Source organism: Nothobranchius furzeri, chromosome 15 (assembly GCF_043380555.1).
Source record: "Nothobranchius furzeri strain GRZ-AD chromosome 15, NfurGRZ-RIMD1, whole genome shotgun sequence".
NCBI classification, from domain to species: domain Eukaryota; kingdom Metazoa; phylum Chordata; class Actinopteri; order Cyprinodontiformes; family Nothobranchiidae; genus Nothobranchius; species Nothobranchius furzeri.
The window spans coordinates 18,677,257-18,749,345 of record NC_091755.1 but is presented as its reverse complement, the minus strand read 5'-3'; positions in this window follow the sequence as shown (position 1 = coordinate 18,749,345).

Sequence of the window (72,089 nt, the reverse complement as noted above, 5' to 3'; positions counted from 1 at the left end):
TGTCAATTTAAAGAAGTAGTCCAGTTACACCTTTGTGGTATTATAACTTGGCTTCTGAATGTCCTAGAGAGGTTAGGTTTGTTTTACTGTTCTACAATCAACAGCCCCTACAACCACAAAAAGAAATGGAGTCATTAGCACTTATGGTTTGTAAATGGCACCCAGAATTATGTTGCACGAAGCACAATTTCACATCATTCTGGGTCCATTTGTGTGAAAACAAGGTCCAATCAGGCTGAAACGTTACAGGAAGGTAGAATCTATTGAGTTGTAAGTGATCTGAACGTTTCATGATGATAACACTTTCCTAAGGGGGTCAAACCATGTCCCAAAGGTCACCGGATCTGGTGTCAATTTAAAGAAGTAGTCCAGTTACACATTTGTGGGCTTATAACTTGGCTTCTGAATGTCCTAGAGAGATCAGGTTTGTTTTAATGTACTCCAACCAAAAGCCCCTACAACCACAAAAAGGAATTGAGTCATTAGCACTTATGGTTTTTAAATGGCACCCAGAATTATGTTGCACGAAGCACAATTTCACATCATTCTGGGTCCATTTGTGTGAAAACAAGGTCCAATCAGGCTGAAACATTACAAGAAGGTAGAATCTATTGAGTTGTAAGTGATCTGAACGTTTCATGATGATCTCACATTCCCATAGGGGGTCAAACCATGTCCCAAAGCTCACCGGGCCTAATGTCACTTTAAAGAAGTAGTCCAGTTACACCTTTGTGGGCTTATAACTTGGCTTCTGAATGTCCTAGAGAGGTCAGGTTTGTTTTAGTGTACTCCAATCAACAGCCCCTACAACCACAAAAAGGAATGGAGTCATTAGCACTTATGGTTTGTAAATGGCACCCAGAATTATGTTGCACGAAGCACAATTTCACATCATTCTGGGTCCATTTGTGTGAAAACAAGGTCCAATCAGGCTGAAACGTTACAGGAAGGTAGAATCTATTGAGTTGTAAGTGATCTGAACGTTTCATGATGATAGCACTTTCCGAAGGGGATCAAACCATGTCCCAAAGGTCACAGGATCTGGTGTCAATTTAAAGAAGTAGTCCAGTTACACATTTGTGGGCATATAACTTGGCTTCTGAATGTCCTATAGAGATCAGGTTTGTTTTAATGTACTCCAATAAACAGCCCCTACAACCACAAAAAGGAATGGAGTCATTAGCATTTATGGTTTGTAAATGGCACCCAGAATTATGTTGCACGAAGCACAATTTCACATCATTCTGGGTTTATTTGTGTGAAAACAAGGTCCAATCAGGCTGAAACGTTACAGGAAGGTAGAATCTATTTAGTTGTAAGTGATCTGAATGTTTCATGATGATAGCACTCTCCTAAGGGGGTCAAACCAGGTCGCAAAGGTCACCTGATCTGGTGTCAATTTAAAGAAGTAGTCCAGTTACACATTTGTTGGCTTATAACTTGGCTTCTGAATGTCCTAGAGATATCAGGTTTGTTTTAATGTACTCCAATCAACAGCCCCTACAACCACAAAAAGGAATGGAGTCATTAGCACTTATGGTATGTAAATGGCACCCAGAATTATGTTGCACGAAGCACAATTTCACATCATTCTGGGTTCATTTGTGTGAAAACAAGGTCCAATCAGGCTGAAACGTTACAGGAAGGTAGAATGTATTGGGTTGTAAGTGATCTGAACGTTTCATGATGATAGCACTTTCCTAAGGGGGTCAAACCATGTCCCAAAGGTCACCGGATCTGGTGTCAATTTAAAGAAGTAGTCCAGTTACACATTTGTGGGCTTATAACTTGGCTTCTGAATGTCCTAGGGAGATCAGGTTTGTTTTAATGTACTCCAATCAAGAGCCCCTACAAACACAAAAAGGAATGGAGTCATTAGCACTTATGGTTTGTAAATGGCACCCAGAATTATGTTGCACGATGCACAATTTCACATCATTCTGGGTCCATTTGTGTGAAAACAAGGTCCAATCAGGCTGAAACGCTACAAGAAGGTAGAATCTATTGAGTTGTAAGTGATCTGAACGTTTCAAGATGATCGCACATTCCTCTAGGGGGTAAAACCATTTCCCAAAGGTCACCGGGCCTGGTGTCACTTTAAAGAAGTAGTCCAGTTACACCTTTGTGGGCTTATAACTTGGCTTCTGAATGTCCTAGAGAGATCAGGTTTGTTTTAATGTACTCCAATCAACAGCCCCTACAACCACAAAAAGGAATGGAGATATTAGCACTTATGGTTTGTAAATGGCACCCAGAATTATGTTGCACGAAGCACAATTTCACATCATTCTGGGTTCATTTGTGTGAAAACAAGGTCCAATCAGGCTGAAACGTTACAGGAAGGTAGAATCTATTGAGTTGCAAGTGATCTGAACGTTTCATGATGATAGCACTTTCCTAAGGGGGTCAAACCATGTCCCAAAAGTCACCGGATCTGGTGTCAATTTAAAGAAGTAGTCCAGTTACACATTTGTGGGCTTATAACTTGGCTTCTGAATGTCCTAGAGAGATCAGGTTTGTTTTAGTGTACTCCAATCAACAGCCCCTACAACCACAAAAAGGAATGGAGTCATTAGCACTTATGGTTTGTATATGGCACCCAGAATTGTGTTGCACGAAGCACAATTTCACATCATTCTGGGTCCATTTGTGTGAAAACAAGGTCCAATCAGGCTGAAACGCTACAAGAAGGTAGAATCTATTGAGTTGTAAGTGATCTGAACATTTCAAGATGATCTCACATTCCCATAGGGGGTCAAACCATGTCCCAAAGCTCACCGGGCCTAATGTCACTTTAAAGAAGTAGTCCAGTTACACCTTTGTGGGCTTATAACTTGGCTTCTGAATGTCCTAGAGAGGTCAGGTTTGTTTTAGTGTACTCCAATCAACAGCCCCTACAACCACAAAAAGGAATGGAGTCATTAGCACTTATGGTTTGTAAATGGCACCCAGAATTATGTTGCACGAAGCACAATTTCACATCATTCTGGGTCCATTTGTGTGAAAACAAGGTCCAATCAGGCTGAAACGTTACAGGAAGGTAGAATCTATTGAGTTGTAAGTGATCTGAACGTTTCATGATGATAGCACTTTCCGAAGGGGATCAAACCATGTCCCAAAGGTCACAGGATCTGGTGTCAATTTAAAGAAGTAGTCCAGTTACACATTTGTGGGCATATAACTTGGCTTCTGAATGTCCTATAGAGATCAGGTTTGTTTTAATGTACTCCAATAAACAGCCCCTACAACCACAAAAAGGAATGGAGTCATTAGCATTTATGGTTTGTAAATGGCACCCAGAATTATGTTGCACGAAGCACAATTTCACATCATTCTGGGTTTATTTGTGTGAAAACAAGGTCCAATCAGGCTGAAACGTTACAGGAAGGTAGAATCTATTTAGTTGTAAGTGATCTGAATGTTTCATGATGATAGCACTCTCCTAAGGGGGTCAAACCAGGTCGCAAAGGTCACCTGATCTGGTGTCAATTTAAAGAAGTAGTCCAGTTACACATTTGTTGGCTTATAACTTGGCTTCTGAATGTCCTAGAGATATCAGGTTTGTTTTAATGTACTCCAATCAACAGCCCCTACAACCACAAAAAGGAATGGAGTCATTAGCACTTATGGTATGTAAATGGCACCCAGAATTATGTTGCACGAAGCACAATTTCACATCATTCTGGGTTCATTTGTGTGAAAACAAGGTCCAATCAGGCTGAAACGTTACAGGAAGGTAGAATCTATTGAGTTGCAAGTGATCTGAACGTTTCATGATGATAGCACTTTCCTAAGGGGGTCAAACCATGTCCCAAAAGTCACCGGATCTGGTGTCAATTTAAAGAAGTAGTCCAGTTACACATTTGTGGGCTTATAACTTTGCTTCTGAATGTCCTAGAGAGATCAGGTTTGTTTTAGTGTACTCCAATCAACAGCCCCTACAACCACAAAAAGGAATGGAGTCATTAGCACTTATGGTTTGTATATGGCACCCAGAATTGTGTTGCACGAAGCACAATTTCACATCATTCTGGGTCCATTTGTGTGAAAACAAGGTCCAATCAGGCTGAAACGCTACAAGAAGGTAGAATCTATTGAGTTGTAAGTGATCTGAACATTTCAAGATGATCTCACATTCCCATAGGGGGTCAAACCATGTCCCAAAGCTCACCGGGCCTAATGTCACTTTAAAGAAGTAGTCCAGTTACACCTTTGTGGGCTTATAACTTGGCTTCTGAATGTCCTAGAGAGGTCAGGTTTGTTTTAGTGTACTCCAATCAACAGCCCCTACAACCACAAAAAGGAATGGAGTCATTAGCACTTATGGTTTGTAAATGGCACCCAGAATTATGTTGCACGAAGCACAATTTCACATCATTCTGGGTCCATTTGTGTGAAAACAAGGTCCAATCAGGCTGAAACGTTACAGGAAGGTAGAATCTATTGAGTTGTAAGTGATCTGAACGTTTCATGATGATAGCACTTTCCGAAGGGGATCAAACCATGTCCCAAAGGTCACAGGATCTGGTGTCAATTTAAAGAAGTAGTCCAGTTACACATTTGTGGGCATATAACTTGGCTTCTGAATGTCCTATAGAGATCAGGTTTGTTTTAATGTACTCCAATAAACAGCCCCTACAACCACAAAAAGGAATGGAGTCATTAGCATTTATGGTTTGTAAATGGCACCCAGAATTATGTTGCACGAAGCACAATTTCACATCATTCTGGGTTTATTTGTGTGAAAACAAGGTCCAATCAGGCTGAAACGTTACAGGAAGGTAGAATCTATTTAGTTGTAAGTGATCTGAATGTTTCATGATGATAGCACTCTCCTAAGGGGGTCAAACCAGGTCGCAAAGGTCACCTGATCTGGTGTCAATTTAAAGAAGTAGTCCAGTTACACATTTGTTGGCTTATAACTTGGCTTCTGAATGTCCTAGAGATATCAGGTTTGTTTTAATGTACTCCAATCAACAGCCCCTACAACCACAAAAAGGAATGGAGTCATTAGCACTTATGGTATGTAAATGGCACCCAGAATTATGTTGCACGAAGCACAATTTCACATCATTCTGGGTTCATTTGTGTGAAAACAAGGTCCAATCAGGCTGAAACGTTACAGGAAGGTAGAATGTATTGGGTTGTAAGTGATCTGAACGTTTCATGATGATAGCACTTTCCTAAGGGGGTCAAACCATGTCCCAAAGGTCACCGGATCTGGTGTCAATTTAAAGAAGTAGTCCAGTTACACATTTGTGGGCTTATAACTTGGCTTCTGAATGTCCTAGAGAGATCAGGTTTGTTTTAATGTACTCCAATCAAGAGCCCCTACAAACACAAAAAGGAATGGAGTCATTAGCACTTATGGTTTGTAAATGGCACCCAGAATTATGTTGCACGATGCACAATTTCACATCATTCTGGGTCCATTTGTGTGAAAACAAGGTCCAATCAGGCTGAAACGCTACAAGAAGGTAGAATCTATTGAGTTGTAAGTGATCTGAACGTTTCAAGATGATCGCACATTCCTCTAGGGGGTAAAACCATTTCCCAAAGGTCACCGGGCCTGGTGTCACTTTAAAGAAGTAGTCCAGTTACACCTTTGTGGGCTTATAACTTGGCTTCTGAATGTACTAGAGAGATCAGGTTTGTTTTAATGTACTCCAATCAACAGCCCCTACAACCACAAAAAGGAATGGAGATATTAGCACTTATGGTTTGTAAATGGCACCCAGAATTATGTTGCACGAAGCACAATTTCACATCATTCTGGGTTCATTTGTGTGAAAACAAAGTCCAATCAGGCTGAAACGTTACAGGAAGGTAGAATCTATTGAGTTGTAAGTGATCTGAACGTTTCATGATGATAGCACTTTCCTAAGGGGGTCAAACCATGTCCCAAAAGTCACCGGATCTGGTGTCAATTTAAAGAAGTAGTCCAGTTACACATTTGTGGGCTTATAACTTGGCTTCTGAATGTCCTAGAGAGATCAGGTTTGTTTTAGTGTACTCCAATCAACAGCCCCTACAACCACAAAAAGGAATGGAGTCATTAGCACTTATGGTTTGTATATGGCACCCAGAATTGTGTTGCACGAAGCACAATTTCACATCATTCTGGGTCCATTTGTGTGAAAACAAGGTCCAATCAGGCTGAAACGCTACAAGAAGGTAGAATCTATTGAGTTGTAAGTGATCTGAACATTTCAAGATGATCGCACATTCCTATAGGGGGTAAAACCATGTCCCAAAGGTCACCGGGCCTGGTGTCAATTTAAAGTAGTAGTCCAGTTACACATTTGTTGGCTTATAACTTGGCTTCTTAATGTCCTAGAGAGGTTAGTTTGTTTTAGTGTACTCCAATCAACAGCCCCTAAAACCACAAAAAGGAATGGAGTCATTAGCACTTATGGTTTTTAAATGGCACCCAGAATTATGTTGCACGAAGCACAATTTCACATCATTCTGGGTTCATTTGTGTGAAAACAAGGTCCAATCAGGCTGAAACGTTACAGGAAGGTAGAATCTATTGAGTTGTAAGTGATCTGAACGTTTCATGATGATAGCACTTTCCTAAGGGGGTCAAACCATGTCCCAAAGGTCACCGGATCTGGTGTCAATTTAAAGAAGTAGTCCAGTTACACATTTGTGGGCTTATAACTTGGCTTCTGAATGTCCTAGAGAGATCAGGTTTGTTTTACTGTACTCCAATCAACAGCCCCTACAACCACAAAAAGGAATGGAGTCATTAGCACTTAAGGTTTGTAAATGGCACCCAGAATTATGTTGCACGAAGCACAATTTCACATCATTCTGGGTCCATTTGTGTGAAAACAAGGTCCAATCAGGCTGAAACGCTACAAGAAGGTAGAATCTCTTGAGTTGTAAGTGATCTGAACGTTTCAAGATGATCGCTCATTCCTATAGGGGGTAAAACCATGTCCCAAAGGTCACCGGGCCTGGTGTCACTTTAAAGAAGTAGTCCAGTTACACCTTTGTGGTCTTATAACTTGGCTTCTGAATGTCCTAGAGAGGTTAGGTTTGTTTTAGTGTTCTCCAATCAACAGCCCCTACAACCACAAAAAGGAATGGAGTCATTAGCACTTATGGTTTGTAAATGGCACCCAGAATTATGTTGCACGAAGCACAATTTCACATCATTCTGGGTCCATTTGTGTGAAAACAAGGTCCAATCAGGCTGAAACGTTACAGGAAGGTAGAATCTATTGAGTTGTAAGTGATCTGAACGTTTCATGATGATAACACTTTCCTAAGGGGGTCAAACCATGTCCCAAAGGTCACCGGATCTGGTGTCAATTTAAAGAAGTAGTCCAGTTACACATTTGTGGGCTTATAACTTGGCTTCTGAATGTCCTAGAGATATCAGGTTTGTTTTAATGTACTCCAATCAACAGCCCCTACAACCACAAAAAGGAATGGAGTCATTAGCACTTATGGTATGTAAATGGCACCCAGAATTATGTTGCACGAAGCACAATTTCACATCATTCTGGGTTCATTTGTGTGAAAACAAGGTCCAATCAGGCTGAAACGTTACAGGAAGGTAGAATGTATTGGGTTGTAAGTGATCTGAACGTTTCATGATGATAACACTTTCCTAAGGGGGTCAAACCATGTCCCAAAGGTCACCGGATCTGGTGTCAATTTAAAGAAGTAGTCCAGTTACACATTTGTGGGCTTATAACTTGGCTTCTGAATGTCCTAGAGAGATCAGGTTTGTTTTAATGTACTCCAATCAAGAGCCCCTACAACCACAAAAAGGAATGGAGTCATTAGCAATTATGGTATGTAAATGGCACCCAGAATTATGTTGCACGAAGCACAATTTCACATCATTCTGGGTTCATTTGTGTGAAAACAAGGTCCAATCAGGCTGAAACGTTACAGGAAGGTAGAATGTATTGGGTTGTAAGTGATCTGAACGTTTCATGATGATAACACTTTCCTAAGGGGGTCAAACCATGTCCCAAAGGTCACCGGATCTGGTGTCAATTTAAAGAAGTAGTCCAGTTACACATTTGTGGGCTTATAACTTGGCTTCTGAATGTCCTAGAGAGATCAGGTTTGTTTTAATGTACTCCAATCAAGAGCCCCTACAAACACAAAAAGGAATGGAGTCATTAGCACTTATGGTTTGTAAATGGCACCCAGAATTATGTTGCACGAAGCACAATTTCACATCATTCTGGGTTCATTTGTGTGAAAACAAGGTCCAATCAGGCTGAAACGTTACAGGAAGGTAGAATCTATTGAGTTGCAAGTGATCTGAACGTTTCATGATGATAGCACTTTCCTAAGGGGGTCAAACCATGTCCCAAAAGTCACCGGATCTGGTGTCAATTTAAAGAAGTAGTCCAGTTACACATTTGTGGGCTTATAACTTGGCTTCTGAATGTCCTAGAGAGATCAGGTTTGTTTTAGTGTACTCCAATCAACAGCCCCTACAACCACAAAAAGGAATGGAGTCATTAGCACTTATGGTTTGTATATGGCACCCAGAATTGTGTTGCACGAAGCACAATTTCACATCATTCTGGGTCCATTTGTGTGAAAACAAGGTCCAATCAGGCTGAAACGCTACAAGAAGGTAGAATCTATTGATTTGTAAGTGATCTGAACATTTCAAGATGATCGCACATTCCTATAGGGGGTAAAACCATGTCCCAAAGGTCACCGGGCCTGGTGTCAATTTAAAGTAGTAGTCCAGTTACACATTTGTTGGCTTATAACTTGGCTTCTTAATGTCCTAGAGAGGTTAGTTTGTTTTAGTGTACTCCAATCAACAGCCCCTAAAACCACAAAAAGGAATGGAGTCATTAGCACTTATGGTTTTTAAATGGCACCCAGAATTATGTTGCACGAAGCACAATTTCACATCATTCTGGGTTCATTTGTGTGAAAACAAGGTCCAATCAGGCTGAAACGTTACAGGAAGGTAGAATCTATTGAGTTGTAAGTGATCTGAACGTTTCATGATGATAGCACTTTCCTAAGGGGGTCAAACCATGTCCCAAAGGTCACCGGATCTGGTGTCAATTTAAAGAAGTAGTCCAGTTACACATTTGTGGGCTTATAACTTGGCTTCTGAATGTCCTAGAGAGATCAGGTTTGTTTTACTGTACTCCAATCAACAGCCCCTACAACCACAAAAAGGAATGGAGTCATTAGCACTTAAGGTTTGTAAATGGCACCCAGAATTATGTTGCACGAAGCACAATTTCACATCATTCTGGGTTCATTTGTGTGAAAACAAGGTCCAATCAGGCTGAAACGTTACAGGAAGGTAGAATCTATTGAGTTGTAAGTGATCTGAACGTTTCATGATGATAGCACTTTCCTAAGGGGGTCAAACCATGTCGCAAAGGTCACCGGATCTGGTGTCAATTTAAAGAAGTAGTCCAGTTACACATTTGTTGGCTTATAACTTGGCTTCTGAATGTCCTAGAGATATCAGGTTTGTTTTAATGTACTCCAATCAACAGCCCCTACAACCACAAAAAGGAATGGAGTCATTAGCACTTATGGTATGTAAATGGCACCTAGAATTATGTTGCACGAAGCACAATTTCACATCATTCTGGGTTCATTTGTGTGAAAACAAGGTCCAATCAGGCTGAAACGTTACAGGAAGGTAGAATGTATTGAGTTGTAAGTGATCTGAACGTTTCATGATGATAGCACTTTCCTAAGGGGGTCAAACCATGTCCCAAAGGTCACCGGATCTGGTGTCAATTTAAAGAAGTAGTCCAGTTACACATTTGTGGGCTTATAACTTGGCTTCTGAATGTCCTAGAGAGGTTAGTTTGTTTTAGTGTACTCCAATCAACAGCCCCTAAAACCACAAAAAGGAATGGAGTCATTAGCACTTATGGTTTGTAAATGGCACCCAGAATTATGTTGCACGAAGCACAATTTCACATCATTCTGGGTTCATTTGTGTGAAAACAAGGTCCAATCAGGCTGAAACGTTACAGGAAGGTAGAATCTATTTGATCTGAACGTTTCATGATGATAGCACTTTCCTAAGGGGGTCAAACCATGTCCCAAAGGTCACCGGATCTGGTGTCAATTTAAAGAAGTAGTCCAGTTACACCTTTGTGGGCTTATAACTTGGCTTCTGAATGTCCTAGAGAGGTTAGGTTTGTTTTAGTGTTCTCCAATCAACAGCCCCTACAACCACAAAAAGGAATGGAGTCATTAGCACTTATGGTTTGTAAATGGCACCCAGAATTATGTTGCACGAAGCACAATTTCACATCATTCTGGGTCCATTTGTGTGAAAACAAGGTCCAATCAGGCTGAAACGTTACAGGAAGGTAGAATCTATTGAGTTGTAAGTGATCTGAACGTTTCATGATGATAACACTTTCCTAAGGGGGTCAAACCATGTCCCAAAGGTCACCGGATCTGGTGTCAATTTAAAGAAGTAGTCCAGTTACACATTTGTGGGCTTATAACTTGGCTTCTGAATGTCCTAGAGAGATCAGGTTTGTTTTAATGTACTCCAACCAACAGCCCCTACAACCACAAAAAGGAATTGAGTCATTAGCACTTATGGTTTTTAAATGGCACCCAGAATTATGTTGCACGAAGCACAATTTCACATCATTCTGGGTCCATTTGTGTGAAAACAAGGTCCAATCAGGCTGAAACGTTACAGGAAGGTAGAATCTATTGAGTTGTAAGTGATCTGAACGTTTCAAGATGATCGCACATATCTATAGGGGGTCAAACCATGTCCCAAAGGTCACCGGATCTGGTGTCAATTTAAAGAAGTAGTCCAGTTACACCTTTGTGGTATTATAACTTGGCTTCTGAATGTCCTAGAGAGGTTAGGTTTGTTTTACTGTTCTACAATCAACAGCCCCTACAACCACAAAAAGAAATGGAGTCATTAGCACTTATGGTTTGTAAATGGCACCCAGAATTATGTTGCACGAAGCACAATTTCACATCATTCTGGGTCCATTTGTGTGAAAACAAGGTCCAATCAGGCTGAAACGTTACAGGAAGGTAGAATCTATTGAGTTGTAAGTGATCTGAACGTTTCATGATGATAACACTTTCCTAAGGGGGTCAAACCATGTCCCAAAGGTCACCGGATCTGGTGTCAATTTAAAGAAGTAGTCCAGTTACACATTTGTGGGCTTATAACTTGGCTTCTGAATGTCCTAGAGAGATCAGGTTTGTTTTAATGTACTCCAACCAAAAGCCCCTACAACCACAAAAAGGAATTGAGTCATTAACACTTATGGTTTTTAAATGGCACCCAGAATTATGTTGCACGAAGCACAATTTCACATCATTCTGGGTCCATTTGTGTGAAAACAAGGTCCAATCAGGCTGAAACGTTACAGGAAGGTAGAATCTATTGAGTTGCAAGTGATCTGAACGTTTCATGATGATAGCACTTTCCTAAGGGGGTCAAACCATGTCCCAAAAGTCACCGGATCTGGTGTCAATTTAAAGAAGTAGTCCAGTTACACATTTGTGGGCTTATAACTTGGCTTCTGAATGTCCTAGAGAGATCAGGTTTGTTTTAGTGTACTCCAATCAACAGCCCCTACAACCACAAAAAGGAATGGAGTCATTAGCACTTATGGTTTGTATATGGCACCCAGAATTATGTTGCACGAAGCACAATTCACATCATTCTGGGTCCATTTGTGTGAAAACAAGGTCCAATCAGGCTGAAACGCTACAAGAAGGTAGAATCTATTGAGTTGTAAGTGATCTGAACGTTTCAAGATGATTGCACATTCCTATAGGGGGTAAAACCATGTCCCAAAGGTCACCGGTCCTGGTGTCAATTTAAAGTAGTAGAACCAGTTACACATTTGTGGGCTTATAACTTGGCTTCTGAATGTCCTAGAGAGGTTAGGTTTGTTTTAGTGTACTCCAATCAACAGCCCCTAAAACCCCAAAAAGGAATGGAGTCATTAGCACTTATGGTTTGTAAATGGTACCCAGAATTATGTTGCACGAAGCACAATTTCACATCATTCTGGGTTCATTTGTGTTAAAACAAGGTCCAATCAGGCTGAAGCGTTACAGGAAGGTAGAATCTATTGAGTTGTAAGTGATCTGAACGTTTCATGATGATAGCACTTTCCTAAGGGGGTCAAACCATGTCCCAAAGGTCACCGGATCTAATGTCAATTTAAAGAAGTAGTCCAGTTACACATTTGTGGGCTTATAACTTGACTTCTTAATGTCCTAGAGAGATCAGGTTTGTTTTAGTGTACTCCAATCAACAGCCCCTACAACCACAAAAAGGAATGGAGTCATTAGCACTTAAGGTTTGTAAATGGCACCCAGAATTATGTTGCACGAAGCACAATTTCACATCATTCTGGGTCCATTTGTGTGAAAACAAGGTCCAATCAGGCTGAAACGCTACAAGAAGGTAGAATCTCTTGAGTTGTAAGTGATCTGAACGTTTCAAGATGATCGCTCATTCCTATAGGTGGTAAAACCATGTCCCAAAGGTCACCGGGCCTGGTGTCACTTTAAAGAAGTAGTCCAGTTACACCTTTGTGGGCTTATAACTTGGCTTCTGAATGTCCTAGAGAGGTTAGGTTTGTTTTAGTGTTCTCCAATCAACAGCCCCTACAACCACAAAAAGGAATGGAGTCATTAGCACTTATGGTTTGTAAATGGCACCCAGAATTATGTTGCACGAAGCACAATTTCACATCATTCTGGGTCCATTTGTGTGAAAACAAGGTCCAATCAGGCTGAAACGTTACAGGAAGGTAGAATCTATTGAGTTGTAAGTGATCTGAACGTTTCATGATGATAACACTTTCCTAAGGGGGTCAAACCATGTCCCAAAGGTCACCGGACCTGGTGTCAATTTAAAGAAGTAGTCCAGTTACACCTTTGTGGGCTTATAACTTGGCTTCTGAATGTCCTAGAGAGGTCAGGTTTGTTTTAGTGTACTCCAATCAACAGCCCCTACAACCACAAAAAGGAATGGAGTCATTAGCACTTATGGTTTGTAAATGGCACCCAGAATTATGTTGCACGAAGCACAATTTCACATCATTCTGTGTTCATTTGTGTGAAAACAAGGTCCAATCAGGCTGAAACGTTACAGGAAGGTAGAATCTATTTAGTTGTAAGTGATCTGAACGTTTCATGATGATAGCGCTTTCCTAAGGGGATCAGACCATGTCCCAAATGTCACCGGATCTGGTGTCAATTTAAAGAAGTAGTCCAGTTACACATTTGTGGGCTTATAACTTGGCTTCTGAATGTCCTAGAGAGATCAGGTTTGTTTTAGTGTACTCCAATCAACAGCCCCTACAACCACAAAAGGAATGGAGTCATTAGCCTTATGGTTTGTAAATGGCACCCAGAATTATGTTGCACGAAGCACAATTTCACATCATTCTGGGTCCTTTTGTGTGAAAACAAGGTCCAATCAGGCTGAAACATTACAAGAAGGTAGAATCTATTGAGTTGTAAGTGATCTGAACGTTTCATGATGATCTCACATTCCCATAGGGGGTCAAACCATGTCCCAAAGCTCACCGGGCCTGGTGTCACTTTAAAGAAGTAGTCCAGTTACACCTTTGTGGGCTTATAACTTGGCTTCTGAATGTCCTAGAGAGGTCAGGTTTGTTTTAGTGTACTCCAATCAACAGCCCCTACAACCACAAAAAGGAATGGAGTCATTAGCACTTATGGTTTGTAAATGGCACCCAGAATTATGTTGCACGAAGCACAATTTCACATCATTCTGGGTCCATTTGTGTGAAAACAAGGTCCAATCAGGCTGAAACGTTACAGGAAGGTAGAATCTATTGAGTTGTAAGTGATCTGAACGTTTCATGATGATAGCACTTTCCTAAGGGGATCAAACCATGTCCCAAAGGTCACAGGATCTGGTGTCAATTTAAAGAAGTAGTCCAGTTACACATTTGTGGGCTTATAACTCTGCTTCTGAATGTCCTAGAGAGATCAGGTTTGTTTTAATGTACTCCAATAAACAGCCCCTACAACCACAAAAAGGAATGGAGTCTTAAGCATTTATGGTTTGTAAATGGCACCCAGAATTATGTTGCACGAAGCACAATTTCACATCATTCTGGGTCCTTTTGTGTGAAAACAAGGTCCAATCAGGCTGAAACATTACAAGAAGGTAGAATCTATTGAGTTGTAAGTGATCTGAACGTTTCATGATGATCTCACATTCCCATAGGGGGTCAAACCATGTCCCAAAGCTCACCGGGCCTGGTGTCACTTTAAAGAAGTAGTCCAGTTACACCTTTGTGGGCTTATAACTTGGCTTCTGAATGTCCTAGAGAGGTCAGGTTTGTTTTAGTGTACTCCAATCAACAGCCCCTACAACCACAAAAAGGAATGGAGTCATTAGCACTTATGGTTTGTAAATGGCACCCAGAATTATGTTGCACGAAGCACAATTTCACATCATTCTGGGTCCATTTGTGTGAAAACAAGGTCCAATCAGGCTGAAACGTTACAGGAAGGTAGAATCTATTGAGTTGTAAGTGATCTGAACGTTTCATGATGATAACACTTTCCTAAGGGGGTCAAACCATGTCCCAAAGGTCACCGGACCTGGTGTCAATTTAAAGAAGTAGTCCAGTTACACCTTTGTGGGCTTATAACTTGGCTTCTGAATGTCCTAGAGAGGTCAGGTTTGTTTTAGTGTACTCCAATCAACAGCCCCTACAACCACAAAAAGGAATGGAGTCATTAGCACTTATGGTTTGTAAATGGTACCCAGAATTATGTTGCACGAAGCACAATTTCACATCATTCTGTGTTCATTTGTGTGAAAACAAGGTCCAATCAGGCTGAAACGTTACAGGAAGGTAGAATCTATTTAGTTGTAAGTGATCTGAACGTTTCATGATGATAGCGCTTTCCTAAGGGGATCAGACCATGTCCCAAATGTCACCGGATCTGGTGTCAATTTAAAGAAGTAGTCCAGTTACACATTTGTGGGCTTATAACTTGGCTTCTGAATGTCCTAGAGAGATCAGGTTTGTTTTAGTGTACTCCAATCAACAGCCCCTACAACCACAAAAAGGAATGGAGTCATTAGCCTTATGGTTTGTAAATGGCACCCAGAATTATGTTGCACGAAGCACAATTTCACATCATTCTGGGTCCTTTTGTGTGAAAACAAGGTCCAATCAGGCTGAAACATTACAAGAAGGTAGAATCTATTGAGTTGTAAGTGATCTGAACGTTTCATGATGATCTCACATTCCCATAGGGGGTCAAACCATGTCCCAAAGCTCACCGGGCCTGGTGTCACTTTAAAGAAGTAGTCCAGTTACACCTTTGTGGGCTTATAACTTGGCTTCTGAATGTCCTAGAGAGGTCAGGTTTGTTTTAGTGTACTCCAATCAACAGCCCCTACAACCACAAAAAGGAATGGAGTCATTAGCACTTATGGTTTGTAAATGGCACCCAGAATTATGTTGCACGAAGCACAATTTCACATCATTCTGGGTCCATTTGTGTGAAAACAAGGTCCAATCAGGCTGAAACGTTACAGGAAGGTAGAATCTATTGAGTTGTAAGTGATCTGAACGTTTCATGATGATAGCACTTTCCTAAGGGGATCAAACCATGTCCCAAAGGTCACAGGATCTGGTGTCAATTTAAAGAAGTAGTCCAGTTACACATTTGTGGGCTTATAACTCTGCTTCTGAATGTCCTAGAGAGATCAGGTTTGTTTTAATGTACTCCAATAAACAGCCCCTACAACCACAAAAAGGAATGGAGTCTTAAGCATTTATGGTTTGTAAATGGCACCCAGAATTATGTTGCACGAAGCACAATTTCACATCATTCTGGGTTCATTTGTGTGAAAACAAGGTCCAATCAGGCTGAAACGTTACAGGAAGGTAGAATTTATTTAGTTGTAAGTGATCTGAACGTTTCATGATGATAGCACTTTCCTAAGGGGGTCAAACCATGTCGCAAAGGTCACCGGATCTGGTGTCAACTTAAAGAAGTAGTCCAGTTACACATTTGTTGGCTTATAACTTGGCTTCTGAATGTCCTAGAGATATCAGGTTTGTTTTAATGTACTCCAATCAACAGCCCCTACAACCACAAAAAGGAATGGAGTCATTAGCACTTATGGTATGTAAATGGCACCCAGAATTATGTTGCACGAAGCACAATTTCACATCATTCTGGGTTCATTTGTGTGAAAACAAGGTCCAATCAGGCTGAAACGTTACAGGAAGGTAGAATGTATTGAGTTGTAAGTGATCTGAACGTTTCATGATGATAGCACTTTCCTAAGGGGGTCAAACCATGTCCCAAAGGTCACCGGATCTGGTGTCAATTTAAAGAAGTAGTCCAGTTACACATTTGTGGGCTTATAACTTGGCTTCTGAATGTCCTAGAGAGATCAGGTTTGTTTTAATGTACTCCAATCAAGAGTCCCTACAAACACAAAAAGGAATGGAGTCATTAGCACTTATGGTTTGTAAATGGCACCCAGAATTATGTTGCACGAAGCACAATTTCACATCATTCTGGGTTCATTTGTGTGAAAACAAGGTCCAATCAGGCTGAAACGTTACAGGAAGGTAGAATCTATTGAGTTGCAAGTGATCTGAACGTTTCATGATGATAGGACTTTCCTAAGGGGGTCAAACCATGTCCCAAAAGTCACCGGATCTGGTGTCAATTTAAAGAAGTAGTCCAGTTACACATTTGTGGGCTTATAACTTGGCTTCTGAATGTCCTAGAGAGATCAGGTTTGTTTTAGTGTACTCCAATCAACAGCCCCTACAACCACAAAAAGGAATGGAGTCGTTAGCACTTATGGTTTGTATATGGCACCCAGAATTATGTTGCACGAAGCACAATTTCACATCATTCTGGGTCCATCTGTGTGAAAACAAGGTCCATTCAGGCTGAAACGCTACAAGCAGGTAGAATCTATTGAGTTGTAAGTGATCTGAACGTTTCAAGATGATCGCACATTCCTATAGGGGGTAAAACCATGTCCCAAAGGTCACCGGGCCTGATGTCAATTTAAAGTAGTAGTCGAGTTACACATTTGTTGGCTTATAACTTGGCTTCTGAATGTCCTAGAGAGGTTAGTTTGTTTTAGTGTACTCCAATCAACAGCCCCTAAAACCACAAAAAGGAATGGAGTCATTAGCACTTATGGTTTGTAAATGGCACCCAGAATTATGTTGCACGAAGCACAATTTCACATCATTCTGGGTTCATTTGTGTGAAAACAAGGTCCAATCAGGCTGAAACGTTACAGGAAGGTAGAATCTATTGAGTTGCAAGTGATCTGAACGTTTCATGATGATAGCACTTTCCTAAGGGGGTCAAACCATGTCCCAAAGGTCACCGGATCTGGTGTCAATTTAAAGAAGTAGTCCAGTTACACATTTGTGGGCTTATAACTTGGCTTCTGAATGTCCTAGAGAGATCAGGTTTGTTTTAGTGTACTCCAATCAACAGCCCCTACAACCACAAAAAGGAATGGAGTCATTAGCACTTAAGGTTTGTAAATGGCACCCAGAATTATGTTGCACGAAGCACAATTTCACATCATTCTGGGTCCATTTGTGTGAAAACAAGGTCCAATCAGGCTGAAACGCTACAAGAAGGTAGAATCTCTTGAGTTGTGAGTGATCTGAACGTTTCAAGATGATCGCTCATTCCTATAGGGGGTAAAACCATGTCCCAAAGGTCACCGGGCCTGGTGTCACTTTAAAGAAGTAGTCCAGTTACACCTTTGTGGGCTTATAACTTGGCTTCTGAATGTCCTAGAGAGGTTAGGTTTGTTTTAGTGTTCTCCAATCAACAGCCCCTACAACCACAAAAAGGAATGGAGTCATTAGCACTTATGGTTTGTAAATGGCACCCAGAATTATGTTGCACGAAGCACAATTTCACATCATTCTGGGTCCATTTGTGTGAAAACAAGGTCCAATCAGGCTGAAACGTTACAGGAAGGTAGAATCTATTGAGTTGTAAGTGATCTGAACGTTTCATGATGATAACACTTTCCTAAGGGGGTCAAACCATGTCCCAAAGGTCACCGGATCTGGTGTCAATTTAAAGAAGTAGTCCAGTTACACATTTGCGGGCTTATAACTTGGCTTCTGAATGTCCTAGAGAGATCAGGTTTGTTTTAATGTACTCCAACCAACAGCCCCTACAACCACAAAAAGGAATTGAGTCATTAGCACTTATGGTTTTTAAATGGCACCCAGAATTATGTTGCACGAAGCACAATTTCACATCATTCTGGGTCCATTTGTGTGAAAACAAGGTCCAATCAGGCTGAAACGTTACAGGAAGGTAGAATCTATTGAGTTGTAAGTGATCTGAACGTTTCAAGATGATCGCACATTCCTATAGGGGTTCAAACCATGTCCCAAAGGTCACCTGATCTGGTGTCAATTTAAAGACGTAGTCCAGTTACACATTTGTGGGCTTATAACTTGGCTTCTGAATGTCCTAGAGAGATCAGGTTTGTTTTAATATACTCCAATCAACAGCCCCTACAACCACAAAAAGGAATGGAGTCATTAGCACTTATGGTTTGTAAATGGCACCCAGAATTATGTCGCACGAAGCACAATTTCACATCATTCTGGGTCCATTTGTGTGAAAACAAGGTCCAATCAGGCTGAAACGTTACAGGAAGGTAGAATCTATTGAGTTGTAAAAGATCTGAACGTTTCATGATGATAGCACTTTCCTAAGGGGGTCAAACCATGTCCCAAAGGTCACCGGAACTGGTGTCAATTTAAAGAAGTAGCCCAGTTACACATTTGTGGGCTTATAACTTGGCTTCTGAATGTCCTAGAGAGATCAGGTTTGTTTTAATGTACTCCATTCAACAGCCCCTACAACCACAAAAAGGAATGGAGTCATTAGCACTTATGGTTTGTAAATGGCACCCAGAATTATGTTGCACGAAGCAAAATTTCACATCATTCTGGGTCCATTTGTTTTAAAACAAGGTCCAATCAGGCTGAAACGTTACAAGAAGGTAGAATCTATTGAGTTGTAAGTGATCTGAACGTTTCATGATGATCGCACATTCCTATTGGGGGTCAAACCATGTCCCAAAGGTCACCGGATCTGGTGTCAATTTAAAGAAGTAGTCCAGTTACACCTTTGTGGGCTTATAACTTGGCTTCTGAATGTCCTAGAGAGCTCAGGTTTGTTTTAATGTACTCCAACCAACAGCCCCTACAACCACAAAAAGGAATTGAGTCATTAGCACTTATGGTTTGTAAATGGCACCCAGAATTATGTTGCATGAAGCACAAGTTCACATCATTCTGGGTCCATTTGTGTGAAAACAAGGTCCAATCAGGCTGAAACATTACAAGAAGGTAGAATCTATTGAGTTGTAAGTGATCTGAACGTTTCAAGATGATCGCACATTCCTATAGGGGGTCAAACCATGTCCCAAAGGTCACCGGATCTGGTGTCAATTTAAAGAAGTAGTCCAGTTACACATTTGTGGGCTTATAACTTGGCATCTGAATGTCCTAGAGAGATCAGGTTTGTTTTAGTATACTCCAATCAACAGCCCCTACAACCACAAAAAGGAATGGAGTCATTAGCACTTATGGTTTTTAAATGGCACCCAGAATTATGTTGCACGAAGCACAATTTCACATCATTCTGGGTTCATTTGTGTGAAAACAAGGTCCAATCAGGCTGAAACGTTACAAGAAGGTAGAATCTATTGAGTTGTAAGTGATCTGAACGTTTCAAGATGATCGCACATTCCTATAGGGGGTAAAACCATGTCCCAAAGGTCACCGGGCCTGGTGTCAATTTAAAGTAGTAGTCGAGTTACACATTTGTTGGCTTATAACTTGGCTTCTGAATGTCCTAGAGAGGTTAGTTTGTTTTAGTGTACTCCAATCAACAGCCCCTAAAACCACAAAAAGGAATGGAGTCATTAGCACTTATGGTTTGTAAATGGCACCCAGAATTATGTTGCACGAAGCACAATTTCACATCATTCTGGGTTCATTTGTGTGAAAACAAGGTCCAATCAGGCTGAAACGCTACAGGAAGGTAGAATCTATTGAGTTGTAAGTGATCTGAACGTTTCATGATGATAGCACTTTCCTAAGGGGGTCAAACCATGTCCCAAAGGTCACCGGATCTGGTGTCAATTTAAAGAAGTAGTCCAGTTACACATTTGTGGGCTTATAACTTGGCTTCTGAATGTCCTAGAGAGATCAGGTTTGTTTTAGTGTACTCCAATCAACAGCCCCTACAACCACAAAAAGGAATGGAGTCATTAGCACTTAAGGTTTGTAAATGGCACCCAGAATTATGTTGCACGAAGCACAATTTCACATCATTCTGGGTCCATTTGTGTGAAAACAAGGTCCAATCAGGCTGAAACGCTACAAGAAGGTAGAATCTCTTGAGTTGTAAGTGATCTGAACGTTTCAAGATGATCGCTCATTCCTGTAGGGGGTAAAACCATGTCCCAAAGGTCACCGGGCCTGGTGTCACTTTAAAGAAGTAGTCCAGTTACACCTTTGTGGGCTTATAACTTGGCTTCTGAATGTCCTAGAGAGGTTAGGTTTGTTTTAGTGTTCTCCAATCAACAGCCCCTACAACCACAAAAAGGAATGGAGTCATTAGCACTTATGGTTTGTAAATGGCACCCAGAATTATGTTGCACGAAGCACAATTTCACATCATTCTGGGTCCATTTGTGTGAAAACAAGGTCCAATCAGGCTGAAACGTTACAGGAAGGTAGAATCTATTGAGTTGTAAGTGATCTGAACGTTTCATGATGATAACACTTTCCTAAGGGGGTAAAACCATGTCCCAAAGGTCACCGGATCTGGTGTCAATTTAAAGAAGTAGTCCAGTTACACATTTGCGGGCTTATAACTTGGCTTCTGAATGTCCTAGAGAGATCAGGTTTGTTTTAATGTACTCCAACCAACAGCCCCTACAACCACAAAAAGGAATTGAGTCATTAGCACTTATGGTTTTTAAATGGCACCCAGAATTATGTTGCACGAAGCACAATTTCACATCATTCTGGGTCCATTTGTGTGAAAACAAGGTCCAATCAGGCTGAAACGCTACAAGAAGGTAGAATCTATTGAGTTGAAAGTGATCTGAACATTTCATGATGATCGCACATTCCTATAGGGGGTCAGACCATGTCCCAAAGGTCACCGGGCCTGGTGTCACTTTAAAGAAGTAGTCCAATTACATCTTTGAGGGCTTATAACTTGGTTTCTGAATGTCCTAGAGAGATCAGGTTTGTTTTAGTGTACTCCAATCAACAGCCCCTACAACCTCAAAAAGGAATGGAGTCATTAGCACTTATGGTTTTTAAATGGCACCCAGAATTATGTTGCACGAAGCACAATTTCACATCATTCTGGGTCCATTTGTGTGAAAACAAGGTCCAATCAGGCTGAAACGTTACAAGAAGGTAGAATCTATTGAGTTGTAAGTGATCTGAACGTTTCATGATGATCGCACATTCCTATTGGGGGTCAAACCATGTCCCAAAGGTCACCGGATCTGGTGTCAATTTAAAGAAGTAGTCCAGTTACACCTTTGTGGGCTTATAACTTGGCTTCTGAATGTCCTAGAGAGCTCAGGTTTGTTTGAATGTACTCCAACCAACAGCCCCTACAACCACAAAAAGGAATGGAGTCATTAGCACTTATGGTTTGTAAATGGCACCCAGAATTATGTTGCATGAAGCACAAGTTCACATCATTCTGGGTCCATTTGTGTGAAAACAAGGTCCAATCAGGCTGAAACATTACAAGAAGGTAGAATCTATTGAGTTGTAAGTGATCTGAACGTTTCAAGATGATCGCACATTCCTATAGGGGGTCAAACCATGTCCCAAAGGTCACCGGATCTGGTGTCAATTTAAAGAAGTAGTCCAGTTACACATTTGTGGGCTTATAACTTGGCATCTGAATGTCCTAGAGAGATCAGGTTTGTTTTAGTATACTCCAATCAACAGCCCCTACAACCACAAAAAGGAATGGAGTCATTAGCACTTATGGTTTTTAAATGGCACCCAGAATTATGTTGCACGGAGCACAATTTCACATCATTCTGGGTTCATTTGTGTGAAAACAAGGTCCAATCAGGCTGAAACGTTACAAGAAGGTAGAATCTATTGAGTTGTAAGTGATCTGAATGTTTCAAGATGATCGCACATTCCTATAGGGGGTAAAACCATGTCCCAAAGGTCACCGGGCCTGGTGTCAATTTAAAGTAGTAGTCGAGTTACACATTTGTTGGCTTATAACTTGGCTTCTGAATGTCCTAGAGAGGTTAGTTTGTTTTAGTGTACTCCAATCAACAGCCCCTAAAACCACAAAAAGGAATGGAGTCATTAGCACTTATGGTTTGTAAATGGCACCCAGAATTATGTTGCACGAAGCACAATTTCACATCATTCTGGGTTCATTTGTGTGAAAACAAGGTCCAATCAGGCTGAAACGTTACAGGAAGGTAGAATCTATTGAGTTGTAAGTGATCTGAACGTTTCATGATGATAGCACTTTCCTAAGGGGGTCAAACCATGTCCCAAAGGTCACCGGATCTGGTGTCAATTTAAAGAAGTAGTCCAGTTACACATTTGTGGGCTTATAACTTGGCTTCTGAATGTCCTAGAGAGATCAGGTTTGTTTTAGTGTACTCCAATCAACAGCCCCTACAACCACAAAAAGGAATGGAGTCATTAGCACTTAAGGTTTGTAAATGGCACCCAGAATTATGTTGCACGAAGCACAATTTCACATCATTCTGGGTCCATTTGTGTGAAAACAAGGTCCAATCAGGCTGAAACGCTACAAGAAGGTAGAATCTCTTGAGTTGTAAGTGATCTGAACGTTTCAAGATGATCGCTCATTCCTATAGGGGGTAAAACCATGTCCCAAAGGTCACCGGGCCTGGTGTCACTTTAAAGAAGTAGTCCAGTTACACCTTTGTGGGCTTATAACTTGGCTTCTGAATGTCCTAGAGAGGTTAGGTTTTTTTTAGTGTTCTCCAATCAACAGCCCCTACAACCACAAAAAGGAATGGAGTCATTAGCACTTATGGTTTTTAAATGGCACCCAGAATTATGTTGCACGAAGCACAATTTCACATCATTCTGGGTCCATTTGTGTGAAAACAAGGTCCAATCAGGCTGAAACGTTACAGGAAGGTAGAATCTATTGAGTTGTAAGTGATCTGAACGTTTCATGATGATAACACTTTCCTAAGGGGGTCAAACCATGTCCCAAAGGTCACCGGATCTGGTGTCAATTTAAAGAAGTAGTCCAGTTACACATTTGCGGGCTTATAACTTGGCTTCTGAATGTCCTAGAGAGATCAGGTTTGTTTTAATGTACTCCAACCAACAGCCCCTACAACCACAAAAAGGAATTGAGTCATTAGCACTTATGGTTTTTAAATGGCACCCAGAATTATGTTGCACGAAGCACAATTTCACATCATTCTGGGTCCATTTGTGTGAAAACAAGGTCCAATCAGGCTGAAACGTTACAGGAAGGTAGAATCTATTGAGTTGTAAGTGATCTGAACGTTTCAAGATGATCGCACATTCCTATAGGGGTTCAACCCATGTCCCAAAGGTCACCGGATCTGGTGTCAATTTAAAGAAGTAGTCCAGTTACACATTTGTGGGCTTATAACTTGGCTTCTGAATGTCCTAGAGAGATCAGGTTTGTTTTAATATACTCCAATCAACAGCCCCTACAACCACAAAAAGGAATGGAGTCATTAGCACTTATGGTTTGTAAATGGCACCCAGAATTATGTTGCACGAAGCACAATTTCACATCATTCTGGGTCCATTTGTGTGAAAACAAGGTCCAATCAGGCTGAAACGTTACAGGAAGGTAGAATCTATTGAGTTGTAAAAGATCTGAACGTTTCATGATGATAGCACTTTCCTAAGGGGGTCAAACCATGTCCCAAAGGTCACCGGAACTGGTGTCAATTTAAAGAAGTAGTCCAGTTACACATTTGTGGGCTTATAACTTGGCTTCTGAATGTCCTAGAGAGATCAGGTTTGTTTTAATGTACTCCATTCAACAGCCCCTACAACCACAAAAAGGAATGGAGTCATTAGCACTTATGGTTTGTAAATGGCACCCAGAATTATGTTGCACGAAGCAAAATTTCACATCATTCTGGGTCCATTTGTGTGAAAACAAGGTCCAATCAGGCTGAAACTCTACAAGAAGGTAGAATCTATTGAGTTGTAAGTGATCTGAACGTTTCATGATGATCGCACATTCCTATTGGGGGTCAAACCATGTCCCAAAGGTCACCGGATCTGGTGTCAATTTAAAGAAGTAGTCCAGTTACACCTTTGTGGGCTTATAACTTGGCTTCTGAATGTCCTAGAGAGCTCAGGTTTGTTTTAATGTACTCCAACCAACAGCCCCTACAACCACAAAAAGGAATGGAGTCATTAGCACTTATGGTTTGTAAATGGCACCCAGAATTATGTTGCATGAAGCACAAGTTCACATCATTCTGGGTCCATTTGTGTGAAAACAAGGTCCAATCAGGCTGAAACATTACAAGAAGGTAGAATCTATTGAGTTGTAAGTGATCTGAACGTTTCAAGATGATCGCACATTCCTATAGGGGGTCAAACCAGGTCCCAAAGGTCACCGGATCTGGTGTCAATTTAAAGAAGTAGTCCAGTTACACATTTGCGGGCTTATAACTTGGCTTCTGAATGTCCTAGAGAGATCAGGTTTGTTTTAATGTACTCCAACCAACAGCCCCTACAACCACAAAAAGGAATTGAGTCATTAGCACTTATGGTTTTTAAATGGCACCCAGAATTATGTTGCACGAAGCACAATTTCACATCATTCTGGGTCCATTTGTGTGAAAACAAGGTCCAATCAGGCTGAAACGTTACAGGAAGGTAGAATCTATTGAGTTGTAAGTGATCTGAACGTTTCAAGATGATCGCACATTCCTATAGGGGTTCAAACCATGTCCCAAAGGTCACCGGATCTGGTGTCAATTTAAAGAAGTAGTCCAGTTACACATTTGTGGGCTTATAACTTGGCTTCTGAATGTCCTAGAGAGATCAGGTTTGTTTTAATATACTCCAATCAACAGCCCCTACAACCACAAAAAGGAATGGAGTCATTAGCACTTATGGTTTGTAAATGGCACCCAGAATTATGTTGCACGAAGCACAATTTCACATCATTCTGGGTCCATTTGTGTGAAAACAAGGTCCAATCAGGCTGAAACGTTACAGGAATGTAGAATCTATTGAGTTGTAAAAGATCTGAACGTTTCATGATGATAGCACTTTCCTAAGGGGGTCAAACCATGTCCCAAAGGTCACCGGAACTGGTGTCAATTTAAAGAAGTAGTCCAGTTACACATTTGTGGGCTTATAACTTGGCTTCTGAATGTCCTAGAGAGATCAGGTTTGTTTTAATGTACTCCATTCAACAGCCCCTACAACCACAAAAAGGAATGGAGTCATTAGCACTTACGGTTTGTAAATGGCACCCAGAATTATGTTGCACGAAGCAAAATTTCACATCATTCTGGGTCCATTTGTGTGAAAACAAGGTCCAATCAGGCTGAAACGTTACAAGAAGGTAGAATCTATTGAGTTGTAAGTGATCTGAACGTTTCATGATGATCGCACATTCCTATTGGGGGTCAAACCATGTCCCAAAGGTCACCGGATCTGGTGTCAATTTAAAGAAGTAGTCCAGTTACACCTTTGTGGGCTTATAACTTGGCTTCTGAATGTCCTAGAGAGCTCAGGTTTGTTTTAATGTACTCCAACCAACAGCCCCTACAACCACAAAAAGGAATGGAGTCATTAGCACTTATGGTTTGTAAATGGCACCCAGAATTATGTTGCAACAAGCACAAGTTCACATCATTCTGGGTCCATTTGTGTGAAAACAAGGTCCAATCAGGCTGAAACATTACAAGAAGGTAGAATCTATTGAGTTGTAAGTGATCTGAACGTTTCAAGATGATCGCACATTCCTATAGGGGGTCAAACCAGGTCCCAAAGGTCACCGGATCTGGTGTCAATTTAAAGAAGTAGTCCAGTTACACATTTGTGGGCTTATAACTTGGCATCTGAATGTCCAAGAGAGATCAGGTTTGTTTTAGTATACTCCAATCAACAGCCCCTACAACCACAAAAAGGAATGGAGTCATTAGCACTTATGGTTTTTAAATGGCACCCAGAATTATGTTGCACGAAGCACAATTTCACATCATTCTGGGTTCATTTGTGTGAAAACAAGGTCCAATCAGGCTGAAACGTTACAAGAAGGTAGAATCTATTGAGTTGTAAGTGATCTAAACGTTTCATGATGATCGCACATTCCTATTGGGGGTCAAACCATGTCCCAAAGGTCACCGGGCCTGGTGTCACTTTAAAGAAGTAGTCCAGTTACACCTTTGTGGGCTTATAACTTGGCTTCGGAATACCCTAGAGAGGCCATTTAAAAACCATAAGTGCTAATGACTCCATTCCTTTTTGTGGTTGTAGGGGCTGTTGATTGGAGTATACTAAAACAAATCTGATCTCTCTAGGACATTCAGAATTCAAGTTATAATCCCACAAATGTGTAACTGGACTTTTTCTTTAAATTGACACCAGATCCGGTGACTTCGGGACATTGTTTGACCCCCTTAGGAAAGTGCGATCATCTTGAAACGTTCAGATCACTTACAACTCAATAGATTCTACCTTCTTGTAATGTTTCAGCCTGATTGGACCTTGTTTTCACACAAATGGACCCAGAATGATGTGATATTGTGCTTCGTGTTACATAATTCTGAGTGCCATTTACGAACTATAAGTGCTAATGACTCCATTCCTTTTTGTGGTTGTAGGGGCTGTTGATTGGAGTACACTAGAACAAACCTGACCTCTCTAGGACATTCAGAAGCCAAGTTATAAGCCCACAAAGGTGTAACTGGACTACTTCTTTAAAGTGACACCAGGCCCGGTGATCTTTGGGACATGGTTTGACCCCCCATAGGAATGTGCGATCATTTTGAAATGTTCAGATCACTTACAACTCAATAGATTCTACCTTCTTGTAACGTTTCAGCCTGATTGGACCTTGTTTTCACACAAATGGACCCAGAATGATGTGAAATTGTGCTTCGTGCAACATAATTCTGGGTGCCATTTACAAACCATAAGTGCTAATGACTCCATTCCTTTTTGTGGTTGTAGGGGCTGTTGGTTGGAGTACATTAAAACAAACCTGATCTCTCTAAGACATTCAGAAGCCAAGTTATAAGCCCACAAATGTGTAACTGGACTACTTCTTTAAATTGACAACAGGCCCGGTGACCTTTGGGACATGGTTTGACCCCCTTAGGAAAGTGCTATCATCATGAAACGTTCAGATCACTTACAACTCAATAGATTCTACCTTCCTGTAACGTTTCAGCCTGATTGGACCTTGTTTTCACACAAATGAACCCAGAATGATGTGAAATTGTGCTTAGTGCAGCATAATTCTGGGTGCCATTTAAAAACCATAAGTGCTAATGACTCCATTCCTTTTTGAGGTTGTAGGGGATGTTGATTGGAGTACACTAAAACAAACCTGACCTCTCTAGGACATTCAGAAGCCAAGTTATAAGCCCACAAAGGTGTAACTGGACTACTTCTTTAAATTGACACCAGGCCCGGTGACCTTTGGGACATGGTTTTACCCCCTATAGGAATGTGCGATCATCTTGAAACGTTCAGATCACTTACAACTCAATAGATTCTACCTTCTTGTAGAGTTTCAGCCTGATTGGACCTTGTTTTCACACAAATGGACCCAGAATGATGTGAAATTGTGCTTCGTGCAACATAATTCTGGGTGCGATTTACAAACCATAAGTGCTAATTAATCCATTCCTTTTTGTGGTTGTAGGGCCTGTTGATTGGAGTACACTAAAACAAACCTAACCTCTCTAGGACATTCACAAGCCAAGTTATAAGCCCACAAAGGTGTAACTGGACTACTCCTTTAAAGTGACACCAGGCCCGGTGACCTTTGGGACATGGTTTTATCCCCTATAGGAATGTGCGATCATCTTGAAACGTTCAGATCACTTACAACTCAATAGGTTCTACCTTCTTGAGGCGTTTTAGCCTGATTGGACCTTGTTTTCACACAAATGAACCCAGAATGATGTGAAATTGTGCTTCGTGCAACATAATTCTGGGTGCCATTTACAAACCTTAAGTGCTAATGACTCCATTCCTTTTTGTGGTTGTAGGGGCTGTTGATTGGAGTACACTAAAACAAACCTGATCTCTCTAGGACATTCAGAAGCCAAGTTATAAGCCCACAAATGTGTAACTGGACTACTTTTTTCAATTGACACCAGATCAGGTGACCTTTGGGACATGGTTTGACCCCCTTAGGAAAGTGCTATCATCATGAAACGTTCAGATCACTTACAACTCAATAGATTCTACCTTCCTGTAACGTTTCAGCCTGATTGGACCTTGTTTTCACACAAATGAACCCAGAATGATGTGAAATTGTGCTTCGTGCAACATAATTCTGGGTGCCATTTAAAAACCATAAGTGCTAATGACTCCATTCCTTTTTGTTGTTGTAGGGGCTGTTGATTGGAGTATACTAAAACAAACCTGATCTCTCTAGGACATTCAGAAGCCAAGTTATAAGCAGGCAAAGGTGTAACTGGACTACTTCTTTAAATTGACACCAGATCCGGTGACCTTTGGGACATGGTTTGACCCCCTATAGGAATGTGCGATCATCATGAAACGTTCAGATCACTTAACACTCAATAGATTCTACCTTCTTGTAACATTTCAGCCTGATTGGACCTTGTTTTCACACAAATGGACCCAGAATGATGTGAAATTGTGCTTCGTGCAACATAATTCTGGGTGCCATTTACAAACCATAAGTGCTAATGACTCCATTCCTTTTTGTGGTTGTAGGGGCTGTTGGTTGGAGTACATTAAAACAAACCTGATCTCTCTAGGACATTCAGAAGCCAAGTTATAAGCCCACAAATGTGTAACTGGACTACTTCTTTAAATTGACACCAGATCCGGTGACCTTTGGGACATGGTTTGACCCCCTTAGGAAAAGGCTATCATCATGAAACGTTCAGATCACTTACAACTCAATAGATTCTACCTTCCTGTAACGTTTCAGCCTGATTGGACCTTGTTTTCACACAAATGAACCCAGAATGATGTGAAATTGTGCTTAGTGCAGCATAATTCTGGGTGCCATTTAAAAACCATAAGTGCTAATGACTCCATTCCTTTTTGAGGTTGTAGGGGATGTTGATTGGAGTACACTAAAACAAACCTGATCTCTCTAGGACATTCAGAAGCCAAGTTATAAGCCCACAAATGTTTAACTGGACTACTTCTTTAAATTGACACCAGATCCGGTGACCTTTGGGACATGGTTTGACCCCCTTAGGAAAGTGCTATCATCATGAAACGTTCAGATCACTTACAACTCAATAGATTCTACCTTCCTGTAACGTTTCAGCCTGATTGGACCTTGTTTTCACACAAATGAACCCAGAATGATGTGAAATTGTGCTTCGTGCAACATAATTCTGGGTATCATTTACAAACCATAAGTGCTAATGACTCCATTCCTTTTTGTGGTTGTAGGGGCTGTTGATTGGAGTACACTAAAACAAATCTGACCTCTCTAGGACATTCAGAAGCCAAGTTATAAGCCCACAAAGGTGTAACTGGACAACTTCTTTAAAGTGACACCAGGCCCGGTGACCTTTGGGACATGGTTTTTCCCCCTATAGGAATGTGCGATCATCTTGAAACGTTCAGATCACTTACAACTCAATAGATTCTACCTTCTTGTAGCGTTTCAGCCTGATTGGACCTTGTTTTCACACAAATGGACCCAGAATGATGTGAAATTGTGCTTCGTGCAACATAATTCTGGGTGCCATTTACAAACCATAAGTGCTAATGACTCCATTCCTTTTTGTGGTTGTAGGGGCTGTTTTTTGGAGTACATTAAAACAACCCTGATCTCTCTAGGACATTCAGAAGTCAAGTCATAGAAGCTCTTTAAAAGCGCTCCCTGTACCCCAAATGACCTCAGCCGCCTCAGCAGGTAGAGTCTGCTCTGACCCTTCCTATAAAGAGCATCCGTGTTGTGGCTCCAGTCCAGTTTATTATTCAGGTGAACATCCCCTATAGGAATGAGCGATCATCTTGAAATGCTCAGATCACTTACAACTCAATAGATTCTACCTTCTTGTAGCGTTTCAGCCTGATTGGACCTTGTTTTCACACAAATGGACCCAGAATGATGTGAAATTGTGCTTCGTGCAACATAATTCTAGGTGCCATTTACAAACCATAAGTGCTAATGACTCCATTCCTTTTTGTGGTTGTAGGGGCTGTTGACTGGAGTACACTAAAACAAAACTGACCTCTCTAGGACATTCAGAAGCCAAGTTATAAGCCCACAAATGTGTAACTGGACTACTACTTTAAAGTGACACCAGATCCGATGACATTTGGGACATGGTTTGACCCCCTTAGGAAAGTGCTATCATCATGAAACTTTCAGATCACTTACAACTCAATAGATTCTACCTTCCTGTAACGTTTCAGCCTGATTGGACCTTGTTTTCACACAAATGAACCCAGAATGATGTGAAATTGTGCTTCGTGCAACATAATTCTGGGTGCCATTTACAAACCATAAGTGCTAATGACTCCATTCCTTTTTGTGGTTTTAGGGGCTGTTGATTGGAGTACACTAAAACAAACTAACATCTCTAGGACATTCAGAAGCCAAGTTATAAGCCTACAAAGGTGTAACTGGACTACTACTTTAAAGTGACACCAGGCCCGGTGACCTTTGGGACATGGTTTTACCCCCTATAGGAATGTGCGATCATCTTGAAACATTCAGATCACTTACAACTCAATAGAATCTACCTTCTTGTAACGTTTCAGCCTGATTGGACCTTGTTTTCACACAAATTGACCCAGAATGATGTGAAATTGTGCTTTGTGCAACATAATTCTGGGTGCCATTTACAAACCATAAGTGCTAATGACTCCATTCCTTTTTGTGGTTCTAGGGGCTGTTGATTGGAGTACACTAAAACAAACCTGATCTCTCTAGGACATTCAGAAGCCAAGTTATAAGCCCACAAATGTGTAACTGGACTACTTATTTAAATTGACACCAGTTCCGGTGACTTTTGGGACATGGTTTGACCCCCTTAGGAAAGTGCTATCATCATGAAACGTTCAGATAACTTGCAACTCAATAGATTCTACCTTCCTGTAACGTTTCAGCCTGATTGGACCTTGTTTTAACACAAATGAACCCAGAATGATGTGAAATTGTGCTTCGTGCAACATAATTCTGGGTGCCATTTAAAAACCATAAGTGCTAATGACTCCAATCCTTTTTGGGGTAATGGGGGCTGTTAACTGGAGAACGCTAAAACAAACCTGATATCTCTAGGACATTCAGAAGCCAAGTTATAAGCCCACAAATGTGTAACTGGACTACTTCTTTAAATTGACACCAGTTCCGGTGACCTTTGGGACATGGTTTGACCCCATTAGGAAAGTGCTATCATCATGAAACGTTCAGATCACTTACAACTCAGTAGATTCTACCTTCCTGTAAAATTTCAGCCTGATTGGACCTTGTTTTCACACAAATGAACCCAGAATGATGTGAAATTGTGCTTCGTGCAACATAATTCTGGGAGCCATTTACAAACCATAAGTGCTAATATCTCCATTCCTTTTTGTGGTTGTAGGGGCTGTTGATTGGAGTACATTAAAACAAACCTGATCTCTCTAGGACATTCAGAAGCCATGTTATAAGCCCACAAATGTGTAACTGGACTGCTTCTTTAAATTAACACCAGATCCGGTGACCTTTGGGACATGGTTTGACCCCCTTAGGAAAGTGCTATCATCATGAAACGTTCAGATCACTTACAACTCAATAGATTCTACCTTCCTGTAACGTTTCAGCCTGATTGGACCTTGTTTTCACACAAATGAACCCAGAATGATGTGAAATTGTGCTTCGTGCAACATAATTCTGTGTGCCATTTACAAACCATAAGTGCTAATGACTCCATTCCTTTTTGTGGCTGTAGGGGCTTTGATTGGAGTACACTAAAACAAACCTAACCTCTCTAGGACATTCAGAAGCCAAGTTATAAGCCCACAAATGTGTAACTGGACTACTTCTTTAAAGTGACACCAGATCCGGTGACATTTGGGACATGGTTTGACCCCCTTAGGAAAGTGCTATCATCATGAAACGTTCAGATCACTTACAACTCAATAGATTCTACCTTCCTGTAACGTTTCAGCCTGATTGGACCTTGTTTTCACACAAATGAACCCAGAATGATGTGAAATTGTGCTTCGTGCAACATAATTCTGGGTGCCATTTACAAACCATAAGTGCTAATGACTCCATTCCTTTTTGTGGTTTTAGGGGCTGTTGATTGGAGTACACTAAAACAAACTAACCTCTCTAGGACATTCAGAAGCCAAGTTATAAGCCCACAAAGGTGTAACTGGACTACTACTTTAAAGTGACACCAGGCCCGGTGACCTTTGGGACATGGTTTTACCCCCTATAGGAATGTGCGATCATCTTGAAACATTCAGATCACTTACAACTCAATAGAATCTACCTTCTTGTAGCGTTTCAGCCTGATTGGACCTTGTTTTCACAAAAATGGACCCAGAATGATGTGAAATTGTGCTTCGTGCAACATAATTCTGGGTGCCATTTACAAACCATAAGTGCTAATGACTCCTTTCCTTTTTGTGGTTGTAGGGGCTGTTGATTGGAGTACACTAAAACAAACCTGACCTCTCTAGGACATTCAGAAGCCAAGTTATAAGCCCACAAAGGTGTAACTGGACAACTTCTTTAAAGTGACACCAGGCCCGGTGACCTTTGGGACATGGTTTTACCCCCTATAGGAATGTGCGATCATCTTGAAACGTTCAGATCACTTACAACTCAATAGATTCTACCTTCTTGTAGCGTTTCAGCCTGATTGGACCTTGTTTTCACACAAATGAACCCAGAATGATGTGAAATTGTGCTTCGTGCAACATAATTCTGGGTGCCATTTACAAACCATAAGTGCTAATGACTCCATTCCTTTTTGTGGTTGTAGGGGCTGTTTTTTGGAGTACATTAAAACAAACCTGATCTCTCTAGGACATTCAGAATTAAAGTTATAAGCCCACAAATGTGTAACTGGACTACTACTTTAAATTGACACCAGATCCGCTGACCTTTGGGACATGGTTTGACCACCTTAGGAAAGTGCTATCATCATGAAACATTCAGATCACTTACAACTCAATAGATTCTACCTTCCTGTAACGTTTCAGCCTGATTGGACCTTGTTTTCACACAAATGAACCCAGAATGATGTGAAATTGTGCTTCGTGCAACATAATTCTGGGTGCCATTTACAAACCATAAGTGCTAATGACTCCATTCCTTTTTGTGGTTGTAGGGGCTGTTGATTGGAGAACACTAAAACAAACCTAACCTCTCTAGGACATTCAGAAGCCAAGTTATAAGCCCACAAAGGTGTAACTGGACTACTTCTTTAAAGTGACACCAGGCCCGGTGACCTTTGGGACATGGTTTTACCCCCTATAGGAATGAGCGATCATCTTGAAACGTTCAGATCACTTACAACTCAATAGATTCTACCTTCTTGTAGCGTTTCAGCCTGATTGGACCTTGTTTTCACACAAATGGACCCAGAATGATGTGAAATTGTGCTTCGTGCAACATAATTCTGGGTGTCATTTACAAACCTTAAATGCTAATGACTCCATTCCTTTTTGTGGTTGTAGGGGCTGTTGATTGGAGTACACTAAAACAAACCTGATCTCTCTAGGACATTCAGAAGCCAAGTTATAAGCCCACAAATGTGTAACTGGACTACTTCTTTAAATTGACACCAGATCCGGTGACCTTTGGGACATGGTTTGACCCCCTTAGGAAAGTGCTATCATCATGAAACGTTCAGATCACTTACAACTCAATAGATTCTACCTTCCTGTAACGTTTCAGCCTGATGGGACCTTGTTTTCACACAAATGGACCCAGAATGATGTGAAATTGTGCTTTGTGCAACATAATTCTAGGTGCCATTTACAAACCATAAGTGCTAATGACTCCATTCCTTTTTGTGGTTGTAGGGGCTGTTGATTGGAGTACACTAAAACAAACCTGACCTCTCTAGGACATTGAGAAGCCAAGTTATAAGCCCACATATGTGTAACTGGTCTACTACTTTAAATTGACACCAGATCCGCTGACCTTTGGGACATGGTTTGACCCCCTTAGGAAAGTGCTATCATCATGAAACATTCAGATCACTTACAACTCAATAGATTCTACCTTCCTGTAACGTTTCATCCTGATTGGACCTTGTTTTCACACAAATGAACCCAGAATGAAGTGAAATTGTGCTTCGTGCAACATAATTCTGGGTGCCATTTACAAACCATAAGTGCTAATGACTCCATTCCTTTTTGTGGTTGTAGGGGCTGTTTTTTGGAGTACATTAAAACAAACCTGATCTCTCTAGGACATTCAGAAGTAAAGTTATAAGCCCACAAATGTGTAACTGGACTACTACTTTAAATTGACACCAGATCCGCTGACCTTTGGGACATGGTTTGACCCCCTTAGGAAAGTGCTATAATCATGAAACATTCAGATCACTTACAACTCAATAGATTCTACCTTCCTGTAACGTTTCAGCCTGATTGGACCTTGTTTTCACACAAATGAACCCAGAATGATGTGAAATTGTGCTTCGTGCAACATAATTCTGGGTGCCATTTACAAACCATAAGTGCTAATGACTCCATTCCTTTTTGTGGTTGTAGGGGCTGTTGATTGGAGAACACTAAAACAAACCTAACCTCTCTAGGACATTCAGAAGCCAAGTTATAAGCCCACAAAGGTGTAACTGGACTACTTCTTTAAAGTGACACCAGGCCCGGTGACCTTTGGGACATGGTTTTACCCCCTATAGGAATGAGCGATCATCTTGAAACGTTCAGATCACTTACAACTCAATAGATTCTACCTTCTTGTAGCGTTTCAGCCTGATTGGACGTTGTTTTCACACAAATGGACCCAGAATGATGTGAAATTGTGCTTCGTGCAACATAATTCTGGGTGTCATTTACAAACCTTAAGTGCTAATGACTCCATTCCTTTTTGTGGTTGTAGGGGCTGTTGATTGGAGTACACTAAAACAAACCTGATCTCTCTAGGACATCCAGAAGCCAAATTATAAGCCCACAAATGTGTAACTGGACTACTTCTTTAAATTGACACCAGATCCGGTGACCTTTGGGACATGGTTTGACCCCCTTAGGAAAGTGCTATCATCATGAAACGTTCAGATCACTTACAACTCAATAGATTCTACCTTCCTGTAACGTTTCAGCCTGATTGGACCTTGTTTTCACACAAATGGACCCAGAATGATGTGAAATTGTGCTTCGTGCAACATAATTCTAGGTGCCATTTACAAACCATAAGTGCTAATGACTCCATTCCTTTTTGTGGTTGTAGGGGCTGTTGATTGGAGTACACTAAAAAGAACCTGACCTCTCTAGGACATTCAGAAGCCAAGTTATAAGCCCACAAATGTGTAACTGGACTACTTCTTTAAAGTGACACCAGATCCGGTGATATTTGGGACATGGTTTGACCCCTTTAGGAAAGTGCTATCATCATGAAACGTTCAGATCACTTACAACTCAATAGATTCTACCTTCCTGTAACGTTTCAGCCTGATTGGATCTTGTTTTCACACAAATGAACCCAGAATGATGTGAAATTGTGCTTCGTGCAACATAATTCTGGGTGCCATTTACAAACCATAAGTGCTAATGACTCCATTCCTTTTTGTGGTTTTAGGAGCTGTTGATTGGAGTACACTAAAACAAACTAACCTCTCTAGGACATTCAGAAGCCAAGTTATAAGCCCACAAAGGTGTAACTGGACTACTACTTTAAAGTGACACCAGGCCCGGTGACCTTTGGGACATGGTTTTACCCCCTATAGGAATGTGCGATCATCTTGAAACATTCAGATCACTTACAACTCAATAGAATCTACCTTCTTGTAGCGTTTCAGCCTGATTGGACCTTGTTTTCACACAAATGGACCCAGAATGATGTGAAATTGTGCTTTGTGCAACTTAATTCTGGGTGCCATTTACAAACCATAAGTGCTAATGACTCCATTCCTTTTTGTGGTTGTAGGGGCTGTTGATTGGAGTATACTAAAACAAACCTGATCTCTCTAGGACATTCAGAAGCCACGTTATAAGCCCACAAATGTGTAACTGGACTACTTCTTTAAATTGACACCAGATCCGGTGACCTTTGGGACATGGTTTGACCCCCTTAGGAAAGTGCTATCATCATGAAACGTTCAGATCTCTTATAACTCAATAGATTCTAACTTCCTGTAACGTTTCAGCCTGATTGGACCTTGTTTTCACACAAATGAACCCAGAATGATGTGAAAGTGTGCTTCGTGCAACATAATTCTGGGTGCCATTTAAAAACCATAAGTGCTAATGACTCCATTCCTCTTTCGGGTAATGGGGGCTTTTAACTGGAGTACTCTAAAACAAACCTGACCTCTCTATGTTATTCAGAAGCCAAGTTATAAGCCCACAAATGTGTAACTGGACTACTTCTTTAAAGTGACACCAGGCCCAAAGACCTTTGGGACATGGTTTGACCCCCTATAGGAATGTGCGATCATCATGAAACGTTCAGATCACTTACAACTCAATAGATTCTACCTTCTTGTAACGTTTCAGCCTGATTGGACCTTGTTTTCACACAAATGGACCCAGAATGAAGTGAAATTGTGCTTCGTGCAACATAATTCTGGGTGCCATTTACAAACCATAAGTGCTAATGACTCCATTCCTTTTTGTGGTTGTAGGGGCTGTTGATTGGAGTACACTAAAACAAACCTGACCTCTCTAGGACATTCAGAAGCCAAGATATAAGCCCACAAATGTGTAACTGGACTACTTCTTTAAAGTGACACCAGATCCGGTGACATTTGGGACATGGTTTGACCCCCTTAGGAAAGTGCTATCATCATGAAACGTTCAGATCACTTACAACTCAATAGATTCTACCTTCCTGTAACGTTTCAGCCTGATTGGCCCTTGTTTTCACACAAATGAACCCAGAATGATGTGAAATTGTGCTTTGTGCAACATAATTCTGGGTGCCATTTACAAACGATAAGTGCTAATGACTCCATTCCTTTTTGTGGTTGTAGGGGCTGTTGATTGGAGTGTACTAAAACAAACCTGATCTCTCTAGGACATTCAGAAGCCACGTTAAAAGCCCACAAATGTGTAACTGGACTACTTCTTTAAATTGACACCAGATCCGGTGACCTTTGGGACACGGTTTGACCCCCTTAGGATAGTGCTATCATCATGAAACGTTCAGATCAATTACAACTCAATAGATTATAACTTCCTGTAACGTTTCAGCCTGATTGGACCTTGTTTTCACACAAATGAACCCAGAATGATGTGAAAGTGTGCTTCGTGCAACATAATTCTGGGTGCCATTTAAAAACCATAAGTGCTAATGACTCCATTCCTCTTTGGGGTAATGGGGGCTGTTAACTGGAGTACTCTAAAACAAACCTGACCTCTCTAGGATATTCAGAAGCCAAGTTATAAGCCCACAAATGTGTAACTGGACTACTTCTTTAAAGTGACACCAGGCCCAAAGACCTTTGGGACATGGTTTGACCCCCTATAGGAATGTGCGATCATCATGAAACGTTCAGATCACTTACAACTCAATAGCTTCTACCTTCTTGTAACGTTTCAGCCTGATTGGACCTTGTTTTCACACAAATGGACCCAGAATGAAGTGAAATTGTGCTTCGTGCAACATAATTCTGGGTGCCATTTACAAACCATAAGTGCTAATGACTCCATTCCTTTTTGTGGTTGTAGGGGCTGTTGATTGGAGTACACTAAAACAAACCTGACCTCTCTAGGACATTCAGAAGCCAAGTTATAAGCCCACAAATGTGTAACTGGACTACTTCTTTAAATTGACACCAGATCCGGTGACCTTTGGGACATGGTTTGACCCCCTTAGGAAAGTGATATCATCATGAAACGTTCAGATCACTTACAACTCAATAGATTCTACCTTCTTGTAACGTTTCAGCCTGATTGGACCTTGTTTTCACACAAATGGACCCAGAAAGATGTGAAATTGTGCTTCGTGCAACATAATTCTGGGTGCCATTTACAAACCATAAGTGCTAATGACTCCATTCCTTTTTGTGGTTGTAGGGGCTGTTGATTGGAGTACACTAAAACAAACCTGATCTCTCTAGGACATTCAGAAGCCAAGTTATAAGCCCACAAATGTGTAACTGGACTACTTCTTTAAAGTGACACACGGCCCAGTGACCTTTGGGACATGGTTTGACCCCCTATAGGAATCTGCAATCATCATGAAACGTTCAGATCACTTACAACTCAATAGATTCTACCTTCTTGTAACGTTTCAGCCTGATTGGACCTTGTTTTCACACAAATGGACCCAGAATGAAGTGAAATTGTGCTTCGTGCAACATAATTCTGGGTGCCATTTACAAACCATAAGTGCTAATGACTCCATTCCTTTTTGTGTTTGTAGGGGCTGTTGATTGGAGTACACTAAAACAAACCTGACCTCTCTAGGACATTCAGAAGCCAAGTTATAAGCCCACAAATGTGTAACTGGACTACTTCTTTAAAGTGACACCAGATCCGGTGACATTTGGGACATGGTTTGACCCCCTTAGGAAAGTGCTATCATCATGAAACGTTCAGATCACTTACAACTCAATAGATTCTGCCGTCCTGTAACGTTTCAGCCTGATTGGACCTTGTTTTCACACAAATGAACCCAGAATGATGTGAAATTGTGCTTCGTGCAACATAATTCTGGGTGCCATTTACAAACCATAAGTGCTAAAGACTCCATTCCTTTTTGTGGTTTTAGGAGCTGTTGATTGGAGTACACTAAAACAAACTAACCTCTCTAGGACATTCAGAAGCCAAGTTATAAGCCCACAAAGGTGTAACTGGACTACTACTTTAAAGTGACACCAGGCCCGGTGACCTATGGGACATGGTTTGACCCCCTATAGGAATGTGCGATCATCATGAAACGTTCAGATCACTTACAACTCAATAGAATCTACCTTCTTGTAGCGTTTCAGCCTGATTGGACCTTGTTTTCACACAAATGAACCCAGAATGATGTGAAATTGTGCTTCGTGCAACATAATTCTGGGTGCCATTTACAAACCATAAGTGCTAATGACTCCATTCCTTTTTGTGGTTGTAGGGGCTGTTGATTGGAGAACACTAAAACAAACCTAACCTCTCTAGGACATTCAGAAGCCAAGTTATAAGCCCACAAATGTGTAACTGGACTACTACTTTAAAATGACACCAGATCCGGTGACCTTTGGGACATGGTTTGACCCCCTTAGGAAAGTGCTATCATCATGAAACATTCAGATCACTTACAACTCAATAGATTCTACCTTCCTGTAACGTTTCAGCCTGATTGGACCTTGTTTTCACACAAATGAACCCAGAATGATGTGAAATTGTGCTTCGTGCAACATAATTCTGGGTGCCATTTACAAACCATAAGTGCTAATGACTCCATTCCTTTTTGTGGTTGTAGGGGCTGTTGATTGGAGAACACTAAAGCAAACCTAACCTCTCTAGGACATTCAGAAGCCAAGTTATAAGCCCACAAAGGTGTAACTGGACTACTTCTTTAAAGTGACACCAGGCCCGGTGACCTTTGGGACATGGTTTTACCCCATATAGGAATGAGCGATCATCTTGAAACGTTCAGATCACTTACAACTCAATAGATTCTACCTTCTTGTAGCGTTTCAGCCTGATTGGACCTTGTTTTCACACAAATGGACCCAGAATGATGTGAAATTGTGCTTCGTGCAACATAATTCTGGGTGTCATTTACAAACCTTAAGTGCTAATGACTCCATTCCTTTTTGTGGTTGTAGGGGCTGTTGATTGGAGTACACTAAAACAAACCTGATCTCTCTAGGACATTCAGAAGCCAAATTATAAGCCCACAAATGTGTAACTGGACTACTTCTTTAAATTGACACCAGATCCGGTGACCTTTGGGACATGGTTTGACCCCCTTAGGAAAGTGCTATCATCATGAAACGTTCAGATCACTTACAACTCAATAGATTCTACCTTCCTGTAACGTTTCAGCCTGATTGGACCTTGTTTTCACACAAATGGACCCAGAATGATGTGAAATTGTGCTTCGTGCAACATAATTCTAGGTGCCTTTTAAAAACCATAAGTGCTAATGACTCCATTCCTTTTTGTGGTTGTAGGGGCTGTTGATTGGAGTACACTAAAACAAACCTGACCTCTCTAGGACATTCAGAAGCCAAGTTATAAGCCCACAAATGTGTAACTGGACTACTTCTTTAAAGTGACACCAGATCCGGTGATATTTGGGACATGGTTTGACCCCCTTAGGAAAGTGCTATCATCATGAAACGTTCAGATCACTTACAACTCAATAGATTCTACCTTCCTGTAACTTTTCAGCCTGATTGGACCTTGTTTTCACACAAATGAACCCAGAATGATGTGAAATTGTGCTTCGTGCAACATAATTCTGGGTGCCATTTACAAACCATAAGTGCTAATGACTCCATTCCTTTTTGTGGTTTTAGGAGCTGTTGATTGGAGTACACTAAAACAAACTAACCTCTCTAGGACATTCAGAAGCCAAGTTATAAGCCCACAAAGGTGTAACTGGACTACTACTTTAAAGTGACACCAGGCCCGGTGACCTTTGGGACATGGTTTTACCCCCTATAGGAATGTGCGATCATCTTGAAACATTCAGATCACTTACAACTCAATAGAATCTACCTTCTTGTAGGGTTTCAGCCTGATTGGACCTTGTTTTCACACAAATGGACCCAGAATGATGTGAAATTGTGCTTTGTGCAACATAATTCTGGGTGCCATTTACAAACCATAAGTGCTAATGACTCCATTCCTTTTTGTGGTTGTAGGGGCTGTTGATTGGAGTATACTAAAACAAACCTGATCTCTCTAGGACATTCAGAAGCCAAGTTATAAGACCACAAATGTGTAACTGGACTACTTCTTTAAAGTGACACCAGATCCGGTGACATTTGGGACATGGTTTGACCCCCTTAGGAAAGTGCTATCATCATGAAACGTTCAGATCAATTACAACTCAATAGATTCTACCTTCCTGTAACGTTTCAGCCTGATTGGACCTTGTTTTCACACAAATGAACCCAGAATGATGTGAAATTGTGCTTCGTGCAACATAATTCTGAGTGCCATTTACAAACCATAAGTGCTAATGACTCCATTCCTTTTTGTGGTTGTAGGGGCTGTTGATTGGAGTGTACTAAAACAAACCTGATCTCTCTAGGACATTCAGAAGCCACGTTATAAGCCCACACATGTGTAACTGGACTACTTCTTTAAATTGACACCAGATCCGGTGACATTTGGGACATGGTTTGACCCCCTTAGGAAAGCGCTATCATCATGAAACGTTCAGATCACTTACAACTCAATAGATTCTAACTTCCTGTAACGTTTCAGCCTGATTGGACCTTGTTTTCACACAAATGAACCCAGAATGATGTGAAAGTGTGCTTCGTGCAACATAATTCTGGGTGCCATTTAAAAACCATAAGTGCTAATGACTCCATTCCTCTTTGGGGTAATGGGGGCTGTTAACTGGAGTACTCTAAAACAAACCTGACCTCTCTAGGATATTCAGAAGCCAAGTTATAAGCCCACAAATGTGTAACTGGACTACTACTTTAAATTGACACCAGATCCGGTGACCTTTGGGACATGGTTTGACCCCCTTAGGAAAGTGCTATCATCATGAAACGTTCAGATCACTTACAACTCAATAGATTCTACCTTCTTGTAACGTTTCAGCCTGATTGGACCTTGTTTTCACACAAATGGACCCAGAATGATGTGAAATTGTGCTTCGTGCAACATAATTCTGGGTACCATTTACAAACCATAAGTGCTAATGACTCCATTCCTTTTTGTGGTTGTAGGGGGTGTTGATTGGAGTACACTAAAACAAACCTGATCTCTCTAGGACATTCAGAAGCCAAGTTATAAGCCCACAAATGTGTAACTGGACTACTTCTTTAAAGTGACACCAGGCCCAGTGACCTTTGGGACATGGTTTGACCCCCTATAGGAATGTGCGATCATCATGAAACGTTCAGATCACTTACAACTCAATAGATTCTACCTTCTTGTAACGTTTCAGCCTGATTGGACCTTGTTTTCACACAAATGGACCCAGAATGAAGTGAAATTGTGCTTCGTGCAACATAATTCTGGGTGCCATTTACAAACCATAAGTGCTAATGACTCCATTCCTTTTTGTGGTTTTAGGGGCTGTGTATTGGAGTACACTAAAACAAACCTGACCTCTCTAGGACATTCAGAAGCCAAGTTATAAGCCCACAAATGTGTAACTGGACTACTACTTTAAAATGACACCAGATCCGGTGACCTTTGGGACATGGTTTGACCCCCTTAGGAAAGTGCTATCATCATGAAACATTCAGATCACTTACAACTCAATAGATTCTACCTTCCTGTAACGTTTCAGCCTGATTGGACCTTGTTTTCACACAAATGAACCCAGAATGATGTGAAATTGTGCTTCGTGCAACATAATTCTGGGTGCCATTTACAAACCATAAGTGCTAATGACTCCATTCCTTTTTGTGGTTGTAGGGGCTGTTGATTGGAGAACACTAAAACAAACCTAACCTCTCTAGGACATTCAGAAGCCAAGTTATAAGCCCACAAAGGTGTAACTGGACTACTTCTTTAAAGTGACACCAGGCCCGGTGACCTTTGGGACATGGTTTTACCCCATATAGGAAGGAGCGATCATCTTGAAACGTTCAGATCACTTACAACTCAATAGATTCTACCTTCTTGTAGCGTTTCAGCCTGATTGGACCTTGTTTTCACACAAATGGACCCAGAATGATGTGAAATTGTGCTTCGTGCAACATAATTCTGGGTGTCATTTACAAACCTTAAGTGCTAATGACTCCATTCCTTTTTGTGGTTGTAGGGGCTGTTGATTGGAGTACACTAAAACAAACCTGATCTCTCTAGGACATTCAGAAGCCAAATTATAAGCCCACAAATGTGTAACTGGACTACTTCTTTAAATTGACACCAGATCCGGTGACCTTTGGGACATGGTTTGACCCCCTTAGGAAAGTGCTATCATCATGAAACGTTCAGATCACTTACAACTCAATAGATTCTACCTTCCTGTAACGTTTCAGCCTGATTGGACCTTGTTTTCACACAAATGGACCCAGAATGATGTGAAATTGTGCTTCGTGCAACATAATTCTAGGTGCCTTTTAAAAACCATAAGTGCTAATGACTCCATTCCTTTTTGTGGTTGTAGGGGCTGTTGATTGGAGTACACTAAAACAAACCTGACCTCTCTAGGACATTCAGAAGCCAAGTTATAAGCCCACAAATGTGTAACTGGACTACTTCTTTAAAGTGACACCAGATCCGGTGATATTTGGGACATGGTTTGACCCCCTTAGGAAAGTGCTATCATCATGAAACGTTCAGATCACTTACAACTCAATAGATTCTACCTTCCTGTAACTTTTCAGCCGGATTGGACCTTGTTTTCACACAAATGAACCCAGAATGATGTTAAATTGTGCTTCGTGCAACATAATTCTGGGTGCCATTTACAAACCATAAGTGCTAATGACTCCATTCTTTTTTGTGGTTTTAGGAGCTGTTGATTGGAGTACACTAAAACAAACTAACCTCTCTAGGACATTCAGAAGCCAAGTTATAAGCCCACAAATGTGTAACTGGACTACTACTTTAAAGTGACACCAGGCCCGGTGACCTATGGGACATGGTTTGACCCCCTATAGGAATGTGCGATCATCATGAAACGTTCAGATCACTTACAACTCAATAGAATCTACCTTCTTGTAGCGTTTCAGCCTGATTGGACCTTGTTTTCACACAAATGAACCCAGAATGATGTGAAATTGTGCTTCGTGCAACATAATTCTGGGTGCCATTTACAAACCATAAGTGCTAATGACTCCATTCCTTTTTGTGGTTGTAGGGGCTGTTGATTGGAGAACACTAAAACAAACCTAACCTCTCTAGGACATTCAGAAGCCAAGTTATAAGCCCACAAATGTGTAACTGGACTACTACTTTAAAATGACACCAGATCCGGTGACCTTTGGGACATGGTTTGACCCCCTTAGGAAAGTGCTATCATCATGAAACATTCAGATCACTTACAACTCAATAGATTCTACCTTCCTGTAACGTTTCAGCCTGATTGGACCTTGTTTTCACACAAATGAACCCAGAATGATGTGAAATTGTGCTTCGTGCAACATAATTCTGGGTGCCATTTACAAACCATAAGTGCTAATGACTCCATTCCTTTTTGTGGTTGTAGGGGCTGTTGATTGGAGAACACTAAAACAAACCTAACCTCTCTAGGACATTCAGAAGCCAAGTTATAAGCCCACAAAGGTGTAACTGGACTACTTCTTTAAAGTGACACCAGGCCCGGTGACCTTTGGGACATGGTTTTACCCCATATAGGAATGAGCGATCATCTTGAAACGTTCAGATCACTTACAACTCAATAGATTCTACCTTCTTGTAGCGTTTCAGCCTGATTGGACCTTGTTTTCACACAAATGGACCCAGAATGATGTGAAATTGTGCTTCGTGCAACATAATTCTGGGTGTCATTTACAAACCTTAAGTGCTAATGACTCCATTCCTTTTTGTGGTTGTAGGGGCTGTTGATTGGAGTACACTAAAACAAACCTGATCTCTCTAGGACATTCAGAAGCCAAATTATAAGCCCACAAATGTGTAACTGGACTACTTCTTTAAATTGACACCAGATCCGGTGACCTTTGGGACATGGTTTGACCCCCTTAGGAAAGTGCTATCATCATGAAACGTTCAGATCACTTACAACTCAATAGATTCTACCTTCCTGTAACGTTTCAGCCTGATTGGACCTTGTTTTCACACAAATGGACCCAGAATGATGTGAAATTGTGCTTCGTGCAACATAATTCTAGGTGCCTTTTAAAACCCATAAGTGCTAATGACTCCATTCCTTTTTGTGGTTGTAGGGGCTGTTGATTGGAGTACACTAAAACAAACCTGACCTCTCTAGGACATTCAGAAGCCAAGTTATAAGCCCACAAATGTGTAACTGGACTACTTCTTTAAAGTGACACCAGATCCGGTGATATTTGGGACATGGTTTGACCCCCTTAGGAAAGTGCTATCATCATGAAACGTTCAGATCACTTACAACTCAATAGATTCTACCTTCCTGTAACTTTTCAGCCTGATTGGACCTTGTTTTCACACAAATGAACCCAGAATGATGTGAAATTGTGCTTCGTGCAACATAATTCTGGGTGCCATTTACAAACCATAAGTGCTAATGACTCCATTCCTTTTTGTGGTTTTAGGAGCTGTTGATTGGAGTACACTAAAACAAACTAACCTCTCTAGGACATTCAGAAGCCAAGTTATAAGCCCACAAAGGTGTAACTGGACTACTACTTTAAAGTGACACCAGGCCCGGTGACCTTTGGGACATGGTTTTACCCCCTATAGGAATGTGCGATCATCTTGAAACATTCAGATCACTTACAACTCAATAGAATCTACCTTCTTGTAGGGTTTCAGCCTGATTGGACCTTGTTTTCACACAAATGGACCCAGAATGATGTGAAATTGTGCTTTGTGCAACATAATTCTGGGTGCCATTTACAAACCATAAGTGCTAATGACTCCATTCCTTTTTGTGGTTGTAGGGGCTGTTGATTGGAGTATACTAAAACAAACCTGATCTCTCTAGGACATTCAGAAGCCAAGTTATAAGACCACAAATGTGTAACTGGACTACTTCTTTAAAGTGACACCAGATCCGGTGACATTTGGGACATGGTTTGACCCCCTTAGGAAAGTGCAATCATCATGAAACGTTCAGATCAATTACAACTCAATAGATTCTACCTTCCTGTAACGTTTCAGCCTGATTGGACCTTGTTTTCACACAAATGAACCCAGAATGATGTGAAATTGTGCTTCGTGCAACATAATTCTGAGTGCCATTTACAAACCATAAGTGCTAATGACTCCATTCCTTTTTGTGGTTGTAGGGGCTGTTGATTGGAGTGTACTAAAACAAACCTGATCTCTCTAGGACATTCAGAAGCCACGTTATAAGCCCACAAATGTGTAACTGGACTACTTCTTTAAATTGACACCAGATCCGGTGACATTTGGGACATGGTTTGACCCCCTTAGGAAAGCGCTATCATCATGAAACGTTCAGATCACTTACAACTCAATAGATTCTAACTTCCTGTAACGTTTCAGCCTGATTGGACCTTGTTTTCACACAAATGAACCCAGAATGATGTGAAAGTGTGCTTCGTGCAACATAATTCTGGGTGCCATTTAAAAACCATAAGTGCTAATGACTCCATTCCTCTTTGGGGTAATGGGGGCTGTTAACTGGAGTACTCTAAAACAAACCTGACCTCTCTAGGATATTCAGAAGCCAAGTTATAAGCCCACAAATGTGTAACTGGACTACTACTTTAAATTGACACCAGATCCGGTGACCTTTGGGACATGGTTTGACCCCCTTAGGAAAGTGCTATCATCATGAAACGTTCAGATCACTTACAACTCAATAGATTCTACCTTCTTGTAACGTTTCAGCCTGATTGGACCTTGTTTTCACACAAATGGACCCAGAATGATGTGAAATTGTGCTTCGTGCAACATAATTCTGGGTACCATTTACAAACCATAAGTGCTAATGACTCCATTCCTTTTTGTGGTTGTAGGGGGTGTTGATTGGAGTACACTAAAACAAACCTGATCTCTCTAGGACATTCAGAAGCCAAGTTATAAGCCCACAAATGTGTAACTGGACTACTTCTTTAAAGTGACACCAGGCCCAGTGACCTTTGGGACATGGTTTGACCCCCTATAGGAATGTGCGATCATCATGAAACGTTCAGATCACTTACAACTCAATAGATTCTACCTTCTTGTAACGTTTCAGCCTGATTGGACCTTGTTTTCACACAAATGGACCCAGAATGAAGTGAAATTGTGCTTCGTGCAACATAATTCTGGGTGCTATTTACAAACCATAAGTGCTAATGACTCCATTCCTTTTTGTGGTTTTAGGGGCTGTGTATTGGAGTACACTAAAACAAACCTGACCTCTCTAGGACATTCAGAAGCCAAGTTATAAGCCCACAAATGTGTAACTGGACTACTACTTTAAAATGACACCAGATCCGGTGACCTTTGGGACATGGTTTGACCCCCTTAGGAAAGTGCTATCATCATGAAACATTCAGATCACTTACAACTCAATAGATTCTACCTTCCTGTAACGTTTCAGCCTGATTGGACCTTGTTTTCACACAAATGAACCCAGAATGATGTGAAATTGTGCTTCGTGCAACATAATTCTGGGTGCCATTTACAAACCATAAGTGCTAATGACTCCATTCCTTTTTGTGGTTGTAGGGGCTGTTGATTGGAGAACACTAAAACAAACCTAACCTCTATAGGACATTCAGAAGCCAAGTTATAAGCCCACAAAGGTGTAACTGGACTACTTCTTTAAAGTGACACCAGGCCCGGTGACCTTTGGGACATGGTTTTACCCCATATAGGAATGAGCGATCATCTTGAAACGTTCAGATCACTTACAACTCAATAGATTCTACCTTCTTGTAGCGTTTCAGCCTGATTGGACCTTGTTTTCACACAAATGGACCCAGAATGATGTGAAATTGTGCTTCGTGCAACATAATTCTGGGTGCCTTTTAAAAACCATAAGTGCTAATGACTCCATTCCTTTTTGTGGTTGTAGGGGCTGTTGATTGGAGTACACTAAAACAAACCTGATCTCTCTAGGACATTCAGAAGCCAAATTATAAGCCCACAAATGTGTAACTGGACTACTTCTTTAAATTGACACCAGATCCGGTGACCTTTGGGACATGGTTTGACCCCCTTAGGAAAGTGCTATCATCATGAAACGTTCAGATCACTTACAACTCAATAGATTCTACCTTCCTGTAACGTTTCAGCCTGATTGGACCTTGTTTTCACACAAATGGACCCAGAATGATGTGAAATTGTGCTTCGTGCAACATAATTCTAGGTGCCTTTTAAAAACCATAAGTGCTAATGACTCCATTCCTTTTTGTGGTTGTAGGGGCTGTTGATTGGAGTACACTAAAACAAACCTGACCTCTCTAGGACATTCAGAAGCCAAGTTATAAGCCCACAAATGTGTAACTGGACTACTTCTTTAAAGTGACACCAGATCCGGTGATATTTGGGACATGGTTTGACCCCCTTAGGAAAGTGCTATCATCATGAAACGTTCAGATCACTTACAACTCAATAGATTCTACCTTCCTGTAACTTTTCAGCCTGATTGGACCTTGTTTTCACACAAATGAACCCAGAATGATGTTAAATTGTGCTTCGTGCAACATAATTCTGGGTGCCATTTACAAACCATAAGTGCTAATGACTCCATTCTTTTTTGTGGTTTTAGGAGCTGTTGATTGGAGTACACTAAAACAAACTAACCTCTCTAGGACATTCAGAAGCCAAGTTATAAGCCCACAAAGGTGTAACTGGACTACTACTTTAAAGTGACACCAGGCCCGGTGACATTTGGGACATGGTTTGACCCCCTTAGGAAAGTGTTATCTTCATGAAACGTTCAGATCAATTACAACTCAATAGATTCTACCTTCCTGTAACGTTTCAGCCTGATTGGACCTTGTTTTCACACAAATGAACCCAGAATGATGTGAAATTGTGCTTCGTGCAACATAATTCTGAGTGCCATTTACAAACCATAAGGGCTAATGACTCCATTCCTTTTTGTGGTTGTAGGTGCTGTTGATTGGAGTGTACTAAAACAAACCTGATCTCTCTAGGACATTCAGAAGCCACGTTATAAGCCCACAAATGTGTAACTGGACTTCTTCTTTAAATTGACACCAGATCCGGTGACATTTGGGACATGGTTTGACCCCCTTAGGAAAGCGCTATCATCATGAAACCTTCAGATCACTTACAACTCAATAGATTCTAACTTCCTGTAACGTTTCAGCCTGATTGGACCTTGTTTTCACACAAATGAACCCAGAATGATGTGAAAGTGTGCTTCGTGCAACATAATTCTGGGTGCCATTTACAAACCAAAAGTGCTAATGACTCCATTCCTTTTTGTGGTTGTAGGGGCTGTTGATTGGAGTACACTAAAACAAACCTGATCTCTCTAGGACATTCAGAAGCCAAGTTATAAGCCCACAAATGTGTAACTGGACTACTTCTTTAAATTGACACCAGATCCGGTGACCTTTGGGACATGGTTTGACCCCCTTAGGAAAGTGCTATCATCATGAAACGTTCAGATCACTTACAACTCAATAGATTCTACCTTCTTGTAACGTTTCAGCCTGATTGGACCTTGTTTTCACACAAATGGACCCAGAATGATGTGAAATTGTGCTTCGTGCAACATAATTCTGGGTGCCATTTACAAACCATAAGTGCTAATGACTCCATTCCTTTTTGTGGTTGTAGGGGGTGTAAATTGGAGTATACTAAAACAAACCTGATCTCTCTAGGACATTCAGAAGCCAAGTTATAAGCCCACAAATGTGTAACTGGACTACTTCTTTAAAGTGACACCAGGCCCAGTGACCTTTGGGACATGGTTTGACCCCCTATAGGAATGTGCGATCATCATGAAACGTTCAGATCACTTACAACTCAATAGATTCTACCTTCTTGTAACGTTTCAGCCTGATTGGACCTTGTTTTCACACAAATGGACCCAGAATGAAGTGAAATTGTGCTTCGTGCAACATAATTCTGGGTGCCATTTACAAACCATAAGTGCTAATGACTCCATTCCTTTTTGTGGTTTTAGGGGCTGTGTATTGGAGTACACTAAAACAAACCTGACCTCTCTAGGACATTCAGAAGCCAAGTTATGAGCCCACAAATGTGTAACTGGACTACTTCTTTAAAGTGACACCAGATCCGGTGACATTTGGGACATGGTTTGACCCCCTTAGGAAAGTGCTATCATCATGAAACGTTCAGATCACTTACAACTCAATAGATTCTGCCTTCCTGTAACGTTTCAGCCTGATTGGACCTTGTTTTCACACAAATGAACCTAGAATGATGTGAAATTGTGCTTCGTGCAACATAATTCTGGGTGCCATTTACAAACCATAAGTGCTAATGACTCCATTCCTTTTTGTGGTTTTAGGAGCTGTTGATTGGAGTACACTAAAACAAACTAACCTCTCTAGGACATTCAGAAGCCAAGTTATAAGCCCACAAAGGTGTAACTGGACTACTACTTTAAAGTGACACCAGGCCCGGTGACCTATGGGACATGGTTTTACCCCCTATAGGAATGTGCGATCATCTTGAAACATTCAGATCTCTTACAACTCAATAGAATCTACCTTTTTGTAGCGTTTCAGCCTGATTGGACCTTGTTTTCACACAAATGGACCCAGAATGATGTGAAATTGTGCTTCGTGCAACATAATTCTGGGTGCCATTTACAAACCATAAGTGCTAATGACTCCATTCCTTTTTGTGGTTGTAGGGGCTGTTGATTGGAGTATACTAAAACAAACCTGATCTCTCTAAGACATTCAGAAGCCACGTTATAAGCCCACAAATGTGTAACTGGACTACTTCTTTAAATTGACACCAGATCCGGTGACCTTTGGGACATGGTTTGACCCCCTTAGGAAAGTGCTATCATCATGAAACGTTCAGATCACTTACAACTGAATAGATTCTAACTTCCTGTAACGTTTCAGCCTGATTGGACCTTGTTTTCACACAAATGAACCCAGAATGATGTGAAAGTGTGCTTCGTGCAACATAATTCTGGATGCCATTTAAAAACCATAAGTGCTAATGACTCCATTCCTCTTTGGGGTAATGGGGGCTGTTAACTGGAGTACTCTAAAAAAAACCTGATCTCTCTAGGACATTCAGAAGCCAAGTTATAAGCCCACAAATGTGTAACTGGACTACTTCTTTAAAGTGACACCAGGCCCAGTGACCTTTGGGACATGGTTTGACCCCCTATAGGAATGTGCGATCATCATGAAACGTTCAGATCACTTACAACTCAATAGATTCTACCTTCTTGTAACGTTTCAGCCTGATTGGACCTTGTTTTCACACAAATGAACCCAGAATGATGTGAAATTGTGCTTCGTGCAACATAATTCTGGGTGCCATTTACAAACCATAAGTGCTAATGACTCCATTCCTTTTTGTGGTTTTAGGGGCTGTTGATTGGAGTACACTAAAACAAACCTAACCTCTCTAGGACATTCAGAAGCCAAGTTATAAGCCCACAAAGGTGTAACTAGACTACTACTTTAAAGTGACACCAGGCCCGGTGACCTTTGGGACATGGTTTTACCCCCTATAGGAATGTGCGATCATCTTGAAACATTCAGATCACTTACAACTCAATAGAATCTACCTTCTTGTAGCGTTTCAGCCTGATTGGACCTTGTTTTCACACAAATGGACCCAGAATGATGTGAAATTGTGCTTCGTGCAACATAATTCTGGGTGCCATTTACAAACCATAAGTGCTAATGACTCCATTCCTTTTTGTGGTTGTAGGGGCTGTTGATTGGAGTACACTAAAACAAACATGATCTCTCTAGGACATTCAGAAGCCAAGTTATAAGCCCACAAATGTGTAACTGGACTACTTCTTTAAAATAACACCAGATCCGGTGACTTTTGGGACATGGTTTGACCCCCTTAGGAAAGTGCTATCATCGTGAAACGTTCAGATCACTTGCAACTCAATAGATTCTACCTTCCTGTAACGTTTCAGCCTGATTGGACCTTGTTTTCACACAAATGAACCCAGAATGATGTGAAATTGTGCTTCGTGCAACATAATTCTGGGTGCCATTTAAAAACCATAAGTGCTAATGACTCCATTCCTTTTTGGGGTAATGGGGGCTGTTAATTGGAGTACGCTAAAACAAACCTGATTTCTCTAGGACATTCATAAGCCAAGTTATAAGCCCACAAATGTGTAACTGGACTACTTCTTTAAATTGACACCAGTTCCGGTGACCTTTGGGACATGGTTTGACCCCATTAGGAAAGTGCTATCATCATGAAACGTTCAGATCACTTACAACTCAGTAGATTCTACCTTCCTGTAACGTTTCAGCCTGATTGGACCTTGTTTTCACACAAATGAACCCAGAATGATGTGAAATTGTGCTTTGTGCAACATAATTCTGGGTGCCATTTACAAACCATAAGTGCTAATATCTCCATTCCTTTTTGTGGTTGTAGGGGCTGTTGATTGGAGTACAATAAAACAAACCTGATCTCTCTAGGACATTCAGAAGCCATGTTATAAGCCCACAAATGTGTAACTGGACTGCTTCTTTAAATTAACACCAGATCAGGTGACCTTTGGGACATGGTTTGACCCCCTTAGGAAAGTGCTATCATCATGAAACGTTCAGATCACTTACAACTCAATAGATTCTACCTTCCTGTAACATTTCAGCCTGATTGGACCTTGTTTTCACACAAATGAACCCAGAATGATGTGAAATTGTGCTTCGTGCAACATAATTCTGGGTGCCATTTACAAACCATAAGTGCTAATGACTCCATTCCTTTTTGTGGTTGTAGGGGCTTTGTTTGGAGTACACTAAAACAAACCTAACCTCTCTAGGACATTCAGAAGCCAATTTATAAGCCCACAAAGGTGTAACTGGACTACTTCTTTAAAGTGACACCAGGCCCGGTGACCTTTGGGAAATGGTTTTACCCCCTATAGGAATGTGCGATCATCTTGAAACGTTCAGATCACTTACAACTCAATAGATTCTACCTTCTTGTAGCGTTTCAGCCTGATTGGACCTTGTTTTCACACAAATGGACCCAGAATGATGTGAAACTGTGCTTCGTGCAACATAATTCTGGGTGCCATTTACAAACCTTAAGTGCTAATGACTCCATTCCTTTTTGTGGTTGTAGGGGCTGTTGATTGGAGTACACTAAAACAAACCTGATCTCTCTAGGACATTCAGAAGCCAAATTATAAGCCCACAAATGTGTAACTGGACTACTTCTTTAAATTGACACCAGATCCGGTGACCTTTGGGACATGGTTTGACCCCCTTAGGAAAGTGCTATCATCATGAAACGTTCAGATCACTTACAACTCAATAGATTCTACCTTCCTGTAACGTTTCAGCCTGATTGGACCTTGTTTACACACAAATGGACCCAGAATGATGTGAAATTGTGCTTCGTGCAACATAATTCTAGGTGCCTTTTAAAAACCATAAGTGCTAATGACTCCATTCCTTTTTGTGGTTGTAGGGGCTGTTGATTGGAGTACACTAAAACAAACCTGACCTCTCTAGGACATTCAGAAGCCAAGTTATAAGCCCACAAATGTGTAACTGGACTACTTCTTTAAAGTGACACCAGATCCGGTGATATTTGGGACATGGTTTGACCCCCTTAGGAAAGTGCTATCATCATGAAACGTTCAGATCACTTACAACTCAATAGATTCTACCTTCCTGTAACTTTTCAGCCTGATTGGACCTTGTTTTCACACAAATGAACCCAGAATGATGTTAAATTGTGCTTCGTGCAACATAATTCTGGGTGCCATTTACAAACCATAAGTGCTAATGACTCCATTCTTTTTTGTGGTTTTAGGAGCTGTTGATTGGAGTACACTAAAACAAACTAACCTCTCTAGGACATTCAGAAGCCAAGTTATAAGCCCACAAAGGTGTAACTGGACTACTACTTTAAAGTGACACCAGGCCCGGTGACCTTTGGGACATGGTTTTACCCCCTATAGGAATGTGCGATCATCTTGAAACATTCAGATCACTTACAACTCAATAGAATCTACCTTCTTGTAGGGTTTCAGCCTGATTGGACCTTGTTTTCACACAAATGGACCCAGAATGATGTGAAATTGTGCTTTGTGCAACATAATTCTGGGTGCCATTTACAAACCATAAGTGCTAATGACTCCATTCCTTTTTGTGGTTGTAGGGGCTGTTGATTGGAGTATACTAAAACAAACCTGATCTCTCTAGGACATTCAGAAGCCAAGTTATAAGACCACAAATGTGTAACTGGACTACTTCTTTAAAGTGACACCAGATCCGGTGACATTTGGGACATGGTTTGACCCCCTTAGGAAAGTGTTATCATCATGAAACGTTCAGATCAATTACAACTCAATAGATTCTACCTTCCTGTAACGTTTCAGCCTGATTGGACCTTGTTTTCACACAAATGAACCCAGAATTATGTGAAATTGTGCTTCGTGCAACATAATTCTGAGTGCCATTTACAAACCATAAGTGCTAATGACTCCATTCCTTTTTGTGGTTGTAGGGGCTGTTGATTGGAGTGTACTAAAACAAACCTGATCTCTCTAGGACATTCAGAAGCCACGTTATAAGCCCACAAATGTGTAACTGGACTTCTTCTTTAAATTGACACCAGATCCGGTGACATTTGGGACATGGTTTGACCCCCTTAGGAAAGCGCTATCATCATGAAACGTTCAGATCACTTACAACTCAATAGATTCTAACTTCCTGTAACGTTTCAGCCTGATTGGACCTTGTTTTCACACAAATGAACCCAGAATGATGTGAAAGTGTGCTTCGTGCAACATAATTCTGGGTGCCATTTACAAACCAAAAGTGCTAATGACTCCATTCCTATTTGTGGTTGTAGGGGCTGTTGATTGGAGTACACTAAAACAAACCTGATCTCTCTAGGACATTCAGAAGCCAAGTTATAAGCCCACAAATGTGTAACTGGACTACTTCTTTAAATTGACACCAGATCCGGTGACCTTTGGGACATGGTTTGACCCCCTTAGGAAAGTGCTATCATCATGAAACGTTCAGATCACTTACAACTCAATAGATTCTACCTTCTTGTAACGTTTCAGCCTGATTGGACCTTGTTTTCACACAAATGGACCCAGAATGATGTGAAATTGTGCTTCGTGCAACATAATTCTGGGTGCCATTTACAAACCATAAGTGCTAATGACTCCATTCCTTTTTGTGGTTGTAGGGGGTGTTGATTGGAGTACACTAAAACAAACCTGATCTCTCTAGGACATTCAGAAGCCAAGTTATAAGCCCACAAATGTGTAACTGGACTACTTCTTTAAAGTGACACCAGGCCCAGTGACCTTTGGGACATGGTTTGACCCCCTATAGGAATGTGCGATCATCATGAAACGTTCAGATCACTTACAACTCAATAGATTCTACCTTCTTGTAACGTTTCAGCCTGATTGGACCTTGTTTTCACACAAATGGACCCAGAATGAAGTGAAATTGTGCTTCGTGCAACATAATTCTGGGTGCCATTTACAAACCATAAGTGCTAATGACTCCATTCCTTTTTGTGGTTTTAGGGGCTGTGTATTGGAGTACACTAAAACAAACCTGACCTCTCTAGGACATTCAGAAGCCAAGTTATGAGCCCACAAATGTGTAACTGGACTACTTCTTTAAAGTGACACCAGATCCGGTGACATTTGGGACATGGTTTGACCCCCTTAGGAAAGTGCTATCATCATGAAACGTTCAGATCACTTACAACTCAATAGATTCTGCCTTCCTGTAACGTTTCAGCTTGATTGGACCTTGTTTTCACACAAATGAACCTAGAATGATGTGAAATTGTGCTTCGTGCAACATAATTCCGGGTGCCATTTACAAACCATAAGTGCTAATGACTCCATTCCTTTTTGTGGTTTTAGGAGCTGTTGATTGGAGTACACTAAAACAAACTAACCTCTCTAGGACATTCAGAAGCCAAGTTATAAGCCCACAAAGGTGTAACTGGACTACTACTTTAAAGTGACACCAGGCCCGGTGACCTATGGGACATGGTTTTACCCCCTATAGGAATGTGCGATCATCTTGAAACATTCAGATCTCTTACAACTCAATAGAATCTACCTTTTTGTAGCGTTTCAGCCTGATTGGACCTTGTTTTCACACAAATGGACCCAGAATGATGTGAAATTGTGCTTCGTGCAACATAATTCTGGGTGCCATTTACAAACCATAAGTGCTAATGACTCCAGTCCTTTTTGTGGTTGTAGGGGCTGTTGATTGGAGTATACTAAAACAAACCTGATCTCTCTAGGACATTCAGAAGCCACGTTATAAGCCCACAAATGTGTAACTGGACTACTTCTTTAAATTGACACCAGATCCGGTGACCTTTGGGACATGGTTTGACCCCCTTAGGAAAGTGCTATCATCATGAAACGTTCAGATCATTTACAACTGAATAGATTCTAACTTCCTGTAACGTTTCAGCCTGATTGGACCTTGTTTTCACACAAATGAACCCAGAATGATGTGAAAGTGTGCTTCGTGCAACATAATTCTGGGTGCCATTTAAAAACCATAAGTGCTAATGACTCCATTCCTCTTTGGGGTGATGGGGGCTGTTAACTGGAGTACTCTAAAAAAAAACCTGATCTCTCTAGGACATTCAGAAGCCAAGTTATAAGCCCACAAATGTGTAACTGGACTACTTCTTTAAAGTGACACCAGGCCCAGTGACCTTTGGGACATGGTTTGACCCCCTATAGGAATGTGCGATCATCATGAAACGTTCAGATCACTTACAACTCAATAGATTCTACCTTCTTGTAACGTTTCAGCCTGATTGGACCTTGTTTTCACACAAATGAACCCAGAATGATGTGAAATTGTGCTTCGTGCAACATAATTCTGGGTGCCATTTACAAACCATAAGTGCTAATGACTCCATTCCTTTTTGTGGTTTTAGGGGCTGTTGATTGGAGTACACTAAAACAAAACTAACCTCTCTAGGACATTCAGAAGCCAAGTTATAAGCCCACAAAGGTGTAACTAGACTACTACTTTAAAGTGACACCAGGCCCGGTGACCTTTGGGACATGGTTTTACCCCCTATAGGAATGTGCGATCATCTTGAAACATTCAGATCACTTACAACTCAATAGAATCTACCTTCTTGTAGCGTTTCAGCCTGATTGGACCTTGTTTTCACACAAATGGACCCAGAATGATGTGAAATTGTGCTTCGTGCAACATAATTCTGGGTGCCATTTACAAACCATAAGTGCTAATGACTCCATTCCTTTTTGTGGTTGTAGGGGCTGTTGATTGGAGTACACTAAAACAAACCTGATCTCTCTAGGACATTCAGAAGCCAAGTTATAAGCCCACAAATGTGTAACTGGACTACTTCTTTAAAATAACACCAGATCCGGTGACTTTTGGGACATGGTTTGACCCCCTTAGGAAAGTGCTATCATCGTGAAACGTTCAGATCACTTGCAACTCAATAGATTCTACCTTCCTGTAACGTTTCAGCCTGATTGGACCTTGTTTTCACACAAATGAACCCAGAATGATGTGAAATTGTGCTTCGTGCAACATAATTCTGGGTGCCATTTAAAAACCATAAGTGCTAATGACTCCATTCCTTTTTGGGGTAATGGGGGCTGTTAATTGGAGTACGCTAAAACAAACCTGATCTCTCTAGGACATTCATAAGCCAAGTTATAAGCCCACAAATGTGTAACTGGACTACTTCTTTAAATTGACACCAGTTCCGGTGACCTTTGGGACATGGTTTGACCCCATTAGGAAAGTGCTATCATCATGAAACGTTCAGATCACTTACAACTCAGTAGATTCTACCTTCCTGTAACGTTTCAGCCTGATTGGACCTTGTTTTCACACAAATGAACCCAGAATGATGTGAAATTGTGCTTTGTGCAACATAATTCTGGGTGCCATTTACAAACCATAAGTGCTAATATCTCCATTCCTTTTTGTGGTTGTAGGGGCTGTTGATTGGAGTACAATAAAACAAACCTGATCTCTCTAGGACATTCAGAAGCCATGTTATAAGCCCACAAATGTGTAACTGGACTGCTTCTTTAAATTAACACCAGATCAGGTGACCTTTGGGACATGGTTTGACCCCCTTAGGAAAGTGCTATCATCATGAAACGTTCAGATCACTTACAACTCAATAGATTCTACCTTCCTGTAACGTTTCAGCCTGATTGGACCTTGTTTTCACACAAATGAACCCAGAATGATGTGAAATTGTGCTTCGTGCAACATAATTCTGGGTGCCATTTACAAACCATAAGTGCTAATGACTCCATTCCTTTTTGTGGTTGTAGGGGCTTTGATTGGAGTACACTAAAACAAACCTAACCTCTCTAGGACATTCAGAAGCCAATTTATAAGCCCACAAAGGTGTAACTGGACTACTTCTTTAAAGTGACACCAGGCCCGGTGACCTTTGGGAAATGGTTTTACCCCCTATAGGAATGTGCGATCATCTTGAAACGTTCAGATCACTTACAACTCAATAGATTCTACCTTCTTGTAGCGTTTCAGCCTGATTGGACCTTGTTTTCACACAAATGGACCCAGAATGATGTGAAACTGTGCTTCGTGCAACATAATTCTGGGTGTCATTTACAAACCTTAAGTGCTAATGACTCCATTCCTTTTTGTGGTTGTAGGGGCTGTTGATTGGAGTACATTAAAACAAACCTGATCTCTCTAGGACATTCAGAAGCCAAATTATAAGACCACAAATGTGTAACTGGACTGCTTCTTTAAATTAACACCAGATCCGGTGACCTTTGGGACATGGTTTGACCCCCTTAGGAAAGTGCTATCATCATGAAACGTTCAGATCACTTACAACTCAATAGATTCTACCTTCCTGTAACGTTTCAGCCTGATTGGACCTTGTTTTCACACAAATGAACCCAGAATGATGTGAAATTGTGCTTCGTGCAACATAATTCTGGGTGCCATTTACATACCATAAGTGCTAATGACTCCATTCCTTTTTGTGGTTGTAGGGGCTGTTGATTGGAGTACATTAAAAGAAACCTGACATCTCTAGGACATTCAGAAGCCAAGTTATAAGCCCACAAATGTGTAACTGGACTACTTCTTTAAATTGACACCAGATCCGGTGACCTTTGCGACATGGTTTGACCCCCTTAGGAAAGTGCTATCATCATGAAACATTCAGATCACTTACAACTCAATAGATTCTACCTTCCTGTAACGTTTCAGCCTGATTGGACCTTGTTTTCACACAAATGAACCCAGAATGATGTGAAATTGTGCTTCGTGCAACATAATTCTGGGTGCCATTTAAAAACCATAAGTGCTAATGACTCCATTCCTTTTTGTGGTTGTAGGGGATGTTGATTGGAGTATACTAAAACAACCCTGAGCTCTCTAGGACATTCAGAAGCCAAGTTATAAGCCCACAAATGAGTAACTGGACTACTTCTTTAAATTAACACCAGAGCCGGTGACCTTTGGGACATGGTTAGACCCCCTTAGGAAAGTGCTATCATCATGAAACGTTCAGATCACTTACAACTCAATAGATTCTACCTTCCTGTAAGGTGTCAGCCTGATTGGACCTTGTTTTCACACAAATGAACCCAGAATGAGGTGAAATTGTGCTTCGTGCAACATAATTCTGCGTGCCATTTACAAACCATAAGTGCTAATGACTCCATTCCTTTTTGTGGTTGTAGGGGCTGTTGATTGGAGTACACTAAAACAAACCTGATCTCTCTAGGACATTCAGAAGCCAAGTTATAAGCCCACAAATGTGTAACTGGACTACTTCTTTAAAGTGACACCAGGCCCAGTGACCTTTGGGACATGGTTTGACCCCCTATAGGAATGTGCGATCATCATGAAACGTTCAGATCACTTACAACTCAATAGATTCTACCTTCTTGTAACGTTTCAGCCTGATTGGACCTTGTTTTCACACAAATGGACCCAGAATGAAGTGAAATTGTGCTTCGTGCAACATAATTCTGGGTGCCATTTACAAACCATAAGTGCTAATGACTCCATTCCTTTTTGTGGTTTTAGGGGCTGTGTATTGGAGTACACTAAAACAAACCTGACCTCTCTAGGACATTCAGAAGCCAAGTTATGAGCCCACAAATGTGTAACTGGACTACTTCTTTAAAGTGACACCAGATCCGGTGACATTTGGGACATGGTTTGACCCCCTTAGGAAAGTGCTATCATCATGAAACGTTCAGATCACTTACAACTCAATAGATTCTGCCTTCCTGTAACGTTTCAGCTTGATTGGACCTTGTTTTCACACAAATGAACCTAGAATGATGTGAAATTGTGCTTCGTGCAACATAATTCCGGGTGCCATTTACAAACCATAAGTGCTAATGACTCCATTCCTTTTTGTGGTTTTAGGAGCTGTTGATTGGAGTACACTAAAACAAACTAACCTCTCTAGGACATTCAGAAGCCAAGTTATAAGCCCACAAAGGTGTAACTGGACTACTACTTTAAAGTGACACCAGGCCCGGTGACCTATGGGACATGGTTTTACCCCCTATAGGAATGTGCGATCATCTTGAAACATTCAGATCTCTTACAACTCAATAGAATCTACCTTTTTGTAGCGTTTCAGCCTGATTGGACCTTGTTTTCACACAAATGGACCCAGAATGATGTGAAATTGTGCTTCGTGCAACATAATTCTGGGTGCCATTTACAAACCATAAGTGCTAATGACTCCATTCCTTTTTGTGGTTGTAGGGGCTGTTGATTGGAGTATACTAAAACAAACCTGATCTCTCTAGGACATTCAGAAGCCACGTTATAAGCCCACAAATGTGTAACTGGACTACTTCTTTAAATTGACACCAGATCCGGTGACCTTTGGGACATGGTTTGACCCCCTTAGGAAAGTGCTATCATCATGAAACGTTCAGATCATTTACAACTGAATAGATTCTAACTTCCTGTAACGTTTCAGCCTGATTGGACCTTGTTTTCACACAAATGAACCCAGAATGATGTGAAAGTGTGCTTCGTGCAACATAATTCTGGGTGCCATTTAAAAACCATAAGTGCTAATGACTCCATTCCTCTTTGGGGTGATGGGGGCTGTTAACTGGAGTACTCTAAAAAAAAACCTGATCTCTCTAGGACATTCAGAAGCCAAGTTATAAGCCCACAAATGTGTAACTGGACTACTTCTTTAAAGTGACACCAGGCCCAGTGACCTTTGGGACATGGTTTGACCCCCTATAGGAATGTGCGATCATCATGAAACGTTCAGATCACTTACAACTCAATAGATTCTACCTTCTTGTAACGTTTCAGCCTGATTGGACCTTGTTTTCACACAAATGAACCCAGAATGATGTGAAATTGTGCTTCGTGCAACATAATTCTGGGTGCCATTTACAAACCATAAGTGCTAATATCTCCATTCCTTTTTGTGGTTGTAGGGGCTGTTGATTGGAGTACAATAAAACAAACCTGATCTCTCTAGGACATTCAGAAGCCATGTTATAAGCCCACAAATGTGTAACTGGACTGCTTCTTTAAATTAACACCAGATCAGGTGACCTTTGGGACATGGTTTGACCCCCTTAGGAAAGTGCTATCATCATGAAACGTTCAGATCACTTACAACTCAATAGATTCTACCTTCCTGTAACGTTTCAGCCTGATTGGACCTTGTTTTCACACAAATGAACCCAGAATGATGTGAAATTGTGCTTCGTGCAACATAATTCTGGGTGCCATTTACAAACCATAAGTGCTAATGACTCCATTCCTTTTTGTGGTTGTAGGGGCTTTGATTGGAGTACACTAAAACAAACCTAACCTCTCTAGGACATTCAGAAGCCAATTTATAAGCCCACAAAGGTGTAACTGGACTACTTCTTTAAAGTGACACCAGGCCCGGTGACCTTTGGGAAATGGTTTTACCCCCTATAGGAATGTGCGATCATCTTGAAACGTTCAGATCACTTACAACTCAATAGATTCTACCTTCTTGTAACGTTTCAGCCTGATTGGACCTTGTTTTCACACAAATGGACCCAGAATGATGTGAAATTGTGCTTCGTGCAACATAATTCTGGGTGCCATTTACAAACCATAAGAGCTAATGACTCCATTCCTTTTTGTGGTTGTAGGGTCTGTTGATTGGAGTACACTAAAACAATCCTGATCTCTCTAGGACATTCAGAAGCCAAGTTATGAGCCCACAAATGTGTAACTGGACTACTTCTTTAAAGTGACACCAGGCCCGGTGACCTTTGGGACATGGTTTGACCCCCTATAGGAATGTGCGATCATCATGAAACGTTCAGATCACTTACAACTCAATAGATTCTACCTTCTTGTAGCGTTTCAGCCTGATTGGACCTTGTTTTCACACAAATGGACCCAGAATGATGTGAAATTGTGCTTCGTGCAACATAATTCTGGGTGCCATTTACAAACCATAAGTGCTAATGACTCCATTCCTTTTTGTGGTTGTAGGGGCTGTTGATTGGAGTACACTAAAACAAACCTGATCTCTCTAGGACCTTCAGAAGCCAAGTTATAAGCCCACAAATGTGTAACTGGACTACTTCTTTAAATTGACACCAGATCCGGTGACCTTTGGGACATGGTTTGACCCCCTTAGGAAAGTGCTATCATCATGAAACGTTCAGATCACTTACAACTCAATAGATTCTACCTTCCTGTAACGTTTCAGCCTGATTGGACCTTGTTTTCACACAAATGGACCCAGAATGATGTGAAATTGTGCTTTGTGCAACATAATTCTGGGTGCCATTTACAAACCATAATTGCTAATGACTCCATTCCTTTTTGTGGTTGTAGGGGCTGTTGATTGGATTACACTAAAACAAACGTGACCTCTCTAGGACATTCAGAAGCCAAGTTATAAGCCCACAAAGGTGTAACTGGACTACTTCTTTAAAGTGACACCAGGCCCGGTGACCTTTGGGACATGGTTTGACCCCCTATGGGAATGTGAGATCATCATGAAACGTTCAGATCACTTACAACTCAATAGATTCTACCTTCTTGTAATGTTTCAGCCTGATTGGACCTTGTTTTCACACAAGTGGACCCAGAATGATGTGAAATTGTGCTTCGTGCAACATAATTCTGGGTGCCATTTACATACCATAAGTGCTAATGACTCCATTCCTTTTTGTGGTTGTAGGGGCTGTTGATTGGAGTACATTAAAAGAAACCTGACATCTCTAGGACATTCAGAAGCCAAGTTATAAGCCCACAAATGTGTAACTGGACTACTTCTTTAAATTGACACCAGATCCGGTGACCTTTGCGACATGGTTTGACCCCCTTAGGAAAGTGCTATCATCATGAAACATTCAGATCACTTACAACTCAATAGATTCTACCTTCCTGTAACGTTTCAGCCTGATTGGACCTTGTTTTCACACAAATGAACCCAGAATGATGTGAAATTGTGCTTCGTGCAACATAATTCTGGGTGCCATTTAAAAACCATAAGTGCTAATGACTCCATTCCTTTTTGTGGTTGTAGGGGATGTTGATTGGAGTATACTAAAACAACCCTGAGCTCTCTAGGACATTCAGAAGCCAAGTTATAAGCCCACAAATGAGTAACTGGACTACTTCTTTAAATTAACACCAGAGCCGGTGACCTTTGGGACATGGTTAGACCCCCTTAGGAAAGTGCTATCATCATGAAACGTTCAGATCACTTACAACTCAATAGATTCTACCTTCCTGTAAGGTGTCAGCCTGATTGGACCTTGTTTTCACACAAATGAACCCAGAATGAGGTGAAATTGTGCTTCGTGCAACATAATTCTGCGTGCCATTTACAAACCATAAGTGCTAATGACTCCATTCCTTTTTGTGGTTGTAGGGGCTGTTGATTGGAGTACACTAAAACAAACCTGACCTCTCTAGGACATTCAGAAGCCAAGTTATAAGCCCACAATGGTGTAACTGGACTACTTCTTTAAAGTGACACCAGGCCCGGTGACCTTTGGGACATGGTTTGACCCCCTATAGGAATGTGCGATCATCATGAAACGTTCAGATCACTTACAACTCAATAGATTCTACCTTCCTGTAGCGTTTCAGCCTGATTGGACCTTGTTTTCACACAAATGGACCCAGAATGATGTGAAATTGTGCTTCGTGCAACATAATTCTGGGTGCCATTTACAAACCATAAGTGCTAATGACTCCATTCATTTTGTGGTTGTAGGGGCTGTTGATTGGAGTACACTAAAACAAACCTGATCTCTCTAGGACATTCAGAAGCCAAGTTATAAGCCCACAAATGTGTAACTGGACTACTTCTTTAAATTGACACCAGATCCGGTGACCTTTGGGACATGGTTTGATCCCCTTAGGAAAGCGCTATCATCATGAAACGTTCAGATCACTTACAACTAAATAGATTCTACCTTCCTGTAACGTTTCAGCCTGATTAAACCTTGTTTTCACACAAATGGACCCAGAATGATGTGAAATTGTGCTTCGTGCAACATAATTCTGGGTGCCATTTACAAACCATAAGTGCTAATGACTCCATTCCTTTTTGTGGTTGTAGGGGCTTTTGATTGGAGTACACTAAAACAAACCTAACCTCTCTAGGACATTCAGAAGCCAAGTTATAAGCCCACAATGGTGTAACTGGACTACTTCTTTAAAGTGACACCAGGCCCGGTGACCTTTGGGACATGGTTTGACCCCCTATAGGAATGTGCGATCATCTTGAAATGTTCAGATCACTTACAACTCAATAGATTCTACCTTCTTGTAGCGTTTCAGCCTGATTGGACCTTGTTTTCACACAAATGGACCCAGAATGATGTGAAATTGTGCTTCGTGCAACATAATTCTGGGTGCCATTTACAAACCATAAGTGCTAATGACTCCATTCCTTTTTGTGGTTGTAGGGGCTGTTGATTGGAGTACACTAAAACAAACCTGATCTCTCTAGGACCTTCAGAAGCCAAGTTATAAGCCCACAAATGTGTAACTGGACTACTTCTTTAAATTGACACCAGATCCGGTGACCTTTGGGACATGGTTTGACCCCCTTAGGAAAGTGCTATCATCATGAAACGTTCAGATCACTTACAACTCAATAGATTCTACCTTCCTGTAACGTTTCAGCCTGATTGGACCTTGTTTTCACACAAATGGACCCAGAATGATGTGAAATTGTGCTTTGTGCAACATAATTCTGGGTGCCATTTACAAACCATAAGTGCTAATGACTCCATTCCTTTTTGTGGTTGTAGGGGCTGTTGATTGGATTACACTAAAACAAACGTGACCTCTCTAGGACATTCAGAAGCCAAGTTATAAGCCCACAAAGGTGTAACTGGACTACTTCTTTAAAGTGACACCAGGCCCGGTGACCTTTGGGACATGGTTTGACCCCCTATGGGAATGTGAGATCATCATGAAACGTTCAGATCACTTACAACTCAATAGATTCTACCTTCTTGTAATGTTTCAGCCTGATTGGACCTTGTTTTCACACAAGTGGACCCAGAATGATGTGAAATTGTGCTTCGTGCAACATAATTCTGGGTGCCATTTACAAACCATAAGGCTAATGACTCCTTTCCTTTTGTGGTTGTAGGGGCTGTTGATTGGAGTACACTAAAACAAACCTGATCTCTCTAGGACATTCAGAAGCCAAGTTATAAGCCCACAAATGTGTAACTGGACTACTTCTTTAAATTGACACCAGATCCGGTGACCTTTGGGACATGGTTTGATCCCCTTAGGAAAGCGCTATCATCATGAAACGTTCAGATCACTTACAACTAAATAGATTCTACCTTCCTGTAACGTTTCAGCCTGATTGGACCTTGTTTTCACACAAATGAACCCAGAATGATGTGAAATTGTGCTTCGTGCAACATAATTCTGGGTGCCATTTACAAACCATAAATGCTAATGACTCCATTCCTTTTTGTGGTTGTAGGGGCTGTTGATTGGAGTACATTAAAACAAACCTGATCTCTCTAGGACATTCAGAAGCCAAGTTATAAGCCCACAAATGTGTAACTGGACTACTTCTTTAAATTGACACCAGATCCGGTGACCTTTGGGACATGGTTTGATCCCCTTAGGAAAGTGCTATCATCATGACACGTTCAGATCACTTACAACTCAATAGATTCTAACTTCCTGTAACGTTTCAGCCTGATTGGACCTTGTTTTCACACAAATGGACCCAGAATCATGTGAAATTGTGCTTCGTGCAACATAATTCTGGGTGCCATTTAAAAACCATAAGTGCTAATGACTCCATTCCTTTTTGTGGTTGTAGGGGCTGTTGATTGGAGTATACTAAAACAAACCTGATCTCTCTAGGACATTCAGAAGCCACGTTATAAGCCCACAAATGTGTAACTGGACTACTTCTTTAAAGTGACACCAGGTCCGGTGACCTTTGGGACATGGTTTGACCCCCTATAGGAATGTGCGATCATCATGAAACGTTCAGATCACTTACAACTCAATAGATTCTACCTTCTTGTAACGTTTCAGCCTGATTGGACCTTGTTTTCACACAAATGGACCCAGAATGAAGTGAAATTGTGCTTCGTGCAATATAATTCTGGGTGCCATTTACAAACCATAAGTGCTAATGACTCCATTCCTTTTTGTGGTTGTAGGGGCTGTTGATTGGAGTACACTAAAACAAACCTGATCTCTCTAGGACATTCAGAAGCCAAGTTACATGCCCAAAAATGTGTAACTGGACTACTTCTTTAAATTGACACCAGATCCGGTGACCTTTGGGACATGGTTTGACCCCCTTAGGAAAGTGCTATCATCATGAAACGTTCAGATCACTTACAACTCAATAGATTCTACCTTCTTGTAACGTTTCAGCCTGATTGGACCTTGTTTTCACACAAATTAACCCAGAATGATGTGAAATTGTGCTTCGTGCAACATAATTCTGGGTGCTATTTACAAACCATAAGTGCTAATGACTCCATTCCTTTTTGTGGTTGTAGGGGCTGTTGATTGGAGTACACTAAAACAAACCTAACCTCTCTTGGACATTCAGAAGCCAAGTTATAAGCCCACAAAGATGTATCTGGACTACTTCTTTAAAGTGACACCAGGCCCGGTGACCTTTGGGACATGGTTTTACCCCCTATAGGAATGTGCGATCATCTTGAAACGTTCAGATCACTTACAACTCAATAGATTCTACCTTCTTATAGCGTTTCAGCCTGATTGGACCTTGTTTTCACACAAATGGACCCAGAATGAAGTGAAATTGTGCTTCGTGCAACATAATTCTGGGTGCCATTTACAAACCATAAGTGCTAATGACTCCATTCCTTTTTGTGGTTGTAGGGGCTGTTGATTGGAGTACACTAAAACAAACCTGATCTCTCTAGGACATTCAGAAGCCAAGTTATAAGCCCACAAATGTGTAACTGGACTACTTCTTTAAATTGACACCAGATCCGGTGACCTTTGGGACATGGTTTGACCCCCTTAGGAAAGTGCTATCATCATGAAACGTTCAGATCACTTACAAATCAATAGATTCTACCTTCTTGTAACGTTTCAGCCTGATTGGACCTTGTTTTCACACAAATGGACGCAGAATGATGTGAAATTGTGCTTCGTGCAACATAATTCTGGGTGCCATTTACAAACCATAAGTGCTAATGACTCCATTCCTTTTTGTGGTTGTAGGGGCTGTTGATTGGAGTACACTAAAACAAACCTGATCTCTCTAGGACATTCAGAAGCCAAGTTATAAGCCCACAAATGTGTAACTGGACTAATTCTTTAAAGTGACACCAGATCCGGTGACCTTTGCGACATGGTTTGACCCCCTTAGGAAAGTGCTATCATCATGAAACGTTCAGATCACTTACAACTCAATAGATTCTACCTTCCTGTAACGTTTCTGCCTGACTGGACCTTGTTTTCACACAAATGAACCCAGAATAATGTGAAATTGTGATTCGTGCAACATAATTCTGGGTGCCATTTACAAACCATAAGTGCTAATGACTCCATTCCTTTTTGTGGTTGTAGGGGCTGTTGATTGGAGTACATTGCACGAAGCACAATTTCACATGATTCTGGGTCCATTTGTCTGAAAACAAGGTCCAATCAGGCTGAAACGTTACAGGAAGGTAGAATCTATTGTGTTGTAAGTGATCTGAACGTTTCATGATGATAGCACTTTCCTAAGGGGGTCAAACCATGTCCCAAAGGTCACCGGATCTGGTGTCAATTTAAAGAAGTAGTCCAGTTACACATTTGTGGGCTTAAAACGTGGCTTCTGAATGTCCTAGAGAGATCAGGTTTATTTTAGTGTACTCCAATCAACAGCCCCTACAACCACAAAAAGGAATGGAGTCATTAGCACTTATGGTTTGTAAATGGCACCCAGAATTATGTTGCACGAAGCACAATTTCACATCATTCTGGGTCCATTTGTGTGAAAACAAGGTCCAATCAGGCTGAAACGTTACAAGAAGGTAGAATCTATTGAGTTGTAAGTGATCTGAACATTTCATGATGATAGCACTTTCCTAAGGGGGTCAAACCATGTCCCAAAGGTCACCGGATCTGGTGTCAATTTAAAGTAGTCCAGTTACACCTTTGTGGGCTTATAACTTGGCTTCTGAATGTCCTAGAGAGGTTAGGTTTATTTTAGTGTACTCCAATCTACAGCCCCTACAACCACAAAAATGAATGGAGTCATTAGCACTTATGGTTTGTAAATGGCACCCAGAATTATGTTGCACGAAGCACAATTTCACATCATTCTGGGTTCATTTGTGTGAAAACAAGGTCCAATCAGGCTGAAACGTTACAGGAAGGTAGAATCTATTGAGTTGTAAGTGATCTGAACGTTTAATGATGATAGCACTTTCCTAAGGGGGTCAAGCCATGTCCCAAAGGTCACCGGATCTGGTGTCAATTTAAAGAAGTAGTCCAGTTACACATTTGTGGGCTTATAACTTGGCTTCTGAATGTCCTAGAGAGATCAGGTTTATTGTAGTGTACTCCAATCAACAGCCCCTACAACCACAAAAAGGAATGGAGTCATTAGCACTTATGGTTTGTAAATGGCACCCAGAATTATGTTGCACGAAGCACTATTTCACATCATTCTGGGTCCATTTGTGTGAAAACAAGGTCCAATCAGGCTGAAACGTTACAGGAAGGTAGAATCTATTGAGTTGTAAGTGATCTGAACGTTTCATGATGATAGCACTTTCCTAAGGGGGTCAAACCATGTCCCAAAGGTCACCGGATCTGGTGTCAATTTAAAGAAGTTGTCCAGTTACACATTTGTGGGCTTATAACTTGGCTTCTGAATGTCCTAGAGCGATCAGGTTTGTTTTAGTGTACTCCAATCAACACCCCCTACAACCACAAAAAGGAATGGAGTCATTAGCACTTATGGCTTTTAAATGGCACCCAGAATTATGTTGCACGAAGCACAATTTCACATCATTCTGGGTTCATTTGTGTGAAAACAAGGTCCAATAAGGCTGAAACGTTACAGGAAGGTAGAATCTATTGCGTTGTAAGTGATCTGAACGTTTCATGATGATAGCACTTTCCTAAGGGGGTCAAACCATGTCCCAAAGGTCACCGGATCTGGTGTCAGTTTAAGAAGTAGTCCAGTTACACATTTGTTTGCTTAAACCTTGGCTTCTGAATGTCCTAGAGCGATCAGGTTTGTTTTAGTGTACTCCAATCAACAGCCCCTACAACCACAAAAAGGAATGGAGACATTAGCACTTATGGGTTTTAAATGGCACCCAGAATTATGTTGCACGAAGCACAATTTCACATCATTCTGGGTTCATTTGTGTAAAAACAAGGTCCAATCAGGCTGAAATAATACAGGAAGGTAGAATCTATTGAGTTGTAAGTGATCTGAACGTTTCATGATGATAGCAATTTCCTAAGGGGGTCAAACCATGTCCCAAAGGTCACCGGATCTGGTGTCTAAAGAAGTAGTCCAGTTACACATTTGTGGGCTTATAACTTGGCTTCTGAATGTCCTAGAGAGATCAGGTTTGTTTTAGTATACTCCAATCAACAGCCCCTACATCCACAAAAAGGAATGGAGTCATTAGCACTTATGGTTTTTAAATGGCACCCAGAATTATGTTGCACGAAGCACAATTTCACATCATTCTGGGTTCATTTGTGTGAAAACAAGGTCCAATCAGGCTGAAACGTTACAGGAAGGTAGAATCTATTGAGTTGTAAGTGATCTGAACGTTTCATTATGATAGCACTTTCCTAAGGGGGTCAAACCATGTCCCAAATGTCACCGGATCTGGTGTCAATTTAAAGTAGTAGTCCAGTTACACATTTGTGGGCTTATAACTTGGCTTCTGAATGTCCTAGAGAGGTCAGGTTTGTTTTAATGTACTCCAATCAACAGCCCCTACAACCACAAAAAGGAACGGAGTCATTAGCACTTATGGTTTGTAAATGGCACCCAGAATTATGTTGCACGAAGCAAAATTTCACATCATTCTGGGTTCATTTGTGTGAAAACAAGGTCCAATCAGGCAGAAAGGTTACAGGAAGGTAGAATCTATTGAGTTGTAAGTGATCTGAACGTTTCATGATGATAGCACTTTCCTAAGGGGGTCAAGCCATGTCGCAAAGGTCACCGGATCTGGTGTCACTTTAAAGAATTAGTCCAGTTACACATTTGTGGGCTTATAACTTGGCTTCTGAATGTCCTAGAGAGGTTAGGTTTATTTTAGTGTACTCCAATCTACAGCCCCTACAACCACAAAAATGAATGGAGTCATTAGGACTTATGGTTTGTAAATGGCACCCAGAATTATGTTGCACGAAGCACAATTTCACATCATTCTGGGTTCATTTGTGTGAAAACAAGGTCCAATCAGGCTGAAACGTTACAGGAAGGTAGAATCTATTGAGTTGTAAGTGATCTGAACGTTTAATGATGATAGCACTTTCCTAAGGGGGTCAAGCCATGTCCCAAAGGTCACCGGATCTGGTGTCAATTTAAAGAAGTAGTCCAGTTACACATTTGTGGGCTTATAACTTGGCTTCTGAATGTCCTAGAGAGATCAGGTTTATTGTAGTGTACTCCAATCAACAGCCCCTACAACCACAAAAAGGAATGGAGTCATTAGCACTTATGGTTTGTAAATGGCACCCAGAATTATGTTGCACGAAGCACTATTTCACATCATTCTGGGTCCATTTGTGTGAAAACAAGGTCCAATCAGGCTGAAACGTTACAGGAAGGTAGAATCTATTGAGTTGTAAGTGATCTGAACGTTTCATGATGATAGCACTTTCCTAAGGGGGTCAAACCATGTCCCAAAGGTCACCGGATCTGGTGTCAATTTAAAGAAGTTGTCCAGTTACACATTTGTGGGCTTATAACTTGGCTTCTGAATGTCCTAGAGCGATCAGGTTTGTTTTAGTGTACTCCAATCAACACCCCCTACAACCACAAAAAGGAATGGAGTCATTAGCACTTATGGCTTTTAAATGGCACCCAGAATTATGTTGCACGAAGCACAATTTCACATCATTCTGGGTTCATTTGTGTGAAAACAAGGTCCAATAAGGCTGAAACGTTACAGGAAGGTAGAATCTATTGCGTTGTAAGTGATCTGAACGTTTCATGATGATAGCACTTTCCTAAGGGGGTCAAACCATGTCCCAAAGGTCA